At 50.5% G+C, this 63,735-nt stretch overlaps 1 protein-coding gene across 1 annotated transcript; it reads right to left on the bottom strand.

Moving 5' to 3' along the window:
* Positions 1–12,678: 12,678 nt before the first annotated feature.
* On the bottom strand, positions 12,679–36,709 carry LOC122388142. Its single transcript, XM_043378963.1, has 6 exons — positions 36,270–36,709; positions 24,007–24,222; positions 22,403–22,515; positions 18,934–19,078; positions 15,041–15,188; positions 12,679–14,298 (listed from the first exon to the last, which is right to left on the bottom strand). The coding sequence occupies exons 1-6, from the start codon at positions 36,315–36,317 to the stop codon at positions 13,538–13,540; spliced, it is 1,431 nt and encodes a 476-aa protein (XP_043234898.1). The 5' UTR covers positions 36,318–36,709; the 3' UTR covers positions 12,679–13,537.
* Between the last annotated feature and the right edge of the window lie 27,026 nt (positions 36,710–63,735).

Below are 63,735 nucleotides of genomic sequence, written 5' to 3'. Positions count from 1 at the left end.
GGGGAGGTTATGTAGTTCATCTCAGAGATTGGAACAGGTATGTGAATGGCAGCCCGGCCACCGGAGACCGCACCTGGTGTTGGGTAAGGGAGCGAGCGGTGGCTGAGGTACGCCAAATCGCATCAGCGCTGCCTTTGAAGTGATAGCGGAACTTGAAAGGTTTCTGGCTCGGCCTGTAATTGGCGTCTGAATGCGGCGCTCAGCCCGGGTGAGATATCGGACGTCGGGCCGCGGCTGAAGGGCAAACACGCTGCCGGGCAGCCCGAGCGGTGGAGGATTCCGGGCAGATCCGTCCTCCGGGGGCAGGCGGAGGAGAGAGCAGAGAGAGGAGGAGAGTGGATGGAAGAAGTGTGGATGAAAGGAGGAGGTCGATGTGTGGTCCAGCTTCTTACTCGAACGGCGGGATGCTCTGACTCCGACTCTGACCCGTGCCTGACCCCAATATCGGACTGCACCTGGTCACTGGTCCTGTTCCGGACCACGCCTGCTCTCACTTCCGAAAGCTCCTGGAAACGAGCTTTACCCACGCCTGGCCTGGTTCCCAATCCTCCCATCTGGTCCCGCGTTCTGGTCCCGCGCTCTGGTCCACGACTGGTCCCGCCTCCGCCCACACGTGGTCCCGACTCGGGACCGTACCTTTGTCCGCGGTCCATGCGGTCCCGACCGCCGCGCCGCTCCCCGCCGCGCCGGCCGGCCAGCTGGGGCCCTTTGTCTCCGGGCAGCCGCTCCAGCCGGTGTTATGCCGGGCCCGTCGACGCTCCGTTGTTCCTACAGCTCGGGCGTCCGTGGTGTTAATTTCCGCTTTGTCTGTACGGCTCTGGGCTGTCTACCCGACTGCGCCCCGCTGGGCGGGACCCTCGACTGAAGACACGCGCGGCTGGGGCGGCTCTCTGGACCCCTTCTCCGACCGGTGGACCATCCATCGCCGTCCTCCGGGCGCGGCGGGAGTACCTCCTCCCACAGCGTCGGTCAGACTGCTGACCGGCCCGACGGACGGGCAGGGCCAATTACCCGGCCAGCCGGAGCGCGCCGCGGCTAATGAAGCTGTTACGGAGCGCCGCGGAGGTGCGCCCGACCGACCGGTACGGAACGGGTGGAAGGGGGCGGGGCGGGCGCGCACCCTACCCCGGGCGCGAGTTACCTAAGTGTGGAACTACAAGTCGATTCTAGGGCTCTGATGGTGACGTGACTTGGTGGGGGATGACGCTATAGCATGACGTCACTCGCGTACTTGGCCGGACCAACGGCGCGGCGCAGGCGCGCCGAGCCAACCCAGAGGCTCTCAAACTCAATTGTACAGATCCTGCGCATTGAATGGCGAAACTTCGGCGAGTTCGCTTAAGTTTGGAAGCCCCTGCCAGAGAACTGGAGACGGCCGGATTATTTGCTGGACAGTGGGCAGCGCAGATGGCGATTGACGGTGCCAAAAAGATGATAGGGAAAAGGGGTTGAGACTTGAGCAGTGAAATAAGCCTGTTGCATAGCTGAGTGGTAAATTGTAAAATACTTAAGGTTTGAAGAGATGCAGTGTAGTTTAGCCGACTCAGGGGCATTCTGCCGAGTTATGTAAGGCGGAAGGGTCGCAACTCGCAAGTCGTTTGTTTACATGATTGCCTGATTAAAATGTAAAGCGTACCTAATGTTTAGTTGATAAAACAGCGAGGTTGGGCATCTGCTCAATCCATTTCTTCTCTGCAATAGTGCATTCGCCACTGTAATTCATTGTAAGAGGCACTGGGCTGCGCCGCCTGTTAATTATTCCGAAACCACCAGTGAATTGTCACAGTCACAACAATACGAATCGTTCAGTCGCGGCGGGGGTCCGCCAAGTTTGAGTGTGCTGCAGAATGCAGGCTGGACCGCCGAGAATATAACACTTCCGTCTCCCTGGCGAGCGGCGCATTGGAGCCGAGGGAAACTGCTTCAGTTTTTTTTTGGGGGGGGGAAGATACCCATGTTTGAAAATTATGTTCTGGAATGATGCGATAAGGAAAAGGGGTTTCTTGAATTGAGGGCTGTGGAGAAGAAGCAGATTTTCTCATTTGCTACCCGATACAACGCGAAAAGACGCAAATGTAGCACATTGGCTTAAAAGTCTAATAAAAGATCAGGGACTTCGTGAAGCATGCCTAACTGACCGCGACCCAGTTATTTGCCACTGCAGGTAGGCACTAGGTAGGTAGATACTCATTTGTAAACAGAGCGTTACAACCCTCGCCAGAAATTCAATCAGCAGTAGCTTATCTTAAAACTTTGAGTGCACCTAACAACCTTTAAAAATGACGTCCTCCCTTTCAATGGTTCGTTCGAAGACACAAAGCCAGAATCAGCCAAGCAATATCGGAATCCATTGCGCAGTGTGTCGACTGTCGGATGTGCCCATCCACATAGCATAGCACACACTGCTAAATGCAGGTACGCTCACCTACACATTAGGTATTTGAAGGACTTGATAGCTCATACACATGGAAGAAACGCATGAAATGTGATTAATAGCTGCAGCAGAAGTTTGGCGTCCGATGCCTCTTCGCCAAGTTAAGACCATGCCAATCTCGGCCAGTCTGCCGCCGCGCCGGCACTGACCGTGGTGTGACGTCATCCGGCCGGCTCGGCGCTGGGTAGTCGTTAGGCGGCACGGGTGGACATCGATAGCAGCGCCTCCAGCGGTCACTAGCGAAAGCTGGGCTGTAGGCGACGAAATACCGGCTGAGTTGTCACACGTTGAATAGCTTTATAGACATCTGCCTTGTGAAAAAGTTGAACTTTTGCCTTCAATATTTCTACAGGCAATTTTAGGAGTGATCTTCACATCTGGCAAAACCGTTTAGATTATTGTATTCACTTCAAGCCTTCCTTATTGTTCTTGACGATGATACTGGAACTATTTTTAATTAGTGTTTCTAGCCTAGTAAAAGAAATATATTGTGCAAACGATGGAAAAACATAAAACGAAAATTTTAAATGCAATTTTATCTAACAATTAATGGTAGATTCTTTACACATAAAGGAAAAGTTGCATGCTAACTGATAATTCAAAGCTCTTGGGGTCAGATGTTTTCATCTTTTCTTACGTCGCCCCAATGGCCGCGAATACACTTGTGATAGCGCCTATCGTTCCACACTTAGGTAACTCGCACCCCGGGCGGCCCGACCCGGCCCAGCCCGACCAGCCCGGCGGCCGTATGTCCCCGGTAATTGTGTGGCTGGGTTTAATTGATCACCGAGTCGGCCCCATCCCGACAGCTCCGCAGCTGAGTGTGTTGCGATACCCAGTGCGTGAGGGGAGGGGAGGAGGGGGCTTATTGGAGGTATTGTTTGGTGGAACGTGTTCGCCTTTGGGGATGAAGTGATTATATTGTGGCTGAAGCAGAATCAAAACAGAGAACACAACAATCAGTCAGTTATCGGGCTTCTACCGGCTGAACTGTTTGGCGCCGACGAATTCGAGAGAAACAGATACAACGATGATTGATGACATCCATGTCAGTGTCAATCAGTGTGGCCGATCTTGTTTGTCAAAAGCAGCCATTATTTACAAAGCTGAGGGCGTGGGAAGATGGGCGCTAAGATAACGATAAATATTAAACACCTGTATGAATAATCCAAATTAGTGGTGAGAATTATTCATCGACCTTGTGGGATGCTTTCACTGTATTGGTATGCAGGCGTAGTGGCATCGAAACCGATGAAGAAGTGATGAGATCATTCTCTATGTCATATCCAATCTGCAGTGGATATGAAAGATGTATCATTTTGTTTGCTTGGCTTCAATGAGTCAATTCATTTTGTTATTGAGTTTATCATGCTTATAACCTTAAACCACGTTTACCTCAGTTTTGATATCCGCTTCCATATCTAATTATGAATGCTCGTGTGTGCAGCGTCAGTTAAAACCGACCGACCAGTTCAGGTCCTAAAATGAATATTTATCCCACATGTCTTTAGACATAATTAACGATCAAATCACCATCTAATTAAATCGTTTTATAGTTCACAGTTTACAATAACCAATAAACCCAGCGGTAGGTAATTTATTACCTTATGAGATGCTGTAAATTGTTGGTAGGTAATTGCTTTCTTTGGGCAGGTGACGACTATTTGTGTTCGGGCAAAGGCATGACGTGATTAATTTAGATTGAGCTCTCATCCTATAAAAAAAAACAGAAAATTAGAATTAAATGTGGCCCTACGATACCTTGACATACTGAACAAAAGCTGACCTCTATTTGTAAACATCATTCGACATTTCATTCTTTGTTGCGCACGTGGCACTAGAATATCAAATTGCTGTTCCCGCTACTTAGCCGTCCTCCACATATTCCCCGTCCTGAATCAAGCATCACCTTTACCCTGCCCCCCTGTGCAGTGTGTATCTCCTCGACCACTTTGACTCCGGCTGGCCAGACTGACGCTTCCTTATCGTCTCGTCGATTTACACCCCAGTCGGGGCGGCGAGGGGACCGTGCCAGGTGACTAATTTACACCCTCCCTCCCCCAGTCAGCAGCGAATCGTGACGTATCTCTGGCCGGCGGCCACCCTCCGTACCGGCTCAATTTATCTCCGGACACGGAAAACCCGCTTGGCCCCGACTCTGTTGACTTCTCTTACGAGTTATGATCGCATTCCCGGTCACTTTTCCACTGAACGGGAGTCGCGGGTGCGCTCAGCCGCCCGGGGGGTCCGCGTCCATCACAGGCCAGGATCTGAGGGCGCCACGCTCCATCAGGCTCAGCGACCACATAAACGGGTGGCGGGCGTAATTAGTCACGGCCGGTGACTGCCGATCGGGACGCGGCGCACCCTACCGCCCCCGCCGCCGCCGTCGCCCCCCGCCGCCGCCCCCGCCCTGGGCTGACAGCCGGCAGCGGCGGCGCCCAGTCGTTACTAATCAATCGGCGCTGCCGCCGCACCACGGGGCCAACCGCTACCGAGCCGCAGCGGGATCCGTCTGCAGTCACCGGCACGTGCCGCGCCGCACGTGCCCCGCTGCCGCACGGGGTGCGCGTGACGACCCGCGCGCCGTACGTGCACCGGCACGTGTGTGCGCGTGATGCCGTGCACGTCAGACGGAGACATGCTGAGCAGCTGAAATGCTGAGCTGCTGCCTGCTAAAGTGTTGAGCGGCTGAGCTGATGATTGTTGAGCTGCTTGTCTCAGCAGAAGGCGGTGGCATGGGCGGTCATTCATGCGGCCCTCAGCACACCGTATCTGTGTTTGGGCTCTGGCCTCTGGTTCTGGTTCAGCAGCACCTTGTCAGCATTCTGAGCTGTGTGTATCGTTTGCAATCAACCAAGCTAGTCGGTCAGTGGCCGATTATTGCTGAGTGTAAATGCCCTGCCTACCTGGTCGGGTCAAATGTCAACTGACTCAGGCCGGAGATCGATGACTGAATAACCCAGGACCACACAAGCACTGCTGCCTCACTCAGGGCTGTAATGGGACCGACTACTTGGCGATTAATCGAGACATGGCCCTCACTTGACCCACGAGCTATGCTTCAAGTTGATTAGACCACGATGCCGCACGAACCAGGTCACAACACCTGACTGGAACACCAATAACTGTGGTACCGTTTTACCCCAATCAAAATCTGTCCGTGTTTCAAACGTGATACATTTCGTTCTCGTATTTAACTGTTCGGAGCATTCGACATCCTCCGAAACAATCACCAAGCAAGTAACTTCACGAATGAAATGTTTCGCCGTATTGCTTGTATTGAAGCTCCATTTATTATTTATCCAAGCCTGTGAGCACTTAAGATAAGATCGTACAACATCCTTGAGCTTTGTACCGAAGAGGCTCGATCTCCAGCGCTGATCCCAAGGGGTAATTACACAAATAGTCTGGTGGTTACTGCTTGATACCCGGTGCTCTACCGGGATGGCTGTCCAACCCCGGTTTTATCTACGGGTCGTGTCGGGAGAGGCTATTTTATCGCGCACAACGCACCACAAGTTAAATGGTGCTCGCGCGCTTAATGGGAAATTTAGTGTTGGTGTTGCGGTACTGTCCGATGGCCCATAACCGTCAGCTGGCCGGGGTTGAGTGGGTTATTTGCATGCAATGCGATGCGACATCACGATTTCACACTTCATACTAAATAGGGCAATCTCTCTGGGCACGAATACAAGGGTGGAGCATCATACCGTGGCAAATGAAACAGGGCCGAGACGATGGACGGGTACGTCAAAACACCACCACTTCTCCGACCGTATATCATACTAATGTGGGCTTAAAAAAGGCTGCCTTTGCACGCACCGATGTTTTGATCTTCAGCGTCTGCGGAATATGCAGCCGCAATAAATCAATACGCGTTCAATAGATATAATGGTCTGGAGACGCACACACAGCCGTCATCTGTCAAGTCATTCAACGTCAACAACTGTTATTATTCCAATAGGTTACCCGAGTCGCTGCTATCCTATGCAGATATCGACGTGGAATATTCAGGCCTGTAACATAAAACACTGCCTTCTGCTCGCCGCATCGCGCGTCGCGCCTAAATCATCGCTCTCTCGGATGTGCGGTCAGAGAGCGCGCCGCTCGCGCTCGCCCGTGCTCGCCGGCGCTCGCCCGCGCTCGCCGGCTCCCTGGTGGACTTGCCGCGGATCCCGCCGTCCCTTTTTGCCGCTCGGCCGGCCGGCTGCTTCTATTACCATCGATATTGGTTGTGCTCCGCCCGGCAGACCGGAGGGCTAACGCCGATGTCTGTGACTAATATCGGCCCCCGCGCTGCCGCGTTTCCCCGTTGTTATTGCAGACTGCAGAGGTTTTACAGCGGCGTAGGGTCAGAGTCAAAGGCGCAACAGAGCAGCACGCGGCTGGTCACCGCCGACCGAGGTGTACCTTTGTGTGAGACCGCAGACAGACGGAAGTGAGCCGTCCGTCTTCGACTGCTCCCCCATAACCTCCGTGACGCCTCTGTCTCGGCCGTGTAACGTCCCGTGACGGTCCGTGACTCTGTGACGCTCCGTGAGTCGTCCCGTGACGGCGGCGCTCGACTGCGCGGCGTGGCGCCATATGGCGGGAGCACGCCGCATTAGTGCTCGGCAGTATGAGGAACGACGAGCTGTTTGAAACAATGATATTTTGAAGCGGCGGGCGTCCTGACCAAAACAGGGCTATAAATCACGACACGACGCCGTCGGCCGCGGCGGTGGCGACGGCGCCGACGGCAGCGACTGTTATGAAGCCAGGTGGTGGGGAGGAGGGTGGGTGGCTAGGCCAGGTGCATCACTGCTTCAGAGGCTGGCATTCCTCGTCAGGACGATTCTGCAGTGATGGCAGGATTTAGAAAGGTGCTGTAGCCAAATGACTGGGTGCTGTTGTTGCATACCTTATTCGGTCAGAGTGAACCATCGAGCGCCACCACAACATAACGTCTGTTGCATGCCTGCCCTTATGAACGCACACTTTTTATCTTCTGTCGGACGCAGCTGAGAGTTGCGCGAACATTCGAACCGCAGTCAATGTGACATCATGATTAATCAGCTAAGGCGATGCACTCCAAGCCCATGAGGTAAGCCAAACCAGCGAGCCCCTTGTTGGGATAAGTCGCGTGCGAATAGCTATAAGAATACTCATTAAATCAGTTGTGGGCGAATGCCATGGAGGTTACAACATAAGGAACAAATAGCCGTGTCATCAGCTAACGTGATTTGCCGAATTTATGACCGTCCTGACTATCTATAGCGTTCAACCACTTCACTAGAGACTGTGTTCGGCCGCCAGCCTTTTTCCAATCGCGACCGCCGCTGCGGTACGCCCAAACCGCCCTATAATTTCCCGTCAGGCCGCGCCGTGCCGGCATGGTTCCGATGACGTCATAGGACCACAAGGCCTCGTTCCGCGGTTCGAGTCTGCTGTCGATATAATGACAGGAAGCGCCGCGCCGCGCACCGGTCTGTCTCAGTCAGTAATGAATGCCAATGGAATCGTGTCAAATGCCGATGGAGTTTAATCCCGGTCGGGGCTACAATTACGACCACGTTCTGGTCGGCTGTGTCGCAAATGGATCTATTGGTACGGAAATGATCTAGATGTCATTATTCCGCAACCGGAGTAATAATGTCCCAGCTGTGAATAATTAAAGTGTCATTCCAGATTATTGACTTTCAATGCTATTACGAAAATAGACGTCTCTTTCAGTGGTTGTTACCTACCGCATGAAATCGTATTTGGCTATTTGCACTTTGATTCAGACAATAGTTCAGACCAGATGAATGGATAACATTTCCAATGTCAGTGTGTTTTTGCCATTGGTATCGTTATCGTTAGTGCATTAGTGCTATCGTTAGTGCATTATACGGGTGTCGATGCATTTGCATTCATGATTGATCTGGTTATACGCGAGCTAATAAGTGGCGGGGCACATGTTCATTACCAGGACATGCGGATGGTATATGTAATGAGGTAATATCCATCGCGGATCAATAGAGGCGCAAAAGGACGGCAACAGGAAATGACAGCGCTATACGGCCGACAGACAGACTGACCGACCGACCGACGGGCCGAATTATACCACCTGACCAGTTCTCAACACGAACTGCCCTCGTTTGTTACTAAGCTCTCCAATAATAGTGGACTGGTGGCGATGGAACTCAGGAAGGTACAGTTGTGTAGGCCATTGGCTGCTCATGTCGTTAGTTGATAGGCTATAAGATGACCAAATGAATTTATCGGAGATGCCCGTAACACCCGTTTAAACAAGAATGGAAGAAACTCCGCTGACCAGTAGCCACCAATATGTAGTAAGACACTCAAAACTCCACCTCCCGCTGAAGAGGTGGCCCTTCAGGTCGACGTTCACCTGTCCCTCCACCTCTCTGAGGACAGTAGGACCTCCTGACCTCGTTCAGGAAAGGAGCGGCCCGTCTCCAAACCTCCTCCCATGAGCCAACCGCCTGCGTTCCGCCGCCATCGACATGACTCAGCTTCGGTCGATGATGTTTGGCCACCGCTCTCCACTCGTTGCTCGCCGCCCGGGCCTGTCTGAAGAGCTGTTCTGGCCGTGATTCGCCGCAGTTTACCGAGAGCTCGAGAGAGACTGAGCGGCGAAGGTCGTGTCAAGAGTGGAGATGGTCCGAGAGGATGAGAGGAAGGCGGCGGGGGAGTGCCAGAGCGTGGTGAGAGGTGATGTAGAAAGTGATGACTCGTAGCTTCAGTGGAAGTGCTTGTTGAATGCATTCTCACATATGTATGGTAGATATCTTGGTGAGCATTGACTGTGTGATTCACCAAAATTTTATTTATTTGCGATGGTTACAAATGTTTGTAGGTATGTGATAAAGCATTCCTTGATGTCTCATCGCTCATCAGTCGTTGAGTCATGGGATTCAGAACTTGCAGGAACGCTTGTTATCCTAAACTAAACCCGTGGTATCTCCTAAACAAACAACTGTTGCACTTAGGAATGAGAAATTGTTTAATGTGCACTCTGCAACTCTCGCATCGTTATAAACAAGACAGCCATGACACTATCGAACTATTCACAAATCATGGAGTCAACATTTGCTAGCACTTAACCGGCGCCTCAACTCCATCCTTGGTGTCAGTTTCTGTTGACTTCCCCGTCTCGCCGTGTCCTGCAAGAATTGCCGTCTATAAATTATGCAAAATAAACGTCATTCTGAGCACATGTTGTAACACATGTGCTCAAGATGAGTGTGGGGGAGGGAAGGACAGAGGGAGGAGAGGAGCGCGCCTCTCGGCAGAGGGGGACGCACAAACACCTCTCGTCTCGTTCGGCCGTCGATCGGTGCGTGTCTGTGGACATCTTCAGCGCGTGATCTATGTCCGAGATAGCATACAATGGGGGTGAAAGCGCGCCGGCGTGCGGGCGTGGGAGGTGCGCTGGTTTTTGTTGCCGGCGCGCCAGGTTCGAGGCGGGCAGGCGCCGCTGCGCGCGCAGCCAGTGCCGCTTCTTGTGCAACGCAGGCAAGCCGGACGGCCGGCCGGCGAAACATGTGAATCCACTTTAGAGATCAGATAAGCTGTTTCTTGTTTAGTGTCAGTCTCGTTCGCTCGACGCACAGAAGCCGGGCGATAAGTGTCTTTTGTTTTCGATAATGTGTTTTGCTGAAGAGCTCGTTGTATTTTGAATGGAAAGTTGATTGTATGATGGCAGGCAGCTCGTTATGGAAATGAGAGCGATAAATTATCGGAATGCGTCTCCTAAGACACATATAGCCATATAGCCATATAGTCTAAGACACATACTTGTCTGCCTAGCGAGTAGCGGGCAATAAGTGTTCTTAGTTAAGCAATGAATGACTCAAAATAAAATACATATTTGATTACATATTGAACCCATCACCCATGCTTTCTTTGACACTGAAGACGCACATGTCATTGTATGTTTGCCGGGAAGGCGACTATCTTTATGATGAAAATTGCTTCGCAGAGACCAACGATGCGAGCGTGTTTTTGTTACAACCAGCAAATTGGGATTTATGCATTGACTTCCATCCGCCCGCTAACAGCGCCTTCAAATTTATCTACAGGAAGAAATTGCAGTTCAGCTGTTTTGGTGCTCGTTATTTAGTCAACAGAAAACTAATCTCTTCAGGTGTGGTAAGTTTCGCCACATAACTCGTCTAGAATCGCGAGCAGTACTATCGTTTGTAAGAGAACAGCTCATTCAGGAACTTTCTTTTGTGGAACATTCAAGTTATCGAGTGAGTGCACTTGAATGATCGCGCCGAATTAAATTCAGAAGCAGACCTGCTCCGTTCGTCACTGAAGCTTGCATCAGCAGCGCCGTTAGCGACAATAATTGTTGCAGTATTATAGAAGATAAAAAACACCGATATCCTGCGTTCATATCAATTCGTCAAAAATGTTTGTGTCAAATCTAAAAACCGAAATGGATCAGAATATAAAATTTAATAATACATTAAGTACAATTTTACCTCAAATGCAACATGTCAAAACGAAGCGTCGTGAGATGATAGGGGCTCAGCATATGCTTTACTCAATATTATCAAAACCACAAGCTACAAAGACATGTTTCCTAATCGGATTGAAATTGTCTGAAGACGAAGGCAGAGCTGTTTTAATCCCAATTCACACAATTCGCGACAAGACGACTCTTGGACATAAACTTTATTTTATTCTCTAATCTCTTCCGTGTGGTTGTGGCAATGTTGGTTATATACATATACCGGCTAAACACCAATATCCAACGCCGGCTTCTCTTCTGAGAACTTATGTAGGGACGCCATTCCGAGGAAAACTGGTCGGCACCAAAGATAACGCTGAACGGATGGCTCGGATTATTACCGGCATACATCACTCAGCTTATGACTTACTATGGCCGTACTAATATCCTTAAGGGTGGTCGGCCGACGCTGGACGACCGCAAGTATTTGCTATTCATGACCTTCGTCTGGTTGGCTCCCATTGAGTCATGGCCCGGACCAACATCTCGTTGGCTTTCTCATGCGGGCGACCGCTGAGCCGCCGCTGCCAGCGACAAGACATGGCTGTGGATCCGTCGCCATCCACAGCCATGGATCAGCCAGCCACGGATGTGGTTCCGCCCGGCATCAACGGCTGTAGATCCTCCGCATGCCACGGTCATGGACTGTGGAGTTGACACCGACCACGCCGTGGATCCCCCACCAAACATGCAGCTGTGGATCCCTCGCCAGTCACAGCTCTTGGATCCAGCGCTGGTCGCAGTCGTGGATCCGCTGTCAGCAAATAAAGGATCCGGCCCTGAAAACGGCTGTGTATCCGCCGCTAGTCGTGGCCGTGAATCCTCTCAGCCACGGCCGTGAATTCGTGGCCTCGGCCGCGGATCGTCCGCTGGCTCGGCCCGGCCGGTTAGCGCCCTCAGCTCGCTCGTTTGATATTCCGAGAGGGCCCGTACTTCTCGGGATAACAATGTCTCCAGCAGTCTCGGTGTCATATCCATAGACTAGGGTCGCCATAGCTCACGGTTAGAGAGGCCGTTCTGCACCGCAGCGCCGTATTTATGAACCCATCATACTGTCTCGGCTCCTCCGTCTGCCTCCCAGCCCCTGGTGACGAGCGGCAGCTCTCGGAATACCCTGCGGCGCAGGAGGGACGCGGAGGGCGGCTGCGACGGAGGGCAGTGATGTTTGCACGCGACGACCCAGTCCCCTGCAGTTCGTCCCTGCACCGCTGTCTGACGGCCTGAGAGTGACTTATGGCAGTGGTCGGACCGGATCGTATCTCCGGCCGGGTCTCATTCATGTCAGCACGGAGAGTGAATCTGTCAGTCCCCTGAACACCCCAGTGTGAGTTTGTGAGACGTCGTAGGTCGCTTGTCTGTCAGCCGGGTGCGGTTATGTCGGAGCCAGCCACGCCGTATTTCGTGACAGCAGAGACTCCTCGTAAAAAGTTCGCTGGACAATGAATCCGTTGTCGTGTTTGCAGTAGCTAGCAACAGAGCAAGGGTGGCGTATACCTACCAAATATGAACATGGGTATCGCATGTCTTAGAAATGTAATAAATTTCACCATGCCATAACATTGGTACGGTTTATATGGTATGGTTTCTCAACGTATTTGCTATACCAAAAGAAAGGCAAAATGCTGCAGCCATGCAAGTGGCTATTGGATCACTGCCTTGCTAGCCGTTTTTCGATGACATAACTCCTAAACTATCGCCTCACCCGAAGTCACACAGCACCCAGCATTCAACGAGGCCGCATGTGACGAGTGTGTATTATCGGGACGTGCGAACAGCTCTGTGCGCCGGGCGGCGGCGTCCCGGCCGGGACCGACCTGCGAGTGGGGGCCGGCTATCACAGCCTGGGTACATCGGTCAATCAGTCTGACTAGAGATGGAGGCGGGACAGACGCGTGCGACGACCACACACAAACGCGGAGACATCGGCACGCGCGCGAGACGGCCGGTGGAACCGGTTCACGAACAGCGCCTGGGCGGGCACGGGAGACATCGCAGCTCTGGGGGAGGCGGGGCGGGGAGCGCAGCTGCTGCACGACAGGAGAACTTGATGCATTTGACGGCATTATTGGGAATTTTGACTTACAGGCATGTAAAATATGACACTGAATATGATGCATCATTCGGAACTGCGAATATTAAAATTAGACAATCATAATGCCTATGTTTCTAGACACGTAAGAGCACATGCCGATATATGCCCTTCATAAATGTGGTAATAATTTCATAATTACGAATAGCCACAGCTTCGGTAGACAAAAACGGACCATCCAGAGTAGATACATGTCTCCCGTACACCTCCCAGGCTTTAACGAACATCTAAAATAAATCGTATAAAAGTGCAAACACCAAGCTGTCTTTGCCGCGCGGGTAGTCGCTTTATGGAGCTTGATACGCAACAAATTAACGCTAAATCACAAAATGATACATGCACATATCTCACCATTAGCGCTCTCAAACAAATTCATAGTGTTAATAGCCTATCACTGGTGTGCGCACCGCTCCACGCCACCGAGTCACTGAGAACTCCGTCAACGGTTCCAGCAGTCTGCGCCTTATCAGCGCGTTTGATTATTTTCACTCAGCGCCTCCCATCAGCGCTAATGAGTCCACTGAGAGGGTGGGCAGTAGCGGCCGGTGTCATCGCCCGCCGGGTGGCCCGCGCCCGCCGCCGTGTACCCCCTGTCCGGACTCCTGAGTCCGGGCGTCCGCGGGTAGCCCCACTCGTGTCCAGGCATCTCCACGGCTCCTCCACCGCCGAATGAACTCAGCTTATGTCTCTGTCGGTGAGAACCACTGCGATCGCCACTGTACGGATCAACGAACGGGTCGAGCGCGATCCGATTGGCTAGCGGCGTCACGTGGCCATGGTCACGTGCTCTCGTTGACCTTGGATCGCCGGCGGCTACATCCGGCTGGCAATAGAGCGGGCCGCCGACGCCGCGACTTGACGGCCGCCGCTCGTCGTATGGAGCTCGGTACGCCCCGCTGATATCGTCACTACCAACACCGCTGCCGTTACCGCCGGGCGAATCCCGCGCGAGGATGTCCGAGTAATAGTAAGGGTCCTTTCTGTGCAGCGACGCGTCTCGTCGTATACTGGGCCGCGTCGCCGCGGGACTGGCAGGGGACCGTCGCCGCCGGTCGGCGCTGCGCGGCCGCGGCTGGCTGCTGTGGTAGCGGGGCTGACCGCCAGCCGGGCCCGAGGGGAGCGTCCTGACGTAGCGCGGCTCGGCGGTGGGTAGGTAGGAGGGTCGCGGGACACCTCCGCCTCCGTCGACACCCAGCTCCTCCTCCGACGGCCGACTGATGATGTCCTCCTCAGAGTCGGAGTAGTAAGGCTCCGATGGCACCCGGCGACCTGGTGGACAGAGAGGAATCACGTTATAAAGTAGCTCAGCACTGAACAAAAGCCCACCTACGCTTTGGTGAATGGTGATCTTTGAGCCAAAATGCACATGCCTCGTCGTTTAGAGATCAAGATGGAGTGAGTGTAAGAGCAGAACATATGGCCAGACAAGATAAAGTACCCGGCTTGGGTCCTACATTCTGTTCGGAGTGCATTGTTGAACTATTGTTGGATGTGTGATGTCCTAAAACAATCACGATCAATCATTTTTTTTTTTTGTAACTTCAGCTAGCGTAGTACCAACACCTGGGTTAGCATGCTGCATTTCCATAGCCCTATATAACTAAACAGATCCACTGTGAAATCAGAGCACAAAGCAGCAATATTTGCGATCATTGTGCGATTTATCATGGGCCATTGGTCTTCAAGCACACAGATCGTAAACAATCGTAACTGCTTCGGGCCATCTGAGCACCGTTTAACAGACTGGCAATAAAACTGTTGGCACGACAAAATTATGGCGACGTTTTTGAGCGTCCGATGAAACCCGATCCATTGTGAAACTTTACCCATTCGAGCCGAGGCAACCGTCTGGCAGAACCGCGAGATAAAATCGGCGAATTGCAAATGTCCAAATAGACCTACAACCTACCCTATAGCCTAAAACAGACGCCGTCTCCCGTCTCGCCCCCGTCTTTATTGTGTCGCCGGCCAGCATGCGAAGCCGAAATCTGTTCCCCTCTCGGTTACGTACCGTAGTAAGGGATCTCTTCGTACATGTTTGACAGCGGCTCTGAGCCGTCATCGGTAAGCGACGGAGGTGGAGGACTGACAAACAGCGCACCCACACCGCCCCTGCTGCCGGGCAGGAGCTGGGCGCACTGGCCCTTCACAGCCACCATCTGAAACACAGAGGAACGTGGGGGTTAGCACAGCAGAGCGGGATTTACTGCGATAACAGAAACAGGGCTGGGCGTGGGTACCACAGACACAGTGGGGTTTCGCTGTCACTCGCTGAAACAGAGTTGGGCGTGTACCAGGGGGAATGTAGCACAGGACTGCAGTGTAGCGCAGAACATCGGGAACTGCATATGGAATCACGGTGGGCCTTTACAGACATCAACTTAAAAACGGGTGCGCCATGGCAGCTCAGTTATTCAGCGTGGCATTTAAAACAACGGGTTCAGTGAAGACAGCATTTTACAAGCCTTCAGTGTTTTTTACAGGTACTATTTCAGAAATCAAAACGGTAAAATCAGTTACCGCAGAAAGACATGTCGTACATTTGCAGAAACATCGAGCGTTTAGGTCTCATTGCAATCAAGTCTGTTCGTATTGAAATCCATAAGGCTTCGTCTGTAGTGGTGTACCTGCTCTGGTTTCATTGCACCTAAATGCTATTTTCTGGAAAGCCATAATCATTTTCCACCGCCTCAGTGAACGGAATCGGGATAATGGTTGCTCCAACTTTGAAATGGTTCTCGCAGGTTGGCGGTGCAGTTCGAGCAATAGCAGTCGGCTGGTTAAATTTTAATTACGGCACAATGCAGTTGGCACTCGAATCGCTTCGCCAAAGTTGGTGCAATAAGCGCGTGCAATTACACCCAACTCCGAGCAGCTATTGTTTCGCCCCCCAATGAGTTAAATGCTGCGCTTTGGGGCAGAGTCCTCAGAATGACGACGTTTCTAGCTGCAGAAGAGGAGGCCGGTGATGGAACTGATCATCTCTTTGTCGTGGTGCGAGATGGCACCCCCACACCCTGTCGCAGGGTCGTGTGGAGAAGAGTTTCCATTTGGGCCCGGCTTTTAGGAGGGATCAGCTGAAGAGCGGCACACGCACGACTCATAATGACTTGGAGCAGAAGCTTAAAACTTTTCCGCCTCTTCAATTAAGGCACATTCATGAAACTGCACGATCCTATAATGGCTTTCGGCTTACAAAGGAAACGTATTAAAACTGAAAAGGGTTGTTGCGAGAAGCTATTGGACTGGCGTTTCTCCGCTACTTTGAGGCCGAAAATGTTTCAGCTCGGTCTAGAATTACAGTTATCAAAGAACTCGCACCACACTATTCCTTCCCCATGGCAGAGAAGCCATCGCTCATCAGGCCAACCTCAAACGTCGGCAGAGGCCATTCAGCTCTGAAATAAAACCTCATCGATTCGCTGCTACGAGCCAACTTGGAAGCATTTATGCCGTGTCTAATTTCGTCCAATCCGACAAATGTCCCGTCCCGTTCCGTTCCGACTCTGTATAGCTGGAGGCCGCGTCGCGGCGCCGTCTGTTCCCCCAGACAGCCTTCATCAGCTCAGACGGACGCCGGCCGGCCGGCTGCACCACTAATTAAAATACGCCAGAGAATGAAACCCAACGAGCCTTGCGACAGTCGCCCCGAGTCCGGGCGGCACACCAGGGCCGGCGGAGAGCAACAAAAAGCCGCCGCCACCGGCTGCAGCGGCACTGTTCACGCATCACGGCCGCTGAATAGCCGCGCACGTGCAGCGTCTGGTCGGGTCTGGATGGCCACTCGGTCCAGCCAGGCAGGACGGCATGGACCCTGCCTGCAGCAACTGGTCCATTTCCGCATGGACGAAACATGCGTCTCAGCTTGGAGATCAGATGTGGGACAGGGGCCTTCTATCGTCTGGGCGGTGCTCTGCAGGACCTCAGAGACGAGAATGGATGGCCAGACGAGTGGGTCGATGGGTCCAATTCTGCTAGTGTACGTATGCAGCTCGCAGGCGGCTTGCCCCATGCTCTTTAGCCAAACTTAAAAGGCATAATGTCAAGGACAGGTGCTGCAAGAATGGATTATATTGATCCGAAATTTTCCCATTGCAACTTTCTTGTGACTTCCCATTGCAACTTTCTTAATAGAGTTGTGGACCAATTACTAGTATTTTAAACATTTTGAATTTTGATTGTTCTAAATACTATTTTCAAATTATAACAGGAATTTATGTTATTTTAAATTATCTAAATCATATTTAATACTATCACTAATTAAGACTCAAAGATAAATAACAAAGTTAAAATGGTTATATTTCACATTTTTTTGCCCCAAAGAACTTATTTTCAGAAGTAAAATGCGTAGAAGTAAATGTGTAAGATCCCTTGACGATTCAATAACGTCGTAGACGAAATCAATTTCACGCCACCGCTGTTGTTGACGTATGTTCTACCTTTTCCTTTCCACATAAACTGCAATGGCTTGATCCGAACAGCTGCCATTTCCTGTTAACCTCGGGAACAAAGCCGGCTACCCCACCAAGATTGATATTCCCAGTGAGCCGAGACAAACAAGCCCGCTGAGTTAAAACAAAACAAAACAATACCGGACCGTCTAACTATAGCCTGTGGTATGGCTGCAATAGCCCGATTTTCCGGCAGTATGTTTCGTTTGGCCGGTGGCGGCGTCGGTAATTCAGCCGGGTCGGTGGCGGCTTGAGCCTGAATCTGGGACTGGGGCGGTGAACCTCTCCCGACTAAACTGCAGCGACGTTTGAAGTCGTGTCGCCCGGAGCGTTCCGGCCCCCGGGCAGCGGGCCGTAACGGGGGTGGTGCTGGCAGTTCAAAGCTGCTTCCGGCGCGGCGGAGAGCGTCACACAACGACAGCTCGAGTGGTGACGCAGAATCCGGGGGGAGAGGAGAGAATGTAGCGGGTTAAACCGAGCGAGAAGAGTGAGTATGTCGGCGAAAACCAAACACGCGGGAGTGTTTTTTGTTGCCGCCGCTATGATGTTGCCGTCTCCCACCAAGTGCTCGGGGGCAAGGCCGGACGCTCCAGGATTAGCTCGCAAAGCTGTTTTCTGTCCAGTCGTATCTCGACATGTGGCACACTAAATTCGTGTCCGGCGAAAACAAAGTGATTACGCTGAGTCTTGAGGCGGCCAGCGACGCGGCTGGAGTCAGTAAAGCGCGCTGCCAGCTGCGTGTGAACGCCTCCCACGACCGGCACCGCGGGGCGGGGCGGAGTCCGGCGCCGTTCCCAGCGGAAGTGTAGTCGGTTCTCGCCGGAAACCGGCCTCCACACCCGCCGAGTTTGGGCAGGGATGACCCGAACACGGGCTATGACCGGTGGGGAACACCGGGAGGCGTCGGTTGACACTCGGAAACTGTATCGAGTGTGAAGGGAGAACACCAGACGGAAACGCTAAACACAGACGGATATTTCCTCCTTGTGTCGCCCGGGTCCACCGGAAGGATGTTTGATAAAGTGAGTCGCCTGCAATGGAGCGGACGGGCAGACGATAGGGAACAGTGAGCATGAACGATGGATCTCGGAACTCGACTCTCAGTCGCAATGAGTGTAATAAGGATCCCATCTATCATGAACCGGCGGCGGCCGGCGCTCGGGAGGGTCGGTAGCCGTCACTCGCCCGACGCATTGTAATTCCCCGGCACGTAATTGCTCTCCGCTGATGAGTTTATGGCGTGTAATCCGTGCTATCACGAGATAGGTCTGTTTGTCGGAGAGAAATGACGGCACAATGCGCCCACGGCGCATGCGAGCACGTGTGTGAGGTAAACAGGTTATCAGGCCCCTGACGGGAGCACGCCCGACGCCAGTTCAAACACACCCCACCTGGCCAGGTAGCTCCCGGTACTAGGGCAGTAGGTAAACCTGTCCTCTGACATCATCCTTACCTCGATGTGAGGTCCGTGCCCGTTCGACCGCAGGTTGTTGGGGATGACCTGAGTCTGCACAGGTAGGCCGTCGTACAGGAGAGAAGTGTCAGCTCGCTTCCCCGAACCCTTGCTGGAAAGCGAGCCTCGTGACCTCCGTCGGTACCTGTGAAATAAACGGGACATTAACCCTCGCACGACCAGGCCATTTCTCATAACACGAACGACCAGGGGGGGGGGGGTTGTTACGACCCCCCCCCCCTGGCGTTTCGAAACGGAAGGTCGTAGAGCTTAGCGGAAAAAACCAACGGATTGCTCTCAACGAGATCTCGCGATTGGTGGTATATTTTTTGGTCCTAGGTCAACATTTGACCTACTTTTGACCGGTCAAAGGTCAAATTTTCGGAAAAATAGACTTTTTTTCAACTTTCGGCGGCGATTGCGGCAAAACGGTGGGGGATATCGACTTGAAACCTTCACTATCGTGTTCCTTGATCAATTCTCTATCGTTTGGTATGTATTTCGTTTCCCTAGCTCTAAAAATGGCGCGTTGGGAGCGCCGGAAGTCGGCAAGGTCACAGTCGGCGGCAGAAATTCGAAAAATAAAAATTTAAATTTTTGAAATCTGATTGTATTTTTGGATTTGGGAGGTTCATTTGCTCCCTATAGAAGCTAATATTGCTGCATATTCCCATTGAGGTGACAAGAAGTAGCAAAATAGTGGTTCGGGCGCTTTTCAAAAATAGTACCTTACGCTGTTCCTCTTGTGACGTCATAGCTCCGTGACCTGACCTGACCCGGTCAAATTTCTTATACCATATGATAGCCAATACTTGCCCCAACATGCATGGGAAGTTTCATCACGATCCATCAACCGATGTCCGTACCACCGGCAGGAAACCTCGGGCGTTGGCACTCAGTTTGTGAAAATCCGGCCGGAGGCTGTACCTCTTATGACGTCATAACTCCGTGACCTGACATGACCCGATCAATTTTTTTTTCGGCAAAAGATGCGCAAAGGCTGCCCCAGAGGGTATTGAAAATTTCAGCCCGCTACGACAAGCCGTTTAGCGTGCACTTCGAAAAAACCTCAGGGGGGGGGGGTTGATACAACCCCCCCCCCCTAGGCGTTCTAGGGTTAAGATGTGGAGACATGAAGGGCGTAAACGCTATCACTACGTGATAGCGTTGTGGTTACACCATATTGAAACCATATTGAAATAGCATGGCATCAACGTCTCATGTAGAGAACTCTTCGGGTGGCACAGATATCAGATCAGCGCAGTTGCCCGCTGATTGAAAGAACGAAATCCAGCACACGTGCCTGGAAGTCTGCCAAAGTATGCATAATGAGAAGTTACGCAAAGCACGTTTGATGTCACGTCAAAATCACTAAAGATCAATTACAAAAGCTTGCGGTTTGAAGCTAAATCTGCATACGAAAATGACATTTAATTGATGTTCGTGGTGGCGCAACAACTTCATTCAGTTCATTCCTCTTCGACTATCGGTCTCTCTCGTCCATTGAGCTGTCGTTCGCCGCTCCCACCGGCGGTCAGGCGAAGCGAAGGCATCGAAAATCAGCAACAACACGTCTGATACACCGACAGAAAAAGAGCCTCGGGCAGGCACGTGTTTACATTTCTCTATTTCTGCCGGCCGGACGCGGCACAGGTGCGCGTTCTGAGCTCATCACCGTCCCCGCCGACCTCGCAGAGAGACAGGTCACCGGAGCGTGCAGGCACGAACCCAATTAGTTCTCAGCTTAACGCCGTGCAAACTGGCCGCGGGTGGATTCGACAGCGCGGCGCGGCCCACCGGCGCGCGGCCCCTCTGGCACCGGCCCAGGCTGGATGGCGAGACGGCGCGGTCCCGACAGCAGACTGCCAGCCTGCCGCCGCCGCGAGCCCGTGGAAAAACAGCCGCAGCTGCACGGCTGCCTCACTGGGCCGCGGCGCCGACTGGGCTGCATCACCGGACTGCCACACCGCAGCGCACCCGCTGACGGTTTTTGCGCGCTTTTGTTGCAGCTTCTCGGCCGATATCGGCCGGCGTGCGTCACTTCTTGCCGACGAGGTGCCGACTTCTTCACACCCGTCGCCAATCGTCACCGTCCGCGCGATGCGTGCGACGCTGACGACGGGCACGACGGGCGCCACCGGAGCGCGAGCACCACCGCCCTACTTTGGCGCCAGTTTTGTGCGCGGCGCCGCGTCACTCTGGCAGCTGGCAGCTGGCAGCTGGCAGCTGGCAGCTGGCAGCTGGCAGCTGGGGCTGGCCGCCGCAGTGACTGGCACCGCGAGCCCGAGGGGCGCCGCTGCTGCAGGCGACATCCGAACACAGTCCTCTGCTCCGAGCCACCGGCCCCAGCCATTGACGACCGACCGGAGCCGTCGGCGGTGACTGGGGTCATCAATTAGGCCGATTTATGAGTTCATCTGGCGCCGGTGAGCAGCCGTCCGGTGGCAGATCCGTGGCCGTTCCTCCCGGGCCGAGCCGCACCATCGGAATCGCATCAGAGGTCCGGCGGCCCGGTGACACGTCCATTTGTCCTCTGAGCTGAAGTCGCCGGCTCTGTGGACGTTTCTGCCCACGGGGCTGGTCCGTCGCGAATGGGAATCTCCTTGATGACGGCTCGAGGAGACTTAGGTCACGACTTGCGACCAGCGAGGTCGTTAAGTCAATAACCTCTGGATGTTCGTGGGTGGGACCAGACCTCAGCTATAACCGCAGCACGAATATGGCATGGATGACGCACTCCCCACAACTAACAATGCGTCGTTTTAGGGTCTCTGAATTTCCGTTGTAATTCCATCGTGGCCACGCGAATGTTTCGTGCATCAAAACCTCATCAAGCGGTTGCATGCACACTCAAAGATTAACGAGTTTCTTGTCCACAAGCATGCACGGCACTCGGCAAACTTTGGTAGTGGCGTCACGGACGCCGGCTTCATCCGTCACTGTCACACTGTCGTCACGAACCGAGCGACTGGCGTAACAGATCGTGATAAACCCACAACCGTAATAATAAATTCACGAAACACGGGTGCATTGGGAAAAGGAGAATAGAGCGGATAGAGCAAAAACCTATGAAAAAAGTGAACGGAAAACGTAAGTTCGTCATTCGTTTGAGGCTCACATAAATTCGTTATGAACATTTGTGTGAATTCGAGGAAGCATTGAATTCGCGCTTATCAGCGAAATCGCACACCTGAATGTGCTGATTAAAATTGCACGAGTATTGTGACAGCTAAATTAATTCACACACCGAAACGCTTTTGGTATTGTATTGATACCAGGAAGGCTTTGCAGACTTTAGGCTTTTCAATTTCAGCTATGCTGCGTAATTAAACGTATCCACCAGCCTATCAAAACACCATGTGCCTTGACACTTTGTGCCTATTTAATGCATGGCTCCAGCCAAGCCGACATAACATTGCCCGCTCTATTTCCAAGGACTTATGAATGTCGTATTTTCTAGAGAGCTCACCTGCAGAAGAGCAATGCGGCGACGAGAAGCAGCACCAGTAGCAGCCCTGAAGCGGTGAGCACCACAGCCAGAATAGGTAGACCAGTGGTGCCGCCAGCACCAGTGGTGCCACCCTGCAACAACACAAACAGGATTAGTTTGGTGATTTTCTATAATACCAATACGACAGGCTCACCAATCGGAGACCAATGGCGAAACGTCTTTATCATAGTCGGCATTGGTCAAACGACAGCCTATCTTACTTTCTGGGGATCATTATTTGTAAACATAATATACATTACCAATGCACACAAGGATAAAACGTTCCTAGGAGTACACCTGAGTAGGGGAGGGTCTCGGGTGGCTCCATATCACCCGGTGAAAGGCAGGCATACAGCCGTGAAAGCGACCGTCGTATATGTCTACAGCAAACACGGGACTGAGGTAAATACAAGGAGATGATAGGGCAGCGCGGTGAGGCCAACAGCGCCGTCCACCCGGGCACATAGCGTAGTAGAGTCAGGAGAGGAGAAAGGGAGAGGGGAGATAGAGAACAGACCAAGATAAGACAGAGATAAGGGCACTATAACGCACAAAAAGGACCCTAAAATACACACACACACATGTGATTCCTCTATGTGCAGAAATTCCCGCCTTCAATTTATCTGCTTTATCTATTGCTGGCATTTTTGACTTATCTTTGTTTGGATTTTGTGATCGTATGAGTCGTTTATGAATTTCATTTACCTCATGCCACTACACTGTCCATTCATGGAAAACGATTCATAGGGAACTTTTCCCGAATCTATGTCCGATGATAGCCGTTTTTGTTCGAAAGGTTTAACTAATTTCGCAAATCAGACAGATATGACAGTCATCGAGTTTTTAAGACCTGTAAAAGGTCGCTACTCAGCCAACTTTAAGCCGTTCGGGGCCCATAGCAGACACCATCAGCACACCGTATCACACGAGTGGCAGGTGGCCTCCCTCTTTCACTACCGATCAGCACGGCTCAGAGGCGGATCCGGCCGCTGTTAGTACACCAAATCACCGAGCGATGACACCACCGCACGGCCTTTAACACCTGTCGAAAAACACTTAGTCCGCCCTTCTGCTGGTTGGCCCGCCCTCCGCACCGACACCCAACACTACGCAACAGCGGCCGATGGCCCTGAAATCGGCCCTATCACAGATCAGATTGCTCTCTGTTGTCAGCTGGGCGCTGCTGTTTCAACCGCCGGTCCGATTTTCCGCTATCAATCAGGGTATTTTGATACGGCACAGCGGGCGCCTTCCGCGCCCGGTGACGGACGAGGTCGAAGACGGGGGCGGGGGCGGCTGCACGCGCCGCCCGCTCCTGTGGGCGGGGGCGGAGGTGTCGGGTCTCGGCTACTGGGCGGGGGCGGCGGTTCGACCCGTCACACCGGGGCGTATCAGACTGATGGAGGCTCCTACTGGTCTGTGGATCAGAGCGGCTGTCTGACGGACTAACGGTGGGATAGTGGTCTGCTGCCGGCCGGATGATGTGGGATAACACTCGTCTCCGGCTGACGGCGGGACGTGACCGGCGTGCCGGGTCGGGTTAGCGGTGCCCCTGGGGTGGTCCGGGTGGACCGATCACGTACCGTCAGACCCCGGCAGACCTGGTAGGGGGCCACGATATCACAGACGTCCTCGTCGTCGGCCGCCCAGCTGGGGTCCACCGGCGGAGGGGGGAGGAGAAACTGGGGCGGCGGCGGGCCGGCACAGTCACAGGGAGGCTCTCCGTCCCCGCCGCCACCACCGCCCGCCGGAGGTCGAACCACCAGGTCGTAGAGCCGACGACCGTCTGCCGTTTCCAGCTGAGAAAAAGAACAGAGACCAATGGTCAGATGAGTGGTCAGCAGTCACAGGCAGGCGGTCAGATAGGTGGTCAGCAACCACGGAACGACAGACAGAGGACACTGGCCAGGCAACGTAGTCAGCAGCAGTCACAGAACAACGGCTAGATGCAGACAAAAACGATAAGGTCAGACATAGACCAACAGTTATAAAACAAGCGATAAATACAGGTCAACGGTCATTTATGCAGTCAGCACCAGCAGAGACCATCGTCTAGCTGTGTAGTCAGATCAGCGGTTAGAAGAGCTGTCTCAGCACCGATGTAAGCGCAGCGGAAAACGAGGTTGATTCAGCACATTTTTTTAGCGCAGCGAGGTGCAGCGTAGCATCTGCACAGTTTGAAACTCGCACCACAGAGTGAGGTAGTTAACACATCGACTAACAGGCGGCGCCCAATTCATCGCTCGGCAAGAGCGTGATTCGGTTGGTATAAGACGAAGCCAGTCCCGGAACTAAAGTTCGTTGTTATTGCTTTTGTCGCAGGCAAAAAGTCTTTGGTTCCACATAGAGCGGAACGGCGTAGGTCAGATATTGTGACAGCGTTGAAGTTGTGTCACAGAAGGCACGGTTGATGTTTGATGTTTGTGCTGTCAGGCCATCTTTTTGACAAATCTTAAATAATTATCTTAAGTAAATAAAACTTTCTCAAGTCTCGGCGCAATAAAGCGAACGAACGTTGACCTTTACATGCTTAGCTGGAAAGGAAATAACATCTGACTATTTCAACTTTAGACTTGTCGGCTGAAGAGCTGCTTCAAATTGGGGTCCTTGATTCAACGTTTCCACGAAAAGCCGAACGTGGTGATTAATCAAAGCTTCAGATGAGCCCAGTTGATGCTAAAGGTTCCGCAGAGTTCAGGAACTACATTGGGCGTATCATGCATTCATTCACAATTCATTCAATCATTCAATCATTGTTCATTACGCACCGTTTTTATAGTGACGAACACAAATGTACGAGACGTTGCCCACTACCCAGTCTCAGTAATACTTCGACTGTTTGCCCGTGAAGAGGTGAAGAGAGCTGCATTGGGACATCTGCGCCACATTGGGACCTACCACAAATGGGTTTGGTGTTTCCTTTATTAGCTTCTTTCGCTTCAGTGTCCGTTGTTTGATCCCATTGAAGTTCTTTACATTCATATGAGTGTAATGATGTTTGGAAACGCTATTTAGAGACGATTGCGCCTTTCTCTATTTGCCGTCAATGATAACACTTTTCTGTCCCTTACTTCAGAATTAGATATTCGGGTACTATCAGACCTTCATCTCCCTCGGGACAGTCCTTCATTGGCTTTGGGCGAATCTAATGCACCGTCTGGTGAAATATCACCTGCAGAGAGATAGATGGCACTTCACCAGTCACATTTCAGCGTTTCAAGTCATTTAAAGGTCGCCTGTGACTACGAAATGCCATTGCCATTTCAACTTGGCTACCCTAATGGAATCGAAGCTCGAGATAAGGTTATGTCCGCACAGCCTGGCCGGGATAAGGCGCTACATTGCCAGCAGACAGGCGTGTAATACTGAACCTACTGTCTCGAGAAATAATGCACCCGTTGCCATGTCGAACTTCGATACTGATACATGAGACGGAATGAAATGCATTTGGATGTCATTTGAATAAATTAACTCTGTTCCTTGTGAAATGCAGTGATACTATAGGTATCATTGATAACAATACATAGACCAGAACTTCAATTTGCACAGAACAAATTTAGTAGGTAGTAAAGAGCAAATGTTGCAGGTAAGTCAGCAAAAAAATTAAAAATAAAAACAAATAGCCTACGAGCTGTTGAGTGTCTTATACGATAAGCACCAGCACAACAATTTGACTGACACTTTGACTTTACATAAGTTACATGTCACACATGCAGTACCAACACACGTCTACAGTATACATAAGGAACTTGTCGAAGGTTAACCATAAAAATTGCACCAGGGCTGGGTGTGAGAAACATTAGAGGACCGAGGAATGCAGGCTATGCGGACGTTAATAGCGCCATAAACACATGAGAATGGACAACCCTGGCCGTGAACAATTTAGGTACAGCACATAGTCCCTGCTCAACGTAAAACGCTTTGGAGCCATTATCCGCCGCAGTCGAGGCAGGTATCGCACGTCAAACCAAGGTCGGAGTAACGACGAATCAATACGCCGGTGGGCATGGCCGCTGTTTTCTGCCGGTACGTGGCCGCTAACAAAGCTGTGTCGGCGGGGCGAGCACGACACCCGGTCATCAGAGGGGTGGACAGATCGGGCTGTCAGCTCCGGCCCTCGGCCGCCCGGCCTCTTCATTATGGAAACACGGCGGGCCGCCCACACGGTCACGCACGTATTTGGAGAGCGGGGATTTGTAGAGGGGAGGTGTCGGCTGCTATCTTTGTTAGGGAGGGATTTCAAAATGGTACGCATTTGTCTGTCGACCAGAAAAAATATTGTGAACTGTGTTTGATCGTAACTCGTAAACAATCACCGAAGTCCCGAAACCAATTGGTATAGGTTCAAGTTCAAAGATCAGATAAACAGTAATCGTTGTGTTCCACCAAATGCCTACCGAGATTTCAGCGTCCGACACGTCATACGGTACAGCCTATCTACAGGCGTTTGATGTGTTATGCGGTACAGCCTAACTATAGGCGTCGACTGCTATTGCCATCTAGCGACAGGAATGTCGCTAGATGGCCCTGAATGGCCCTGAATGCATCGAAGTCAAAACCATGTCACTCACTCTAAAGCGAAATCCTGTGCAATATGTATACACAGTTAGAGGGACTGTCTTAGAAAAGCTGGACACGATGCGTGATCTCGGTGTTATGTTAGATAGTAAGCTAACTTTTACCCCACATGTCGACAGTGTTGTTTCCAAGGCCCGCCGTGCGTTAGGCGTTCTTATGCGATCATTTCAGCTGTGTCACAGACAGAACGGACTCCTGAATGAGAAGGCTATTATGGCCGCGTACACTGCCAACGTGCGCTCTATCTTAGAATATGGATCGCAGATATGGGCCGGAGCAGCGAGTACACACCTAGATAGAATAGAACGTGTCCAGCACAAGTTCCTTTTATGGTTAGCACATCGCACAGCGACCGGACGACAAGCGAGGGATTTGTCGTATGATGCGCTGTTGGACTTGTTTAAACTGCAGACGCTTGCATCTCGTCGACAGCAACATGACATTGTCTTTTTACATAACATTATCCAGGGTAGATGTGACTCGATGTATCTTTTGGGCCGTTTCTCTATTCGTGTACCATCCAGAAGCACTCGCTACCGTGCTGCTTTTTTCGAGCCTGTCGCCAGAGTGAATACTATTAAAAACGGCATGTTTTGTAGATTACCCAGACTCACCAATGTTTTTCTTGCACGCTGCCCTACCGTTGATATGTTCTGCGACGGCAAGGCGACGATTATCGCACGACTAGCCAGGTGCCTGACAAGTGACCATCTGTAATGTTGTGACGCATATTTATTTATTTACTGTTTGTGTTTTATCTACTCGACTTTGCCTATCATTGGGAATATGTCCTGTTGGCAATAAACTGAATAAATACAAAATACAAATACAAATGTAAGCAGCTGGTATATTGGCATGCCGTACAGGCATACCTTCTTACGCTGGGTTACCGTTCGACTTCATGCAGCACCTTATGATGTGTTGGTGAGGTTAAGTTTCAACAACGACTCATGTTTTTGTGTGCCACATCTTTGGCTCTGCAGGACCTGGAAATATTCTACCACACGACGACGCTATCTCGCCAGCTTCTTCTCGGTTGCCGCCGGCGTCACTCGCATCTCTCTAGCGATCGCCCGTCACTGTCAATTTGCGAGAAATACGACCGCTGCGATGATGCCTCGGCGCAGACAGTTAACGTCAAACTTCTATACTAATGACCTCGTAAGTCGGCGCGCAAAAGAGGACGGCGCGCCAAAAAACGTCGCCGCTCGCGCATTCCGTGCACCATCGGCCACGCATCCACCACTGGTGCGTCAAAACAGCGCACTAAATTCGCCCCGATTATGCGTAATAGGTCAGCTTTACGGCTGTAAAAACACGGCCCGGTGACAGGCGACGGTGACGGAGAGCGTCTGGGTGAGGTGAGTGGGCTGCAATCTGAATGGACTTATCGCTGGATCATGACTCACTGTGATTCAGATGTGGGCTGTACTGCGGTTTTCATATGATTAATGCTTACCCGACAGTGAGTGAGAGTGCTGGTTTATTTGTGGCTTTTATGCATGTGCTTGAATATGGTCACTTTTACTACAACGGTCAGCTGGGTTTCTTTGCTAGTGCGATTCAAGCTAACTAGTTACATGACAAGTGTCACATCGCTTCAGCTATAGACGCATCTATCGTCGTTCTATACATTCATGGACAGACAGCACGGCATTCACATAACCCAGTTCCACACGATCCACTCAGTGCCTGTGAGATCTGCTACGTCCAATTTTGCGACCAGCTCGGACCAATTCCAGCTCCCATAAGCGCACACATACTTGGTGCCGTTTCCGTGCGAAATATTCGCCGAAACGCACTGCCACAGAGCGGTGTCGGCTCGTCGTGAATACATTAGCGCCGCACAGGCGGCTGGAAGGGAGACTATAGCACGCAGCGGCCATGCGCCGACACGCGCCGCTCCGCTTTAGGCCAAAACTGTTCCTCTTCTGGCCAGAGAGGTGGGAGAGTGTGTGTAGCGAGTGGGCTCTCTGTTGAGAACAGGCTACATTGTTCGATCTCACAAGTTTAATTTGAACTGTCTCCTGATAATATTACGCTTTATTTTCCCTCCCCTAGTAATTAAACGCTTTACCTGTTAACCGCAAATGCACCTCTCAGGTTTCCATTTGAGAGAAGTGTGCAAGTTCAAATGTTCTCTCTGCAGCTTTCACTTCCTATTTCTATTCTTCCACCATCGTTCTATGCATAAATCAAGTGTCTCACACGTCAGAGACGTTGCTGCTTAGTCACTCTCACAAATCATCAGCTGCGAGAAGGTTACTGAGCTAACTTCAGTTGGCGGATTAGCGCGCCGCACGGCATCCATTCATCTCACGCGGGGACAGACGGTCCGCTAATGTTTCTGCCGTCCAATTCGTCACTGTCCTGTCGCGGCGCTCTGGAGTCGGTCCCGGTGTGGTGTCAGCGCGGCCCAGACGTGCCAGCCGCCCCCACCAGCCGTCCGGAAGTGGCTGTGACCCGGGCTGACCTGATCCGCTCGCGCTGCGCCCTCCCGCCCCTCTCACCATCCGCCGCTTGGTCTCGTACAGAAATAGTCCGTCAGCCGTCACCTGCCCTCCTCTCCCGGTGTGAGAGGGAGGGTCTTCTCGGGCTTCTCAGTTCCCCCCTGATCTCGCAGAGGGGCTGGCCGGTCGGAGTCTGCGAGTCTGCCCTCTCTCCCCCGTCTCCCTCCCCTCCGTAAGATCCTCTCTCCACTGTCTGGAAAGGTGATCCGACACCGGTGGACGAACGAGACTCGGCGTGGCGCCGCCGGGAGCCGGCCTAACCAGGCAGCGGAGGGCGGCACGCACGTTTTTCTACCACGTCGAGTGGCGGCACCGGCTGCTGATGAATATCACAGCCGTCAGCGACAGAGACAGACAACGCTAGAGATAGCGGCAGCCGGACGGCGGCGGCGGCGGCAAGGAGTGAATGAGGCGACTAGATAACGAGAGGTCTAGAAAGGATCACACCGATCTCTTCAGGAGACGGAGAGCGGTGTCGCCTATCGATGGATAACATAGACATTGGATGTCACGGCCTGAGATGGACAGCACACTTAGAGACAGGCGACACAGACGTCGCAGTAGTGCTGGACGAGCCTGCAGGAGAGGTAAGATAGGCGCCTGGTCCTCGACAGCAACAAAACATCGCTCCACGTCTATGGACAGAGACAGCAGATTCGTCCAGGCGCGAGGCCTGCAGCGAAGAGGTCACGCCTGGAATAGACGGCCCATGAAGTTTAACGGCCCGCAGCCCGCCAGCAGCACGGTGCTCATTTTGTCGGCAGACAACTCCGACCCGACCATTCCTCGGGGGATTATCGGGTGGCTCATTATAAAATTAATTGGGGGAAAACCATCCGCCTGCCCGGTGATGCCGGCAGAATAATAGCCAATCAAGAAGCAAGCAATGTTCTCCAGGTGCTGGTTAGGGAGCCGCAATACATAATAATGCCATGTAGTGGCACCTTGGGTGGCGAGGTAACGAGGTAACATAGTGCGCTCCAGACAGACAATATACGATAGCTGTGAATGCCGACAAATTCTTGAAAACTAGAGGCATGAACTCGTCCCATATGGGGTCATGTACTCTTGACGTCGCATCAGCGAGATTGCAAAGCGCTCCACGACACGTGTCTGGCTATTTTAGTTTCATTTACAGCCTACGTCACCCCAGCGGAATCAGTTATGCCCCGGCACGTCACTTGAAGCCGCGGGAGGCGTCACTCGCCGCTCAATGACTCCTCCATCGGTCCAATGTGCTATCTCCGACTGGAATTACTGCAGCGCTAAAAGTTGAGCGCGTTGCCGCCGCCCCCCAGAGATGGCCGATCTGATTGGCTTGTTTCTGCGCCGCCCCAAGTCGGTGTAATAACGGAACGACCGACCACCTGATATAGTGGTCATAAATCGCCGGCCGGTTCGCGTCCGACGCCCTTTACGGCGCCGGTGACTGTCTGTGGTGAGCGGACTCAGAAGGAGGGTTGTCTCCCCTTGTGTGTCCCCGTTTTTGGCCAGATCTCACCGAGATAAGGTGGCTGGGAGGGGAGCGAGGAGAGACCAGTCGAACCTCTGTGACTCCTCTGCGAGGAAAGCCTCTGTGACTGTCCACTGTCCAGTGACAGCGATGTGCCGTAATCGCCCGACTGGGTAGTGAGTAGGTACTGATCCAGTATTCGCTATTTACCACTTCACTTGCAATGCAATGACGGTGACAAAGATCGTCGGGCCACAGCCCAGAGCCCCGGCTAGGCTCTCCACAGCCTTATCCTTGGCTCTCCGCAGTCCGCAGTCCTGTCCGTTCCGCCTGACACCGCGATGAGGTGAATCAGGCCAGCGGCCGCTGACAGGCAGCGGTGTCGTGGTCTGAAACATGACCCGGCCTGCAGCCTGGTCTCGGCGGCAGCCGTCCACAGATTAGCCGGCCTGAAATGGCCACCGGAGCGGTGACACGACACCGGCCCGACAGCAGCCGTGCAGCCGTGCAGTGATGGACGGCGCCCGGCGCGGGAGGGTAATTTAGTCATCTACACCCACGGACTGCAGTTTCATTGTGCACTGATTCCACTCAGTCAATTACTGGACAACCACAGCAGGCGTGTGGCTGCGACGGGTGCTAGGATTTCAACAATATTATCAGCATACTAATCTGGTCATTCTTTCTCATTGATCTGACAGGAAACGATCGGATTCATGTTCCCCAAATGCCCATAAATTAATATTGATGCAGATGAAAAGGATAAACTGTATCAAGGAGACCAATATCCTCATGCAAGCTATAATTCTATCAGAACAATAAGACCAAACAGCATAAATCAAATGCAATACCGTTGTTCAAGACAACCCTACCACGGCAATGTGCACACTGCACAGCCTTTTAGCAGTTAAGCCCACTCAATCTGTCAGTCGCCACCCTAGCCGCAAGCCTTTTGGCGGAGACGCCGCTTCCCACATCAATGGAACGGCAAGACCTCGCCCGGGGAGTCACACGAGGCCCCGGCGGACGGGCCGACCGACAATAGGCACCGTTTGACTTGTACTGTCCGCGGTACTGGGTCGCTGCAGCCGAGCCGACATGTGCAGGTGCGAGGTGAGAATTTAGTGCAGCTGTGGTAACAAGGGTGTAGCGCCGCGCGTGGGAGGCCACAGCGGGCGTCCGCGTGGACAGGCGGGGCAGGCGAACAGGCGATAGACGAACAGAAAGGCAGGACGGTGGGTGGGTAGATGGGTCGACAAACGGACGGATAGCAGGAAGGATGAATACAAGGACAGACGGACGAACAGACGGGACGGGCGAACGAACGGAAAGGTTGAACAGACGAACGGAAGAACAGGCAGAACGGATAGGCAGACGGTTGGACGAAACGAACAGACGAACAGATACGCCGACGCGCCCTGTCCCGCCTACTGGTCGGACGGGCTGCACCTCTGCCGGTCCTACCTGCACGGTGCACGGGTGCAGCGGTGCGGCGTTCCGGTGCCTGGTGCGGACAGTAAATCACGCACTCCCCACGGTGTGTAATCACAGACACTAACGACCACATCGGCGGGCGGTGAGGTGCGTGCCAATTCACACCAGGCTGGACGGCACCCGCGGCGGGAGTTCGACAGGAGAGACAGCACGCGGCTGCCCGCGGCGTGATTGGCTCGTTTGGAGGTAATGCACGGCGATTTCACGCACTAATGAGAGGACTCAAACATGTGATATGTGATTTAAGTACAGTATCAGAGAAAAATGTGACAGTTCTATTACATGTCCACCCACATTTCGGAGTTGCAAGTGACATGTGATGTTGCGACCAGACATTAAAGCAGCACAGAGAGCGCCACCAGCTGCCCAAGACTGAAATGTAAGAATGATGATGAATTGTTTTCCAGTGAAATCTCTAATGTAATATTCAGGTCGGGATGGATGAGAGGATATGCTCAGACATATTCCGTGATTCTGGACATTTCCCCATATCTTGCAACACATGAGGCGACATGCTCTTTTGCCTACGGATACAATTTTGAGAACCAAGCAAAACGTTCTAACGAAATTATGGACAGAAGAAAAAGCAAATATCCTAGTTTTCGGTTGCACCTCGACTATTCCTGACTATCATTATAACGTTATTTTAGTAACTTATACGATTGCACAGTTATGCAAACCTCATGCCGTTTGAAGTAACAGCTAACCGTCTCGCCATATGCCATTTACCAGAAGTTCTACCGCCCCGCGGCTCGGACAATCCGATTGCCTCTGAGTTGTTTGCTTTCACAGCAACTTCAAACAAAGGCTGATTGTGCGAACCTGTCACCTTAAAAGCTTCTGCCCATCGGCTCTTTGTTGAGAAAATCATCCTCGCACGTGCGCCGTTCCACCTGACAGGCGTGTGTTTTCCGACGCTTCATTCTCCCTCTCCGTCGCGGCACGTGCCGGCCAATGCGCCGCACCAGCTGCAGCGGGCCGCTGGAAACTGGGTAACTACAGCGCTTCGGTGTTTCCCGGTTTCCCAACCATTCGCTCACGAGTGCTGTCTTCCTCTTCTAGAAACAAAGTCCTGTCTTCCAGCGCGTCTCTCAGGCGTCTCTCTAGTGCCTCCCTCATGTCTCAGGCGTCTCTCTGAGTCTCCCGGCGTCTCTCCGGCATATTTTCTGGCATCTCTCACCACATTCCGCGTCCCTGCGGACAGCCGGGCGGTCATTGCCGACAGTCCCTGGACAGCCCGTCTGTTTGCAGCCCAGTTGAGGTCCATTCCGAGGGACGGATCCCGTGGCCGCGGCGGCAGACGGGCGTCTCCAGCGTTGTTTGTTTTTCGGTCGCCGCTGGCGCGCCTGGGGGCTCCGTTTCGACAGGCCGACCGAGCGAGGCTGCGCTCGGAGAGCGCTAGCACGTGGCAGGGTGCGGAGACGGAGCGGGAGCGGGGGCGAGTGCAAGATCTGATATATCTCGCATGCATAGGCGCACAGGTGTCTGGTTACCCGAGTCCCTGTGCAGTATGCATGGATAGAGTTTAAGTGAGTCTCACCATGTGCTTTTTGATGGGAGTTTACATTTGATATGATATTGATACATCTGACTTTTAGGCAACACAGATCATGTTTAAATAACCTTACACAAAACGACGTAGAACATAATGCATAACTCTGAACGATAGCTCCAGTGGACGCAGAACGATGCCCATACCTGCACAAAGACATAATTGCCTCTGAGCTCATTGCTTAGCCAGACAGACTGGAGCGGCTTTATACTTTCTCGTGCCAGTCGAGTCCGAATTACATATTGTAATCAGACTGGAGCGACTGTTACGTGTCGTGTATTCGAGCATGTACGATTGCACGCGCAAACAAAAAAGGATGCTACTTGTCTCATGAGCCGAGTCGCGCACATCGTCATGTCTACATGTGTCATGTGTTGTAACAATTTAAACTGTCGGGCGGGCGTCCTGATATCTACTGTTGCTAGCACGTTAACTTGACTTACCGGCCATGACAGTCCCCTTATGTATGTGCCTCTGCGCTGCGGACCAGGTACTCCGTCGCGCCACACTCACTGTCGTCTCTCGTTTCTCACTTATCCTGCTCGCTCATTTTTCGCAGCCTGTCACTCAATCCCCACTCGTCACCCGTCCGTCGCCTCTGAGCGCGCGTCTCGGACTGTTCGACCACGTGGTGTTTGCTTCTTCCCCGGGCCTGTCCCACCACCCTCTGTTTACTGCGCGTGCCTTATCTCGGGTCAGCCTCCTCCCCTCTGCCTCGGGTCGTGTTTCCCCTCTCCTCTTCCACAGACACACGTCTCTACCGTCTTCGCGCCCCCCCCCCTGCCCCTCCCCTCCTTCCTCGTGCCTGCTGCCGGCCGCTCACTGACCTTCGAGCCCCTAATCGACAATAGGTGGGCCCTATTACTGATTATCGCTCTGAAGCACGTACTCTAATAAAGACAAATGTTTCCTTCTACCTCCACACATCACAAATGGTAATTCGAATAATGATACGTTTCTCGGTGATACGGAGAGGCGTCTTTTCAATGGCGTATAGTCCATATTCCAGACTTGTATTTTTCGTACAAGATGTTGAAGAGCATGGAGCCCTATACAATTTATTTTTGTCGCAAAACCTTTTCCGAATGAAGTTGTCCATTCCAGAAAAAAAAAACGAATGTTAATTGAACCGCATAGGAAAGATATACACAATGAGCAAGTTATTAGTTAGGATTTTTCGATTTCATTTAAATGTAATTTACAGATTTTTTTGCGATAACCGAATGTTGGTGCTCGCTGGCCAAAAAAGCAATATTCGTTAGCATTGTTTCTATGGAGAAACAAACACGAGTGATCGGAAATTTTAGAAAAATATGCATTAGCTCAGTAAAAAAAAAATAGACAACAGAAAAAAGTTTGAGCAGAGTTACCCTAAATGCGGCTCATTCGCCAACAAAACAAACATCGTACACCCGAAGCATTATCTGTTCCCTTTTTCCAGCTTCTATTCTTAGCTCATGTTTCTTCGCCGGATAATTTACGCCGAGCCGTCAGCCTGAACTTACACAAACACGCTTCTCATTTAGATGGTCTCACTCTCACACGAGTGGCTACGAATTCGCTGGAAAGTAGCGTTAATTATTCTGGCTTCTTCGCATCGTAATAGGCGTAAGACAGTTGATTTCTCAAGAGAGTCGCTTTTACTTGTGGAAACGTAGTAGCTGCTTTTGGGAGAAGATTCGTGAAAAGCATGCGATGTTTGAAGGACTGCCAACGCAGCGAATGCCATTTATTACCCCCCCCCCCCCGATGCTGCACTGGCCACCGCAGGTTAGCGTGCAGGTGCTAGTACTTTTTCACTCCTTCCATTTTACCCTCAAACCACCATGGGTAATGCCAAGTGAGACAGTAGCATTATCATGCGTATTTGATACAGGTGCGCAATGGCACCTGATCAAATGCGGTAAATTACTATCCACTCTGTATAACAGTGACAAAGAAACGTTTCCGCAAAACTTTGCACATGGCGACAAACGGGTCACGCAGGTTGATGACATTTAAACGTGTTATACGGATTATGTTTAATCGGTGTCTAGTTTCCCCTGCATAATAGAGTCGAATCATCCGTCTTTGTAAACGCAGATGGATTACGCCCTTATTTGGTAAGTGATTTTGCCTAATGCTACCGCAGTGACTAATACCCACCTTGCGGTTTTAGTATCGTCCTACAGCTGCTTTCTAAAATGCCTGCAGATGTTGAAACTGGACGTAACCCTTTGTCATGATTATTTTTTTCAGGCCTAACAATTAGACACTCACCACAGCCCGGTCGCTGGCTCGACGATCGTCTATGCTCCGCTCCTGCATGGCTGGCTCCTGTGCCGCTCAGGGAGGGCTCCGTTCCACCCTGTCCCAACTCGTGTAGACAGCACAGAGAGCTCGCACAGACACAGGAGCTGCAGAGCTGCACTGACGAGCTCCCGTCACAGAATGTGCCCTTCACAGCGGCGGCAGACGTCACCGTTTTCGCACCGGGCCGCGCCGCGCAGCCCGGCACCCAGCGACCCGCGCATCACACAACTCAACACAGCACGGCCGTCACAGCTCCAGCGGCCTCCACACCCGCAGCCCGGCCGGCCACCTGCACAGACACCGGCGAGGGGGAGCGTCACACACCCCTCCTCGAGCTCTGCTCTCACGCGACTGGCGCCGGCCGGCGAGCGGGCTGTGGTCGAGTCGACCGTCGAGCCGAGCGACCGAGCCGCTGAGCCGACCAGCTGGTAGCCCGCGCATGCGCAGTACGGGCCGCTCAGGTGACCGGCGCTACGGCCCAAAGCTCGATTTAATTACCTCGGATCACCTCAGTAAGTGCGATATTGTGGTTTTGAGTGGACGGCCCTGACATAAGCGGATTTTCTTAGTTTGATCCAGCAGGCGTCAATGAAAAGCATTTTTCACTATATACGAGTAGTCAGCCTAATAAGCGGTAATTAGGTATGTTGCACTAACCGTCATTTTATTCATCAGACTAACCATATATTATATATGTAGTCCAGAACTGAAGTGAACAAGCACTTTTTGGATATCGCCGATTCGCTGAGAATGCCTAATGATTCTGCCCATAAGCCTGTCTCCCCATTTGCATCTTTATTTTACTGTATAGAAATGTACATTAAAAAGTGTCAAAACCATGGTGACTTGACTAACTCAAGACTCTTTTGCATAACGCATTTATTTCATCGTGCCTTGTTTGTTCTCGTCGTACAGCCTCATTTACCACCCGTGTACTGTTGTAAGCATCACATAATGTTCTGTATGGCTGACCTTGCAAGTGAGATAAGAAGTTTACATTGCGCGGCTTGGCAACAGCAATGCATGAATAGCGTTTTTGATTTATTCTAAAATATATAACGGAAATGAGCCGCAATTTGTTAAATTACGGTGCGCCTTGGTTTAATAACTCAGGTTGAAATGGCCCCAAAGCTCAACGATTCCGAATTCTGGCCATATTTATGGCACCTCAGCTCAATGGGAATATCTGTCGAAATGAGTCTCATTCATTTCTTATCTGGGGCTCGGCTGAGTTTGTACTCGTAGATTGGGTTCTATCCCACACAAACAGCCAAACACCAGCGCCAGAGCTGCAGATATAACGCTGAAAGCCTCTGTAGAATAGAGCGCCCAAAACGAAAGAAATGACGGCCCGATATAACGGCATTCAGCGAGTGAGCGGCTCCCCACTTTTTGTGTGCCATAGAAACTAGTTTTCCGGGTGAAAAGAAAATCGGTGTCAAAGTATTTGAGATGCTGTGTCACTTTGCGCAGCTATAGAACAAAATTGGGTAGACTAGCTATATGTAAGTTGTAGTGCTAAAAGGTTGAGGTAGCATTGCTCTTTGGCATGAATTGCTCATGCAATAGCAGCAACACGCGATATTAGACCAAAGGCGTCAATGGCTCAAATTAGGTATCTTCATGCAACGAGGTATACTTGGGTGCATCCTACGTTGCCATTCGGTGTACTGGACGTTTGGCTACAATGAGCCATCGTTTGAATGGAACAGCCCATCGAAATGCATTTTCCGTGCACAGTTCCAGCGCACTTTTGTTTGCCATTGTCTAAAACAAACATGGCAGCTGACAAAAATTAAGCACATTCTTTGCTGTCGGCGCCATAAAAGTCTGTTGTTCTACCTTGGTCATCACTTCATCACTACGTCAGCAGGTGCGGACAAAACCCAGACACTGAAACTGCCACGCCGATTTTCACAGTTCAGCCCTCGTTTCACCAAATGGCGCATCAGCTCGGAAAAACAAAACAGCTTTTTGTGCCGGTGGCCTCGCCCGTGCCGTTTCCAAGTGGCGCGGCCGGCAGCTGCGCCACGTGTCTCCGTGCGCCACGATCGTGGCTCGGTTGGCGGCGCGCGGCGAGCAGCGGCGCTCCTGGCAGCGAGGTCGTTTGATCAGCTGTGGCCGACCGGAGATGAGCGCGGCACGCGGCCGGCTGTTTTTCCACGGCGGGGTGTGGCTGAACTGCTGGTGAGAGAGGGATGGCTGGGTGATGTCTTTTGAAAGTGCTTTCGTGACTCAGTATTGGTCATTTTGGAAGGCTGAGCATGGGCTGAACAAAAATAAGGTTGCGTGCACCTATAGAGATAAAGACAAAGAGGATCGTAGTATGAAACCACCGATGCCTTCAGCTTTCATTCAAAATTCGTGCATGAAATTACAACTTGACAAAACACTCACGATGCGTCACATTTAGGGAATGCCACACACGATGGGAAAGCCACATCATTCATGTATATTTTCAGACCGCTCAATGTGCATGCCAACAGCTGCATGCGCTTCCAGCGATTACGGGGAATGAGTGGCGGCTCCGGCGCGGCGGCTGCCATTTCCCATTCGTTCCATGCAGTGTGGCGTGCAGCCGTGCTCACCGCACGCCCATTTACCGGCGTGGCGTGGATGTTTTACGCCGTCCGTCCGCCGGCTTTGTCATGCAGCGCTCGTCGGCTCCTCTCACGAGCGCCATGGCACCGCGGCGACCGAGAAGACAAATTGTCACTGTCTGCCGCCCTAAACTGGCCGCGTGGCTAACGCTGAATTATTAGCCGCATCCGGGGCCGGCGCGCTGCGGGGCGGCGCGGCAGCCGGGCGCGTCCCCTCGCCCCCGGGGCTGGCCGCCCGCAGCTGGGCCGGCCGCCAGAGCCAGACCCGCAGGGACCGGCCGTCTGCTTTAGATCACATTAAAGCAAATGGAAACACGGGCCGCCCGGCTTTCGCGGGCCATTTGACATCTGTTCATATGGGGCGAGAGGCGCTCCCGTCCTCACGGAACAGCGCGCCGCGCGGACACTCCGGCGAGGCCCGTCCGAAATTCGAGGAGGACGGAGGACTGACTAGCTCGCAGATGGACTGGTTATAGTGCTCGCAGATGGACTGCTTTTACATAGTGCTCGCAGATTGACTGCTTTTACATAGTGCTCGCAGATAGACTGGTATAGTGCTGGTAGATGGACTGACTATGATGTTTGGAGACGGACTGGCTATAGGGTGATTGGAGATGGACTAGTTAGGGCGGTCGGATATGACCTGGCTTGGTGTTGGGAGATGGACTGGTTAGGGTGTTTGGAGATGGACTTGCTAACTCGTAAATGGCTTGGCTACGATGTTTGGAGATGGGGTGACAATTGGTTTGCCATAGACAGCCGTAGATGAGCGCTGCACGCACGCCCCTGCTGCAGACAAACGGGTGATGTTGCGTGCCGGGGAAATGGAGCCAGAGGAATGTCGATGTGTCGATTGACTGTCGGTAGTGGGACAGGTGGTAATATCAATACCAGCTGTGGTGCTCACTCATGCGCACACGACCATCACGAACTGGAATTACACGTCCGGGAAACTGAATGGCAGCTGTCGGAAAAGAGCTGAAAATAACCGATATTTTGTGATCGAACATAGAGGTGACTATTGATGAGAGTGGCGAAAAAATGCCGCATAGATGTTCTTTCTTTCTTGCACTGCGCAGAATGACGCTGCCTCTGAGCCCTGTGTCACGGACTGCCCCCCCCCCCCCCCTCCCCCCGCCTCGAGGTGGCACTCCGCTGTAAGTCGCGGTCTGTTTTCGCTGATAGGACGCGACTGGGTGTGCTAAGTCGCGACGACAACCGTCCAGCCTGCGGCGGTGCGTTATATTTTGATGAGACAGACGTGTTGGTTTTGACAGGTCGTTTGTCAAAACTACAGGAGATCCGACCGTTCCGGACAGCGAAGCTGCACGCCACGGCGGTCGGCGAACAACGAAGAACAACTTTGACCCTTGTATTGTGTGCCACAATCGGCGTGTATAATTTAGTTGTGTGTATCCTACACCGGTTTCAGACAAGAGGGTGTTGTGAAATTCGTTCGCTTAGATAAGACAAAAGGAATAATGGGTGTTGCTCTGAACTAACCAGCAAGATATTCGTGATCATTAAAGGAAATAGTTCACTTTCACGAAATTATTTTTTTTGCAATGGATTTATGATTTTTATGTTCAAAATGATCAGCAAAGAAAATAAAACCTATTTATAACAAAAGATTATTTTCTATATTTTGATATAGGAAGAACTTTTCAGTTTCTCTAAGGCACACGCGATCCAGTATGAAAAGAGCATGGGTCCCGAAAATTCTTCAGAAACTAGAGAAATTATCGCGGCCACCGGCATTTGGGCGATCTGCTGGAGTGCGTCTAGCGGCTGGTAGGGACAATTATGAGACAGTGCTTGCGCGCTTTATACAAACTGAATTATCGCAAGGCTACTAAATCAAATTGTATATGCGCGTTGGTATCTTCGGTCTTTGTTATTGTTTGGGCTGGCTGTGGCTGCCGCCGACAGGTGTGCGTTTGTTATTTATTTTTGTTTTCGGCAGGAAGAGACATCTCATAATTTTGAAGAGATAACTTTTGCTATTGACACACGCTCAGAAGATTGATTGAAAATGTGACGAGATGAAAATATTCAAAGATCACTGAAGTGATCTGAAGAATCTGAGATACTGAAGTGAAAGTAGCAAGAGGTTGTTGTCCCAAATATAAATTGAAATAGATAGGTATGGAAGTGCATCTATATAAATCATATCGCCAATGAATGAATACCAACTGAGTTTATTGGTGGTTTATTGGTTTCCCAAATCCCAGATGGATCATTGTAGACAGTGTTTGATTGAATCAGAATGCAAACTTCCTGCTGGATTTACCATGTTCTGTTATGTTCACATAATAATGTAGTATGTGTAACTGGTTAATCTTCAGTATAAAATGTTATTAATATTTGCAGCCATGTGTTTTGTCAGATTAATCGGAAATCAAAGTTTGACTTGCATGCTGAGTGGCGTGCTTTGGGCACCAAGTTTGATGTTGTGCCCATACTCATAATGATAACTTATTTCTATATTTAGTTATTAAAACATCATCTAAAATGGAAGTGTAATATTATCATTCAATATCCATATTAAATGTCAATATTCTATGATTAAAGCAAGAACATAGTGACCTACCTTCTGATGTTTGTGAGATGTACCTAATTGAATATCAATATGAAGGGGCTAGCTTGTATTTCCTGGTCTAATGTGTGCCGTCGAAGGTCCTGCTTCAATCAATGATAGTGCCTACTTACCTGTCATGCATTGAAAATGGTGCAGTTTTTCAATACATCTGTGAGAGCTGAAAGTTGTCTGTGAGAATGTGTCAGGGTGGATCGGAGTTTGTGCATTGCAACCAGAATCGGAATTGAGACTCTGGAAGACCATTATCAGCACTAGTGAATTCTAACACTGAACACTTCTTCCAGGCTCCAAAAGTTGATTGTCATAATCTTTGTTATTTTTATGCCAAAACCAATGAATGAATTTCAGTTTTACATGTGGTGTGTGCAGCATCCAGCCAGCAGGAAATGCATTTCATCTAAAACTGAACACTCCTTCCAGGCTCCAAAAATTGATTGTCATAATCTTTGTTATTTTTATGCCAAAACCAATGAATAAATTTCAGTTTTACATGTGGTGTGTGCAGCTTCCAGCCAGCAGGAAATGCATTTCAAAATGAGCTATGGTTTGACTTCATTCAGACTCCATTACACTTCCATAACATATCATTAGTCATGAAGAGAACAACATTATTCATTATTACGAAATATGAATGCTTTTATTCATCTTGCCAGGGCCCAAGCATGCACATATTTACTATCAATGCACATGACAGAACAGATAACATCAGCTGGTCAAACACATGATACCACACGTATCAGTAGTCTACTGTTCTTTGAAAATAAGCATATCCATGAACACCTTGATAAACTGCTTCGCAAACCCAGTAAGTACTTGTGGTTGAGTTGACAAAGGTGCTTGCAGAATCATAACCAAACTACTGTAACAATAAAAATCACTGCTTTCTCGCTTTTTTTCCATTTCAACTCGGATCTTCGGTTACAATCATCTCTGGAATACCTGTTTATCACACATTTCAATCCATCTCAATCTTCTGATGAAAACAAAAACTAAAATAACCAACGCTCACTCACTCGGCACTCCACATCTCAATCTTTTAATATCTCAATCTCATCACATTTTCCACCAATTTTCTGAGTGTGTCAATATCAAAAAGGTAATCTCTTCGCAATTGTGAGTTGTCTCTTCCTGTCGAAAACAAAAATAAATAGCAAACGCACACCTGTCGGCAGCCAGCCAGCCCAAGCCAGCCCAAACAATAACAAAGACCGAGGATACCAATACGCAAATACATTTTGATTTAGTAGCCTTGCGATAATTCAGTTTGTATATAGCGCGCAACCACTGTCTCATAATTGTCCCTACCAGCCGCTAGACGCACTCATCTGCTGCTGCTGAATGTCCTTATTGATCAGTACGAGAATTTCTCTAGAGTTCTCGTAGATAATTTCTCTAGTTTCTGAAGAATTTTCGGTACCCATGCTCTTTTCATACTGGATGCAAATATATGCAAGGCACACATCCTCAACGCAAGACACCTTTTTCGGGACGAGAAATAGAATATCTTTGCCTAGGGTGATCGTTGGGCTGTAAAAGCTCCTGATTTATGCTCGTCTCAGCCCAGGCTACGGAACTGCTATTCCAGTTCAAAACCCATGTTAAAAAGTGAACTATTTCCTTTAACCCGCGCGGGGCTGGGGTCTCCAGCCGAACGCGCGGGGCTGGGGGGGGGGGGTAAATTTTACCCCCCCTGTTATCTCCCGAACTAATGGTCCGATTTGGAAAATTCAAACGCCAATCGAAAGCTCTCATCACGAACTACTAAAAACATGTACTTAATTTAAATTTTGAGGTCAAGGTCAAGGTCAGGTCAAGGGTACAAATTGCAAGTTTCTACAGTATCGGCCTTGCACCGTAGTTGCCTAAGAATGGAGTCATGGACTGAGACTGATCGCCCAAAACGTGTTCTTAGGCTACCAAGACAATATTCGTTGCATACAATATCATTCAGAGGTCAAGGTCAAGGTCAGGTCAGGTCAGGTCAGGTCACCAAAAAACAAAATATAGAAAAGGGCATGTGCGACACGTGTTTTATGGGTCAATTTACTCATAGAATTCAATAGCCACACTCAATAAGTGATATGGACCACCTCTGGATGAATTTCAGGTCGAGGTCAGGTCAAGGTCAGGTCAAGTGAGGTCAAATTTTGAAGTTGGTTGTTAAGGCCTAAAAAGGTGTCTATCTGATGCAGTTTTTCACGGCGAATCGAATGGTGCTATTTTTGTTTCCGTACGAGGTCTAGAACTTCCAAAAAAGTGATTTTTCAAAAAAATTGTGTGTCGTGACGTCATAAAATTTTGAATAACTCCCACATTTTTGAACCGATTCTTCTAAAATTTGGTATGTAGGTGCACATAGACCACTTCTCTGACATATATTCCGTTTTTTTCGATAGACTCAAAATTTTGGATTTTATAGTGATTTTCCCAAAAAAGTCAGTTTTTTGAAAAAATTTAGGCCAAAATCGAAAATTTTCAAAAAACCGAGATAGCCATTTGATAGACAAAGTAAAATTACGCATAACCTTTTTTGTTACGTCTTGATTCCTTTAAAAATGAAGATGTTAGCGGCGTTTGAACTTTTGCCGTTTTTGAGGCGAAAATGACGAACATGACGTCACTAAAACGTCAATTTCTCAAAAATTTTCCGACGGATTTCGCTCAAATTTTCAGGGAACGTGTCAAATTGATGTAAGAAAAGGTACTGAAAGTTTGGCGGCGCTGCGCGCCGCCGTTTTTGAGATATCGCAAAAATTCGCGAGGGGGGGTAAAATTTACCCCCCCCCAGCCCCGCGCGGGTTAAAGGGAGATAATGAGCTTTCTTGTTTCTTAAATAAAAATTACTCGACATCTATACTATTTCTACTGTAGTTTCTATAAAATATGAAAATTTCCTAGCACATTTTCGTATGTGAAAAAGGTTTTTATTTTTGCAAAAAGAAGCAGTACTTGCAGTACTTGTAACACCCACCGAAATGCGTTGTCCTTCTCTATAAAAAAAGTCGCAGTATATGGCGCTTTTGTTTCAAACAGCGACGCTTGGGTTTTTGTTTATGTTATCACCTTGTCGTTGCTTGGTTGTAAGGATTCTAATTTGAATTAGAGTTAATTCGGTTTAGAATTAATTAGACTCTAATTCGGGGGTACATAGTGCCTACTCTTCTTTGTTTCCAAGCATTATTTTGCGCCACAAATGAACGGCATGCGCCAGAAACGCAGCCAAATCTTGCGATTGCGACTACGAAATTCATTATTTTGGCCTCAGAGCCTGAAGCGAAAAATACAAGCATATTTATTTCAAAAAGACTTCAGGTTTGTCGAACGGTGTTATGAGAATTTTGATAACAGTACTGCATAAGTTTTTCAGTGATGCCGCAAAAGTGTTGTATCTATCTTCTTTTATTGTGCAGTCGGCGGGACCGATTCAAAATTGAGTTGTTGCTACTAAAATAGCAGCATATGGCGACAGATGATGAACAGGAAAAATAGTTGCGTAAATTTAGACATAAACCACCCCCAAACCATGAATATCTTTTGAAGGCACTATAGACGACCATTAACTAACTAGATGTGATGAAGATCAAATGTAATGAATACGCTCATTTTACAAAATTACATGCAAGTACCAAAAAGTGATGTAAGTACTTATTCAACGGTCATTTTCAGCGCTCCCCGCTAACGTGACTTCAAGTTGAGATATTTGCGGCAAGGTACCGAATTGAGCAAAATGGTTTTAATTTACATTATAACTTGTTGTGTTTTGTCAGAAAATGGTCCTAACTCAGATTTTGTGGAAAAAGGTCATAATCTCCCTTTAAGGAATTGAGAGCATTGAATGGACAAAAATAGCCTTGTAAAAATGTTTTAGACACAAAGAGAAATACGATACCGACCATCATAGAAGAATTAGATATACGCTTATGGTTTTGCTGGTAATGTTGAAACAACCTCATTTGATCGCATTTCCATTACGATCAAAACGAATCTGTCGAATAGGATCATCAGACATTGAGGAAAGAGCTATCGCATGTGTAAAGATTGAATTATCTCGCTAATATTGCCAGATTAAAAAGACGGTTGGTGTTACATAGCACACACTCTTTACTCTAGTCAGAGCAGAGCAAACAACACACATTCTACATACATTAGGCAAGTCACATAACAATGCCTAGGCACGCAATGACAGAAGCCTATGAGTAGGTACAAACAAGATATATCTTCATTTCGAGCGAGAATTGACAAGCTACCGTTGATAATGGCTCATAGTTGCTGACAGAAACTAGGTATAAATAAGAAAATATATTGCTACGTTTCCACGCATTCCATGCGTTTATTTACAAAACACCAACAGTGACACAGAGCCCCTACCCCTCAATACAGCCAGGTATATACCACAGCTGGCCGTCAGTAGCTGTATACCACTACCCCAGCCGCTGGTCCGCTGTTCCCCGCCCTATCACAGGTGTTTATCACCCTGCCATCGGCAGGTAGGCCGTTAACCCGCGCGGGGCTGGGGGGGGGTAAATTTTACCCCCCTCACGAATTTTTGCGATATCTCAAAAACGGCGGCGCGCAGCGCCGCCAAACTTTCAGTACCTTTTCTTACATCAATTTGACACCTTCCCTGAAAATTTGAGCGAAATCCGTCGGAAAATTTTTGAGAAATTGACGTTTTAGTGACGTCATGTTCGCCATTTTCGCCTCAAAAACGGCAAAAGTTCAAACGCCGCTAACATCTTCATTTTTAAAGGAATCAAGACGTAACAAAAAAGATTATACGTAATTTTACTTTGTCTATCAAATGGCTATCTCGGTTTTTTGAAAATTTTGGATTTTGGCCTAATTTTTTTCAAAAAACTGATTTTTTTTGGGAAAATCATTATAAAATCCAAAATTTTGAGTCTATCGAAAAAACCGGAATATATGTCAGAGAAGTGGTCTATGTGCACCTACATATCAAATTTTAGAAGAATCGGTTCAAAAATGTGGGAGTTATTCAAACTTTTATGACGTCACGACACACAAAATTTTTGAAAAATGACTTTTTTGGAAGTTCTAGACCTTGTACGGAAACAAAAATAGCACCATTCGATTCACCGTGAAAAACTGCATCAGATAGACACCTTTTTAGGCCTTAACAACCAACTTCAAAATTTGACTTAACTTGACCTGACCTTGACCTGACCTCGACCTGAAATTCATCCAGAGGTGGTCCATATCACTTATTGAGTGTGCCTATTGAATTCTATGAGTAAAATGACCCATAAAACATGTGTCGCACATGCCCTTTTCTATATTTTGTTTTTTGGTGACCTGACCTGACCTGACCTGACCTTGACCTTGACCTCTGAATGATACTGTATGCAACGAATATTGTCTTGGTAGCCTAATAATACGTTTTGGGCGATCAGTCTCAGTCCATGACTCCATTCTTCGGCAACTACGGTGCAAGGCCGATACTGTAGAAACTTGCAATTTGTACCCTTGACCTGACCTTGACCTTGACCTCAAACTTAAAATTAAGTACATGTTTTTAGTAGTTCGTGATGAGAGCTTTCGATTGGCGTTTGAATTTTCCAAATCGGACCATTAGTTCGGGAGATAACAGGGGGGGTAATATTTACCCCCCCCCCCCCAGCCCCGCGCGTTCGGCTGGAGACCCCAGCCCCGCGCGGGTTAATTAGCCCCAGCACCATCACGGTGTGGCCTATCTGATCTAATTAGTGATCGAAACCTCCCTGTCGGCGCCGATGGACAGGCCTGAAAACGTCGACAGGGCGGTCGTCTATAGAAAGCTCTGCGGTCGCTGTCAAAACGTCACGCCGTAAAAATTTCGCCGCTGGGGGCCAATGATGTCGACGGAAATGACCAGCTCGGTTCAGTTCCGGTAAATCTAACGCCGTCTGCCACCGCCCGAAGGCTTACGATGTTCATTGCAGTGAATTCAGTGAGTGGTTCATTTCGCTGGATCCAACGTTCACCATTAGATTGATTTTTGTGAATTGACTCCATGATACATAAAAATGTTGATCCGCATCTCATCATGACAACAATGATCAAAAAGAAAGAATGAAAAATTAAACCATGGCTATAGGAGAAGGTGAAGAAGATCTGCTGAAACACATCATTCTTGGCCTCTAAGAGATAGCTGCATTGTCTGATTCCTGGAAGTAGCAGTCATTGTGATCTTTGACGGGCTAGCTTAGGGTTAACTTTAAGTTTTCAAATCCTGAAGAGGCTTCAACATAAAACACACCTCAGTTGGCAGTTAGTGCCCCAACCGGTAGTTATGCCCTCAATGGCAGCCGTTGTTGCAAAATATATCTTACCTCGGAAATGGGTTGACATTTTATTGCTTGTAACAGTCAACCAAATGGTTGTAAATATGGCCTCTGCTTTCATAAAGTGTCATCTATTCCTTTCATGATTGTCAATGATAAAACTGCGTTGCATGTGAGAGTTTGAGCAGAGAATTACAGCTAGTGATGGAGAATATTTCCCTGGTGAGCCATTGCCGGTAATAACACCGAGGGTGGCAGACTTCTGAGAACAGATTGACTGACTGCGCCGGGGTGTTCAACTGCAATTGCCCACAGACGTCAGCGCTGCCATAAAGTAGGCAGCAGCAGTGGCATTATAACAACATCACGTGGCACAGCGAATGCTAACAATCACTTTATTTCCGCTGACCACGCAGCACAAGTTTGCCGAAAGCTGAACGGAATATGGCCGAGCATGCGATGATATATGGATGGTGACTTGAGTGCCCCAAGCGCTAACAATGCTACAGTCCGCGGCACTTTGGCGTGAGCGAACCAACTCTAATCATGTTAAAATGCATAAAATTCGTACAAATGGCATTTGGCATTTGGCATTTTGGCATCAACTTCGCTGAAAATGTCTGCCATGCATCATTTACTTTTACTTTCCACAGGTGCCGCTTCAGTACACCCTTTCGCTGAGTGTTTGGGACAGTTTTTCGATCCGGGAGGCTTCGGACCAATATTGGGTGGCTTCCTGTGGCTCTCTGTCGCGGGGAGGGCCGTCAGGAGGTCTTTGTCACCAAGTGGAGCTGGCAGCGGAAGGGACGACTCTAACAGGGCGGTCACCAGCGGCGGATCAACAACGCCAGAGCAGTGATCGATTGGAATGACTTCAGCGGAAAGGGGGACGCCGGGAAGGGACCGGGACGTCCGTTCACCAGCGGAAGACTAAGCTGTGACGGCTGTGAAGTCGGTGTCAGCAGTGAAAAGCTGAACAAACACGCGAGGACAGCCAATCTCGCGACTGTTTGTTCAACTGCGAAAGGATTATGCAGAGATGGGAGGAAACCGACTAACCGAAACAGGATTCAAGCTGGTATATGCAAAAAGGAACCCTTTGAGAAAGCAGCTTTGCAGTCTCCTGTCGTTTTGATTTACCAGCAATAGCAAGGTAACGGGGGCAAACAGGAACGGTGTTTTTATAGATCAATTAAATATAGGTAAAGGTAAAAAAGCAGCAGGTAACCAAATATATAAAATATGCGAGATCAGGTGTCAGCATTGCGTCTTGGGTTCAAGAAAGCACCTCCAGCAGGTAACCCCAAACCACCCCCCCCCCACACACACACACAGACGTCGGCGAAATTTTCCTTACTCTGTAGAATTTATTGATATCTCACCTAAGCTAGTTGTGTCACCCACCGATCATTTCACAGCAATGACCTCCATGTATTTCCCCTCCAATCCCTGCCAGGCTACAGACATCCGGTAGCATATTTCATTCGGTAAACGAATGGGGAGGGAAGCAAATGATGGCGGCTTATCCATGGGGCTGGAATGATGTATTTGTAAGCTAGGCTAATGGGACATGTGTTCTCTAGGGTCCGTCTGTATAGGGAGAGTTGAAGGGGAGGTGCATAGAAGCTGTTAGTTTTCAATTACAGGACCTAAGCCCGCGTGGTGCCATATTCAAATGACAGTCCCGGGGGTAACTGTACTGTTCGTCGAATGGATTCTCAAAAGCGACCTTCGTGTCACAGTGAAGCTCAAGAGTTAATGGTCCAAATGTGTGCAGTGAAAAGCGTGCAGAAAGTAATGAGTGTGTGACATTTAACCCTATTAGTGGCAGGGGGGGGGGGTTATCCACCCCTCAGGTTTTTCGGGAATATCTCCGAAACCGCTGAAGCTACGATGCTGAAATTTTCTGACTTTTCCTAAAACTAAATTGGGCACATTCCCTGAAAATTTCAAGTTCATAACTTTACCAGGGGCGGCTCCAGAGCACTGGGAATTGGGGGGTCCTATTCGTGAAGCGAGTCATTTGGGCGAAGATCACGATGCTGCACCAGTTTTACGAACAGTGAATGAAAGGTATCATGTGATAACATATACAAAGTTATTGTCATCCTCTTTTGACACGTTTTTGCTATAATAGGCGGATCCAGGCGTCCAAAAAGGGGGGTTATTTTTTACCTCCCAACATAGGTGCCCTGACACCGCCTATGCATGACCAATACAATTTTAGTCGTTCTCTCATAAGAAAATTGTAACATAACAAGACCATTGCCACCCTTTTTAGAAACAGTACCAACAAAAACTTTATTTACTATACTTTTGTGTACCCCCAATCTCAATGATCTGTATCCGCCTATGATTTTTGAAAATGCATATTTTTAGGATCCATGTGAATTCCTGGTTCATTCTCTATCGATCGGCAAAAGTTGCGTTAAGATTGGTTCAGAAACCTGGCCGTGATAAACAGTCTAAAATGTATCTGCAATTTGCCCGTTTTTACCCCCCTCTACCCCCCTATTGACATTTTTTCATTTTAATTTTTTTAGAAATGTAGATCTCGTTGAGCCAAATCGAATCCGTTTCAATTTTTAAAAATCGGCCGGTTAGATCTCGAGATATCAAGGGGGGTCGTAAACAGCCCCCCCCCCCCCTGCCACTAATATGGGGTAGCCAGGAGCCTGCCACTAATAGGGTTAAGGACATTGATGTTTAAGAGTTAGAGGCCTATTGGTTTATATCATCCTTTCTTGGTATTCCTTATAAAGCCAAACGACAGGTATCAGCCATCAGGTGCAACCGTTGTTGGTGCATTGACTACATTGAGGGCTTTTATCAGAAGCAGGGATGCCTAGAGGCCAGAAAGATGTGCTTTCATTCCCTGTCCCGGTCATTGATCAAGTTAATCCATCATTCATTGGCTCGATAATGCTTTGCGGAAGTGAGTTTGCTTTTTGCAGATACCTAAGAATATAGTGCATAACTGTCGTCCTCTCCTGAAGTCTCGTCTCGTTGAATACCTCTCCTATAACCGACTGTCGACCCATCGCCCGGGTAATTGAAACACCGGTGCGCGTCGGCGGCCGGTGAGGCCCGACACGGACGGGCCGTGGGCCGGTATGACGGGCCGTCAGTCAAGCATTAACGGGACGTTGAATCGTGATTAGCGGGCCGAGGTGACACGACGCGACACCGAGCCAGTGGGGTCCAGGGAAGCGGGAGGGGGAGGGGGGGGGCGATAACGAGAAGGGTGGAGAAGAACAAACAGAACCGCGGCGGCCCCGCCGTGGTCGGCCGATAACACGCGCAGTGTGAGCCGAGCCGCGGTGTACAAGGGGTGCGCGGAGTGTTTCTCGCGCGGCGCGCGCGACGAACGCGATATAAGTGCTCGGTTTGGTGTACGGAATAACAGGACAACATCAACGGAGCGACAGGAGACGGACGCAGGATGACAGGTGGGCGCAGCGATAGGCTGCGGGGGGGGGAGAATCTAGGTAGAACGGCCACGAGGAGACGGGATAGGGGGGGGGGTGGGACCGTTCGACGGGCGCTATAGAAGTGGGCGTGACGGAGAGGGGCGGGTATCTAGCTGACCACGACACCGTGCGCCTAGAGAGGCCAGCATCTGTGGTCCCCGTCGTGCCATGGCCACGGCCGACGGGTGTGACCTGATCCGTATATGCCGTGTGCACAGGAGGACCTGGCAACTGTGGTCCCCGTCGTGTCATGGCCACGGCCGACGGGTGTGACCTGATCCGTATATGCCGTGTGCACAGGAGGACCTGGCAACTGTGGTCCCCGTCGTGTCATGGCCACGGCCGACGGGTGTGACCTGATCCGTATATGCCGTGTGCACAGGAGGACCTGGCAACTGTAGTCCCCGTCGTGTCATGGCCACGGCCGACGGGTGTGACCTGATCCGTACATGCCGTGTGAACAGGATGACCTGGCAACTGTGGTCCCCGTCGTGCCATGGCCACGGCCGACGGGTGTGACCTGATCCGTACATGCCGTGTGCACAGGAGGACCTGGCACTCTGTGGTCCCCGTCGTGTCATGGCCACGGCCGGCGGGTGTGACCTGATCCGTACATGCCGTGTGAACAGGATGACCTGGCAACTGTGGTCCCCGTCGTGCCATGGCCACGGCCGACGGGTGTGACCTGATCCTTATATGCCGTGTGCACAGGAAGACCTGGCACTGTGGTCCCCGTCGTGTCATGGCCACGGCCGACGGGTGTGACCTGATCCGTACATGCCGTGTGAACAGGATGACCTGGCAACTGTGGTCCCCGTCGTGTCATGGCCACGGCCGACGGGTGTGACCTGATCCGTATATGCCGTGTGCACAGGAGGACCTGGCACTCTGTGGTCCCCGTCGTGTCATGGCCACGGCCGACGGGTGTGACCTGATCCGTACATGCCGTGTGAACAGGATGACCTGGCAACTGTGGTCCCCGTCGTGTCATGGCCACGGCCGACGGGTGTGACCTGATCCATACATGCCGTGTGAACAGGATGACCTGGCAACTGTGGTCCCCGTCGTGTCATGGCCACGGCCGACGGGTGTGACCTGATCCGTACATGCCGTGTGAACAGGATGACCTGGCAACTGTGGTCCCCGTCGTGTCATGGCCACGGCCGACGGGTGTGACCTGATCCGTACATGCCGTGTGAACAGGATGACCTGGCAACTGTGGTCCCCGTCGTGTCATGGCCACGGCCGACGGGTGTGACCTGATCCGTACATGCCGTGTGAACAGGATGACCTGGCAACTGTGGTCCCCGTCGTGTCATGGCCACGGCCGACGGGTGTGACCTGATCCGTACATGCCGTGTGCTCAGGAGGACCTGGCAACTGTGGTCCCCGTCGTGTCATGGCCACGGCCGACGGGTGTGACCTGATCCGTACATGCCGTGTGAACAGGATGACCTGGCAACTGTGGTCCCCGTCGTGTCATGGCCACGGCCGACGGGTGTGACCTGATCCGTACATGCCGTGTGCTCAGGAGGACCTGGCAACTGTGGTCCCCGTCGTGTCATGGCCACGGCCGACGGGTGTGACCTGATCCGTACATGCCGTGTGAACAGGATGACCTGGCAACTGTGGTCCCCGTCGTGTCATGGCCACGGCCGACGGGTGTGACCTGATCCGTATATGCCGCGTGCACAGGAGGACCTGGCAACTGTGGTCCCCGTCGTGTCATGGCCACGGCCGACGGGTGTGACCTGATTCGTACATGCCGTGTGCACAGGAGGACCTGGCAACTGTGGTCCCCGTCGAGCCATATCTGGCCCGACGACGGGTATGACCTGACACGTGACGTAACTCGCGAGTTCTACCCGGCAGGTAATGGTGCGAACTGATCCAGAACAGGCGGGCACGTGTAGGAGAGGGGCGAGTAGCTAGTGGCCTCCATCGGGGCGCGGCGGCATTGGGTAAGTAGATGCGGCCCTGAAATCTGTTAATCCCAGCTTAACAGCATCGTGGAAAAATGGCAACACCCTCGCCAAACGCCTGGTACATTCGGCGTTAGAGCCCCCACCCTGTCGCGCAGGGAAGCAGTTCTGCCGTACGTGTAACAATGGACTACATGGGCGATGCACAACGAAAAATGTCGTCTATCAGATCACATGTATGATGTGCGCAGCTGCCGACGGGCCTCCTCAGACATACATTGGAGAAACAAAGCGCTGTGTCAGATACAGGTTCGATGAACATTTTAGAGACGGCACCAATCGTACGAGGCAGACTCCCTTTGGAGAACATATGAGGGAGAGCCATCCGAATGAGTCACAGCCTCGGCTATCTGTCACCATTCTTCGCAGATGCAAAGACGCAGCTGACCGGAAGATAGCCGAGGCTCAGGCTATCCGGGATAGGCAGCCCTCTCTGAACGGTCAGATCGACACGTGGCCACTGCTCCACTAAACGATTACGTTTTGTCAGCCATCAATCGATGTGTATTATGTATGTACATGTTACACGTATGTAATGTATTCGGTGTGATGTGTTGATACATTTGAGTACGAGGGTAGGACCCAATTACTTGTAATTACTAAATTTCGGTACCGGTGTCCAATGTGTAATTGTGTAGGGATCGTGTGTGTTCTTATTTAGGCCAACATGCGTCATTTTATTTCTGTATACCTATGCTGCCAGTCTGGGGAGAAGATCGTGATTGTAAATCATGCCTTTTTATTTTAGGCATCATTGACTTAGATGTATTTAGGATTAGTACTTAGGGTAAAGTGTTAAAATTGGATTATTGTTATTTATGGTAGCAACAACTTGTGATCGGTGGTGCAAAGAATGTTATCCGCACGTTCGCCATCTCTGCTTCAAATATGAATGTTTTAAATGTTCACTCTGAAGAAGCCACAAGGGCGAAATATCAGTGTCTTTATATATATTTTGTTTTTTCGTCATTTTTCGATTAAGTATGAGCAAAGGCTATTTCATCATCACTAAAACTATAATACTAACAATGCTCATCACAGCCATCAACCATATATGTTCTCAAGACAACAATTTTAGCCGCCGAGATGTGCTGATTGAAACACTCAAAAACGCTGATAAGCAAGCCAGGTATGACGAACGACTTACATTTCTTTGCCAGTGCCGCCGATCTCAAGTATATCCGAAATTTATTGACTCTCTAGTAAACCCGACTCTGAAAGTGTTCCAAAAAACTGTCTCACTTAACAAACGCTTAGAACGACATAGAAGAGAACTGCTCAATGAAGCCATTCAAGACACATGTAGAACCAAAGCCTACCTTCAGCGACACCAAAGAAGACTCGACACTTTGAGACAAGTTCAGCATCACCCTCTTTCATTTTGGACTGAGGCTATGGCTCACAAGATTTATTGGACCAAGAGGGAAGAAGTCTATAAGGGCCTACAGCAAAAGCTCTCAAGACTGATCACAGAGAAGTCCAAGACAAGTAAGCACGACGCTGAACACACAGCCACGCGGGACGAAGAAGTTCTCAGAATGGATTGGGATGAAGCCATTGTTCAGAGCTTCTTTGAACAGCCTCAGGATCCGTCTGACGAACCGCGAGACAGTCTCCCAGACGACTACATGGAAGAAGACTTGTGGTTTGATGCAGTTTCAACCACAGAGGAGCCTACCACGTCACTCGAGAAGCAGCCTCAAGATTCGACTCAGGTCCTAGGAACCTCACCACTACAGAATGGCAAGAATGGGCAAGTGTGGCTCGACGTCTCTTCACAAACAGAAATCGCCGTTCACATCACTGAAGAGGGCACCGAGATCTGGTGGGACGCAACAGAAGAAATGGACACACCACTCGAGAGGCATCCGCAACATCCTGCTCAGTCCCAGGGAACCTCGTGCCTACAGGAAGAAGAGAACGAACAAGTGTGGTTCGATGCCACCTCTAGTCTGGAAGGAACTAACGCCCACACCACTAATGACACCGAGCTCTGGTATGATGCAATTGACAGCGGGATCACTGTATGTCCGCCCCTGGCTGCTCCTGAACAGCCAATCCACTCAGGTGAGCCGCCACTTTCTATGGCGTCCGAGTGCCGCAGGAATGATTCGGTGCACAAACTGTTTAACATGACCGGTGTAGAACTGGAGCCGCACCTGGCTGCAGTGTTAGAAAAGGGCCCGAAATTTGCGATCACCCAACGTATCACCAAGCAAACTCTCAATGATGTAGAGGTGGGTGTTGAGAGGGCGATGTATGCTCTCCGCTGGAAAGTGGACATTGATCGGAGGCGGGCCAGCGCTCCTCATGTCGGTAGTGATCGTCCTCTAAGGCCTCACTTCGCTGATAATGATGCTTCCGTTCCACGCCTTGCCCCTATAGAGACAGAGCGAGCTATGGCCAAACTGAAACGTAAAGTCATGGGCTTATATCGTAACCACCGACTCCCAGCAGTTAATGTAACGCCTGAAGAAGAAGAAGCTGTTAGTAACTTAGCCAGCGACCGCAGCATCATTGTCAAACCGTCAGACAAATGCAAAGGCCTCGTTTTGATGAACAAAGACACTTACATGGCAAAGGCGAGGGATATACTTGATCAGTACGAACAGGTACCTAGCAACCCTACTCCTAGATTAGAAGCCTCAACCAAAAGAACTATTAAATCGGTTATGGACAACAAGGTAGACCAGTCACTTATGCAAGCCCTCCTGCCACAGGGGTCGCGCACTGCGGAATTCTACGGTCTCCCTAAGAATCACAAACCATCCGTCCCTCTCCGCCCCATCGTGTCAGCGTGTGGGGACCCCCTTGACAAGGTTACGTGGTTCTTAGATCAGATCATCTCTCAACTACTACAATACGTACCTGCCCACCTGCCAAACACCGACACGTATCTTCAGCGGCTGAGCCAAACGTATCCGAACGGCTTTCCCCCAGGTACGATCGTCTTCAGCCTAGATGTAACTAACCTATATGGGAATATACCTGTAGACGAGGCTGTACAAACGGTGATGAATCTGTTACAGGAACACAGAGAGACCATCAATTTGTTTGACCTGTCTTGGACAGACGTAGAGCCTCTTCTAAGGCACTGTCTCACCAACAGCTACCTAAGATTCGGGCAATCATTTTACAAACAAACCCTTGGGTTACCCATGGGAAACCGTATAGCCCCGTCCACCGCTATCATCTTCATGGGAGCGCTGGAAGACATTTATTTGTCTGCAAACCGCGCTCAACCAGAACTGTACCTGCGCTACATCGATGACTGTTTCTGTGTCTGGTCACATGGTTCGGAGGAGCTCTCAGCTTACTTCGAATATGTCAACTCAACTCGGTTCACCCCACGATCAAATTCACCATCGAACGTTCCGACACAGCTAGTCCTCGGGGACAAATAGCATTTTTAGACACGCAGATCAGCGTGCACCAGAGCGGGCACTACAAAACACAGCTTCATATCAAACCTGAAGCTGCATCCATCATCCTTCCTTTTGACTCGGCCCAGCCGTTCAAAACTAAAAAGTCGGTCGCTAAGTCCCAATTTCTACGAGCCCTGAAGGTTTCGTCAGACCCACAGAGCGCTAAGCGCAGCACTGACATGATATTTGACTTGTTCGTGTCCAACGGCTACCCTCCACGCTGGCTGCACGGGATAGCGCGTCAGGCTCTGAAACAATACAACAGACAAAAGTATCCGACAGCTAACCGCACAAGTGACCGTAGTCACACAGGAGCCCATCCCAAACGTAGGGATAGGATATATGTGTCACTGCCTTTCATCAGTGACAGCCTGACCCGGAAAGTAGATGCGGCCCTGAAATCTGTTAATCCCAGCTTAACAGCATCGTGGAAAAATGGCAACACCCTCGCCAAACGCCTGGTACATTCGGCGTTAGAGCCCCCACCCTGTCGCGCAGGGAAGCAGTTCTGCCGTACGTGTAACAATGGACTACATGGGCGATGCACAACGAAAAATGTCGTCTATCAGATCACATGTATGATGTGCGCAGCTGCCGACGGGCCTCCTCAGACATACATTGGAGAAACAAAGCGCTGTGTCAGATACAGGTTCGATGAACATTTTAGAGACGGCACCAATCGTACGAGGCAGACTCCCTTTGGAGAACATATGAGGGAGAGCCATCCGAATGAGTCACAGCCTCGGCTATCTGTCACCATTCTTCGCAGATGCAAAGACGCAGCTGACCGGAAGATAGCCGAGGCTCAGGCTATCCGGGATAGGCAGCCCTCTCTGAACGGTCAGATCGACACGTGGCCACTGCTCCACTAAACGATTACGTTTTGTCAGCCATCAATCGATGTGTATTATGTATGTACATGTTACACGTATGTAATGTATTCGGTGTGATGTGTTGATACATTTGAGTACGAGGGTAGGACCCAATTACTTGTAATTACTAAATTTCGGTACCGGTGTCCAATGTGTAATTGTGTAGGGATCGTGTGTGTTCTTATTTAGGCCAACATGCGTCATTTTATTTCTGTATACCTATGCTGCCAGTCTGGGGAGAAGATCGTGATTGTAAATCATGCCTTTTTATTTTAGGCATCATTGACTTAGATGTATTTAGGATTAGTACTTAGGGTAAAGTGTTAAAATTGGATTATTGTTATTTATGGTAGCAACAACTTGTGATCGGTGGTGCAAAGAATGTTATCCGCACGTTCGCCATCTCTGCTTCAAATATGAATGTTTTAAATGTTCACTCTGAAGAAGCCACAAGGGCGAAATATCAGTGTCTTTATATATATTTTGTTTTTTCGTCATTTTTCGATTAAGTATGAGCAAAGGCTATTTCATCATCACTAAAACTATAATACTAACAATGCTCATCACAGCCATCAACCATATATGGTGTCAATCGTAGCTTGAATCTGTGGATTTCCGATTTTGTCCAATGTCCAATTCGGAATTCGGTTGGACAATGACGCAGGCTTTGGACACCTTTGGACAATCATTGCTACACCTCAGCATTTTTATAAAGCAATCGTGGTTAACACTGATTGGCGAATAGAAAGTTCAGCCTTTGAGATGATTAACACATTAAAGCTGCTAAAAATACATTAAAAAAATAGATAACAGTGTTAAGTGTAAACTATTGCGTAGGTTTCGGACATCTTTGGACAAATGGCTGGCTTAAACATTTTGGACGGACATCGACGTAAGCATTGGAATTGGACGGACATTGGACATACATTTTCTGAAACTAACACCACTAGACGGCATACGCCGAGGTGATAAAGACGAGGCGCCGTCAGCGAGGTGTTGTCGCGGCTGAGCAAATATTGGAGCTTACGACCGGTCGGGACGATAGCGGAGGGTGGGAGAGCAGAGAGGGAGAGTTTGAGGGCACGCAGCTGCGCGCTAAGACAAACAGGTCGGCCGTGGCGAGGCCCAGGGAGGGGAGATGGGGCGTTGGGAGCGGTCTCCAGCAGCGGCTGGGTTCTGGGGAGGGGCCGGTCATAACGGAGGGTGGGGGTGGGGGGGGGAGGGAGATACACTTGGTTGGACATGTGCATCGGGTAGATCGAAATAGTCAGTGTCACTCTGCGGTGCAGTGATGGATTCCAGACTGGGTGTGTGCGCAGAATAGACCGCCCCAGTCAGTGTCACGCCGCCGTGCAGAGATGCATTGTATGTCGGCTAGCCGGGTGCCCCGGGCGCCCCGATTTCGGCTGGCTTTGAGCGCCAGGCGGATTGACATGGTGAGTGCCACGCTGACGTGCCGCGGTGGTTCCCGGCTGGCTGTGTCGACTGCGGTCTTTCCCCAGGGCACGTATCAGCAAGAAGGCTCATGTTAGACCGTTTCCAACGCTAAGTCGGAATGTAACTGCACAACTGCAGGTCGTCACTGTCCCGTCGCGGCGGCGGCCGCCGCTTGCGATACTGATGGGTCGGGCTTTCGAATGAGCCTGATCCGTACACCTATCATATCCCTCGCCCGTGTGCGGCGTTCTGTTGCGTCTAGCGTGTGGGGAGGGGGTCAGTTGGACCCCCCCCTCCCCCTGCCGTCCGGCTCCTGATTGGGCTGGAATGCCCAGGTCATCAAATCAGTTTCGGTCGCCAATGGGACGTCATTAAGCTCCGCCAAAGCGAGCCTCAAGGACGTCACCCCAAACGGCCGACTCGTTTCGTCTCGTCTCGGCCGGCGCCGGCTCCCCCCCCCCCCCCCCCCCAGCAAGACAGTGAACGCGACGGTTAGTGTATGTAGGTTGGACCACCGGCTGGAATGACTGGATCCGGTTATACTCTGACCACGTGGTGTGGGCGTCACATTTCTGTTGGCTTAGACCCGGCGTCGGCAAGGCGGTCTAGATGACATTAACAGGGTCAACATGTCGCCAACTGGTCGGTGCGTGTGCATGTCATCGCGGCCTCGGTATGGTATCGATATATACCTGGCGCAATAGCGGCGCCTGCCAGACATGCCAAGTTCAACGCGAATAGCCCAGCAGAAACGCAGCGCGGCAAACTCGCTGACTAGTGCTCGCGTCAAACGCGAAAGCCGGACATGCGGGGAATCTGTGGACCCAGTGGTGCTATTTGCTTACGGCCTGGGCGGCCGTAGCGGTGATAAAAGCTACACCGCCGACAAACCGACAAACAAGGGAGGGACCATGGCCTGGGACGGACGGAGAGGAGGGGAGGGGAGGAAAGAGGAGAGGAGAGGAGAGGAGAGGAGGGGCGAGGAGAGGAGAGGAGAGGAGAGAGAGAGGGAGAGAGAGAGGATAGAGGGCGGAAGAGAGAGAGGAGGGAGAGGAAGAGAGAGAGAGAGAGAGAGAGAGAGAGAGAGAGAGAGAGAGAGAGAGAGAGAGAGAGAGGGGGGTGCGGCGACATGGATAAGGGAACGTGCGGCCGAGCGGGCGGGCGCGCGGAAAGACGACCTTGCGTGACTCATAACGCACACCGCGGCGTCGCACACTGGTCGGAAACGCTCCAGCGAGAGGCCAGCGGCCTTTCCGCAAAAGTTTTTTGCTTGTTATTCCACAACTAGTGAAGCAAACTTCATAAAACTTTGCATACCTTCTCTGTCATATGTAAGCTATCATTTGGATGTCAAGCACTAAATATATGACGTGAATCTGTTAAGTTATGACGTCATAATTGAGTATAATACAGGATCTAGCACCACTTTAAGTCAACAAGGGAAATTGGGAGCTGCTATTCGGGCACCGGGAATGGTTTCATGCACTCCTTGCAAGGTCCAGTGCTTGACTTAAGCATTGTTGACTTTGCGTGACGTCATTTATGACGTCACTAAGGCCATGTAAGTTTTTCGTCAATAACTCCTGATCAGATGGAGCTAGAGAGTCGGAAAAACCACCATTGGACTCAGGAAGACCTGCCGAATCGAATGATATGCGATATGACCTCCTTCAATCATTTTCGTGACCTGAGGGGCTCCGACCTGACCTTGACCCGAGGTTAACACCTTAACCCTCGCCGGCACAGGGGGGGGTTGATGCAACCCCCCTAAGGTTTTTCGCGAATAACTCGCGTAAAAAGCGGCCGATCGCGACGAAACTTTCAGTACCCTCGCATTGATCATTTTTACACCTACCCTGAAAATTTCATGACCCTGACCCCAATGACCTTTGACCTGTGACCTCTTTTCCGTGACCATGTTTGGCCGAAATCGCGATTCGGCGTATGTCGGCTCGCACTAGCCGCGCGTTTGCAAGCTTTTCGTGGTTTCAAACTTTCAAACATGTGATTTGATGTTGCAACCATACATTAGGATGGGTGTCAAGGTCACCTGAAGGTCAGGTCAGGTCATTGACCTTTGGTGACCTCGGGTGACCTCGGTTCACTTTTTCGAGTTTTACATGTTTCTATGCTAGTTTTTGGAGCTGAATTCCAATTTAGCAACCATTTGAACATTTACGAAGTAGTTTTGGCGCCTTCGTAACATGTTACGAAGCTGTCAGAGGCGGTTGACACGTATTACGAATACCCGTCACAACCCCTACCGGTTGACCTGACCTGACCTGACCCGACCTGGTCTAAATGCTTAAAGACATCATCTCTGATCAAAACTAATACGATATTCGTGATCAGCACCCCGGAAAACCACATAGCAGCCACAATTTACGACTTTCTAACAGGTCCCGATTTTCCCGGTTTTCGGGTCATTGACCTGACCTGGAAGGTCACCCGATGACCTAGGACCTTAAAATTGGGTATCATCGGCTTCCTCTCGTGACGGGCAACACGCTCGTTTTTTTCCGCCAGGCTCTAGCTCGATCAGGGGCCAAACGCGAGGGGGGTCGTACCCCCCCCCCCCCCTTGTGCCGTCGAAGGACGCAAAATGGCCTGTGCCGGCGAGGGTTAAGCTGACTTCACCCGAACATCAAGTATAGCATTCAACGCGCCTGAGCTAGACAAACACGATTATGCCAAAATCGTGGCAGTGCGACCATTTTTGGCAAAGTATGTAATTAACCTAAAACCGAGCCCGTGCCTTGTGGCACTTACCTGACCTAAGAGGTCACTGGCTGACCTAAGACCTTAAAATCGGGTGGTACCTAATTTTTGCGTCTTATAACGGCACACCAGCTTGTTTTTTTCCCGCGAGGCTCTAGCTCAATTAGAGGCGAAACGGCGAGGGAGTTGTACCAACCCTCCCCGGTCAATGTAGAAAACCAATCGGTCCGGCCAGGGTTAAATACCGGAATTGTGATCTAATGTAAAAAGACGGCCCAAGGTAACCCGACGTCAGTGACAGGTGTCCTATGTTTGCAGCGTCTTGTATTCACGAAGGTTTCAATTTCCACTTTCTTCAGCCGAATGATGGTTGTCAATAGCAAGGCTCTCTAAATGCAAGCCGTAATCGCCACGCAATATGTGGAAAGCTTTTGATGTCAATACATACATAAATGCATACATAAAACGCGCTTTTCACAAAATTCATAAACTCAAGCGCATCTGTTTTTAATGACCAGTCAACTACGCATGGATGCGTGCAGGCCACACAGGTCAGCGTAAGCCGGGCGCGGCGGCCGAGCCGAAACTGGGGCGGGGCGGGCGGTAGTTGGGTAGGAAGAGCGGCTCCTGCAAATTTTGCGCAAATATGCGCAGTTAGCTTTTATGTTGCCCTGGTGTAAATTTAAATCCTACTTCATCTCACAAAAAATCAGAGTGGAACTAGATGGGACTACCTGTTGTTTCCTTACCTAAACTTTGCAGTTATATTCTAGAATCACCGTAGGAGAGCCTTCATAAAAAGCTATAGTACATCTTAGTTAGGGAAAAAGTATGCCAAAAATTTTGCACTGACCAGTCGGCAACTTCATAACGAACATTTTGATGCATAATATGTGGGATTTCAATTTGGTGTCTATCAGCAATAAGACTCTGAATATCCGGCTCAAGAAACCTCTTGCTCCGCGTCAGTTTCCGAGTTCTGGGATACCCCATCTTCGGGGGCTGATTACAGCTATTTTTGGTCACCTGGATTAGTTTTTTTGGCCTATGTATAATAATTTGATCAATTTCAAATCGATCTATATAAAAAATAATCCGAAACTCCGGAATCGCCCGTGGCCTCTCGTGAGGGCGTTTCCGACCAGTGTGCGTCGGCGCGGCGGGCCGGTCAGGCAAGTGCAAACAGCAGATAGCCCGGCACGGCAGGCTGTGGTACTGCGATTAAACAATCCTAAGCTTGACTTCGGGGGCGTATTCATCATTAGACTAGTACATGATCCTACGCCGTCGACAGTGCAGAAGGGTGGAAGCCAAGCGACAGGCTGTGGAAAATGGTCGATGCCAGAGAAACTGTCGTTGGACGGTTCCGGCACGGGGCTGACATTGGATACCGCGGTGCGGCGCGGGGCCGTTTCGCGAAAAACAATCAGTCCGCCGAACGGCGCCGTGCCGGGGTGACGGCAGCCATTCGGCGAGAGGTCGCGGACGGTACGACACGGGGACCGTTCCGTGATCCACCGCTGCCGAACATGATAGTGAACCCGTTGAGTGCGCGCGATAAACCTAATGGCGAAGTGCGGCTCATTTTAGATCTATCACAGTCGAGAGATGTCGGGGTCAACGCCGGGATAGACCCAGACGAGTTTCGTGTGACGTACACTACACATCATTCGACGAGGCCGTGCGGTTGATTTTCCTAGCTGGAGGCGCCGGGACAGCGTTCAAGACCGATGTTAAAAATGCATTCAAACTTATACCTGTCCGGCCCGGCCAGTGGGCGCTACTGGGGTTCTGTTGGGACGGTTTACTATACTACCAGGTTTGTCTGCCATTTAAGCTAGACGCAGTCCACGGATTTTCAATGATTTTTGCCACATGTTTGCGCCTATGTGTTCCAGGATCAGACATCGGACGTGTATATACGCAATTATTTAGATGACTTCTTCGGGATAGGGCGCGGAGGATCGGACAGTGCCGACGTAGCGTATGCGAGACTGCGAGACATTTGTGCGGAAGTGTGCGTGCCGCTGGCCGAGCGGAAATGCGCCC

This window comes from Amphibalanus amphitrite, unplaced genomic scaffold, assembly GCF_019059575.1.
Source record: "Amphibalanus amphitrite isolate SeventyFive unplaced genomic scaffold, NRLGWU_Aamphi_draft 000310F_arrow, whole genome shotgun sequence".
Classification (NCBI taxonomy): domain Eukaryota; kingdom Metazoa; phylum Arthropoda; class Thecostraca; order Balanomorpha; family Balanidae; genus Amphibalanus; species Amphibalanus amphitrite.
The sequence above is the reverse complement of the archived record's forward strand: the minus strand, read 5'-3'. Positions and strand labels throughout refer to the sequence as shown.

Coding starts and splice junctions, on each gene's coding strand:
- LOC122388142 (XM_043378963.1), bottom strand. CDS start 36,317: ATGCAGGAGCGGAGCATAGACGATCGTCGAGCCAGCGACCGGGCTGTG. Junction 22,516..24,006: donor AGGTCTGCCGGGGTCTGACG/GTACGTGATCGG, acceptor GTGTTGTTGCAG/GGTGGCACCACTGGTGCTGG. Junction 15,189..18,933: donor GGCACGGACCTCACATCGAG/GTAAGGATGATG, acceptor TCTGTGTTTCAG/ATGGTGGCTGTGAAGGGCCA.